The sequence below is a fragment of the Tenrec ecaudatus genome, chromosome 12, assembly GCF_050624435.1.
Source record: "Tenrec ecaudatus isolate mTenEca1 chromosome 12, mTenEca1.hap1, whole genome shotgun sequence".
In the NCBI taxonomy this organism is placed as follows: Eukaryota; Metazoa; Chordata; class Mammalia; order Afrosoricida; family Tenrecidae; genus Tenrec; species Tenrec ecaudatus.
Window position 1 is genome coordinate 110,149,524 of NC_134541.1, and position 60,948 is coordinate 110,210,471.

Below are 60,948 nucleotides of genomic sequence, written 5' to 3' on the forward strand. Positions count from 1 at the left end.
CAGAGACTGGACACTTCTCAGCAAGTCTATTAGTCAAATTGCCTTCCTCTTTGGTGAATTAGCATTTTGTATCCTGCCTTCATTTCACCCTCCGGGTCTCCTGGGTGTTTGGGACCCATTTCTCCGGCCCCTCTCACAACTACGGTGCCAGGTGTGTGGTGGGGGGGGGGGAGGTAGCATTTGTCATCTTTATCTATTGTTTGCCTTTTTATTTTGTAACCAGTTTGGGGTGTGATTGTTTGGTGAACTTGAGGGCCACGGGTGGTTTTTTTGTTGTTGTTTCTGTCTTACACGACTCTGAACCTTCAACACTACCTCCCTTCTGGAGAGTTGATTGCAGTCTGAGTCTCCATCCTAGGAAGGTTGGACAATTGGAAATATAGTTAAGTTTCCGAATCCCTCTGGGTTCCAGGTGTGGCACAGAGGGTCGCCATGCGTCAGAACTACTCAATGACACCTATCACCACCACCACCACCACCACCACCACCACGCATCTGGTTTCAGATCTCTGCCACAGCTGCCTGGTGCAGGTTGTAAAGAAGGGACTTCACTTTCTGCTCACAGCTCCCTCCCACCCAGCTCCCCACTCCAGTGTCCTCTGACAGCCTGTCTCTCTGACTGTAACAGAAAGACCACGGGAGTGGGAGACGGGGGCGGCTTTCACAAACAGACATTTATTTTCTCACAGTTCAGGAGCCTGGAAGTCTGAATTCAGAGCCCCAGCTCCAGGGAAGGCTTTCTGTCTCTGATGCCTCTGGAGGAAGCGCTTCAGTTTCTGCTTCCTGGTTCCCCAGAGGGAGCCTTCCACCAGCCTCGCTCCCCCATCTCTGCTCACTCTCTTTGAACTCTTTGAAGAGACTGGCTCAAGGCACAACTTGACCCTAGTCCTGTCTCATGACTAGAACCATGGGATGATAACCACGGGCATCATGGTTGAAAAAGAGAACACATTTGGGGGGGCAGGCAGGGGACAAGAATTCCATCCGACACAGATCCACACTTGATTTCTGTTGCTGACTTGGCCTTAAACTTTAGTCATTCCCCATCCTGCCCCCCAGCCCCCCAAGCTAAAGGATCGGATTTGGAAGGAAAAGGCAGGGGAAACAGAGGACACCCACAGGAAGTAGCTCCTCTCAAAGGGTCTCGATGGCCCCATCCCCCCAGCAATGAGACTTGCTGAAGAATCATGGGGTCACACATGTTCCTGAAACGCTTCCCACAGGTTATAATCTCCCTGTATTGTCTCCAGCTCCTGGCTGTATTCGTTTGCGGCGTCCACCCTTAGTCTCCTCCCTGGGTATCTGCATACTTGCTGAATGAATGGTTGAATAAACAAAGGAAATCTATGAATGAAGGATTCCTGAGGGCCATCTCTTTCCATGGTATAAAAACCAAAAATCTAACTCCCTGCCATAGAGTCCATTCGGACTCACAGTGACCCCGTGGGACTTAGCAGGGCTGCCCCCATGGGTTTCTGAGATGATCACTCCTTACTGGAGTCGAAAGCCTCATCTTTGTGATGAGTAGCACCTGGTGGTTTCGAACTGCTGACCTTGTGATCAGCAGCCCAAGACACCCCCTCTGCCACCTGGGCTCCTTCCCACAGCAGATTCCCCAAAAAATATACCATGGACTTCCAGAAGGTCCAACAAATGTGTCTTGGTAGGGCAGTCAGAATCCTCCTTAGAAGCAAGGACCGTGAGACTGTCCACGTTGTGATCAGGAGGGACCGTCCCTGAAGAAGGGTGTCATGCTTGTAAAGGTATGGTGGGTCCCGGGGAAAACGGAAGACCGTCTAAGAGATGGGTGGGCCCAGTGGCTGAAACCATGGACTCAGTCCCAGCAAGGAGTGAGAGGATGGCCCAGGAGCCGGCTGTGTTTCTTCCATCGCGCAGGTGGGGTCGCTAGCCATGGAAACCAGCGTGACTTCTCCCTTCGCAATTACCCCTCCTTCCCTCTGGAGACTCAGGTGGCTCTTCCTCCACCTGGAACTCCAGGGCACCAGGGGTGGTGGGTGGAGGGGCATGAGAGAGGAGAGGGGAGGAGGGAGGGCCAGCCCCTGGGGAGCAGTCCTGAACTGGGGGCGCTGGGGGAGTGAAGACACTGAGTCTAGTGACCACTAGGGGCCCGCCCTCCCACTTCCGAGTGGGGACTAGGCAGTGGGGCGGAGCGAGAGGACTCCCCACTTCCCTCCTTACCCTCACCTCCACCTGCACCCATTCGCCCCTCACTGCTCCCCCAGGCTGTCACGCGTTAGCTCGGAGCGGCCTGGACTCTGGTGGAGGGGAGGCCACCAGTGCAAGCCAGGAAACTGAGGCAGGCCCACCCCGCCCCCAGTCCCTGACCCCCGGCCGGCCTCTGAGCCTCAACTCCGGCCTGACACCCCGTGCCCCAAATAACTTCCTCCCCAGCCTCTTCCGCGCGCGCCTAGCCGCGGGGCCGCGCCCGGGCAGTGACGCCTGTACCTGTCACCCCGATCTGGCCTTCCCAGAATCCGCTTCCGCCCCGCCCGCAGGCCCGGGTTCTGGGCAGCCCCCTACCCTACCCGCGACTCCCCGGCCGTCCAGGGCAGGATGGGCACCTTGGGGCCCAGCTTCCAGTGCTGGCGAGCCCTCGGGAAGACTGGCATCAGTTCCCATCCTTAGCCTTCCTGTCCCAGCCCTGGCGCTTCTCCAGCACCCCACCCCGGGGTTTTGTGGACTGTGAGGGTGAGACCCCACAAAGCAGAGCTCAGATCGCGCCCACCGCTCCTCCTCCACATGCAAGATAAAGCTCGCCCTCCTTTCCCACGGTGCCCTTCGCTCATTAGCATGAACTCACTGCCCCCAAGGTTGCTGTCTGAGCTGATCCCATTTAGAAAGTTTTTACAATTTTGAGCCCAAAGCTCGGAAAGACTTTTTTATTAATTATTTTTCAAATGAATGAACCTCCACTCTTGCTGGTTTCTCGGAGGACTTCGGAGCTTATTTTTGCCTCAGTTTAAAGAGCCGTTCAAGGCCATGGTTCATGGGTTCATCCCACCTCCGTGGCTCTGGAAAGACTAAGTTCTGGAACAATTTTCAACTCTGTTCTGCATTCCTCCCCCCTTTTGATGGGGGATTCCGTGTTTTTTTAGCATCTTCGAACAGAACATTCAGTAATGGTAGTAGCCTTGCCAGCTACAGACACTGATGCTTGTCCTGCCTGAGACCCTCGGGAACAAAAGGAGCACGGATGGATGCGCGGAAGGGAGGGACAGAGGGACAGAGGGATGATGGAAGGAAGGACAGAAGGAAAGAAAGAGGAAAGGTGATTAGATCGGTTCATGTCCAGCCTGTGGGCACTTATGGGCCATCTGGGACCATGTGGGAGTGTCTGTGGTCAGCTCCTGGTCAGGGAAGTCCAGGTGGACAGCCCCCAGGGGGTGTTGGGGTGCAGTGGGATTCTGGTATAGCTGGGCTCAGGGGGTTCAGAGTCAGGTCATGGGGCTCCTGGGGTGCCTCCTTCCTGTGGAGAGGAGGCGGGCCGGCTGGGCGGACAGGTCAGACTGCATAGCCGAACCCACACTCACCACCGCCCGGCATAAAACCCCACTTCATGGAGGCTTGCAGCTCGCCTGTGCTCCCCAAGGGCCATCACCACTGCCCCCAGCCAGGCCCAGACCATGAGGCCCCCTGCTGTGGTGCTGCTGCTGCTGCTGCTCAGACTGGGTGAGTGCAGTTCCCTGAGGGACCTCCCTGCCCAGAGGCCACCATCGAGCCAGCCCCAAGCATCCAGCTGCAACCTGGCCTCCTTGCCCCTCCCAGCGATGGTGCCTGAGGCTGGAAGGTTCCAGATGACTGGGGGAGTTGGGGAAGGGGGGGAACTGAATGGGGAAGGCAGACTTGGAGGGGGCTGGGGTGCAAGCCTGGGAGCCCCACTTCAGCAGTGATGTCATTGCTGTCTGCCTCCTTCCTGGAACTCACGTGCTCCCTCATCCTAGCCCCTCAGCACACACGCACCCCCCAAAAAACTTTCAGACCATGGCTTTCCCCAGCATATCTTCCAGCCACTTGGACCTGTCAGTCGGGCAGGGGGAGGGTAGCCAGGCTGGGGCTGCCTGCTGTCCCTGGAAGCTCCAGAAGGCTGATAGAGGGACCTTGGCAGAGAGCTGGGCAGAGGTGTGGGCTGCAGGTATCCACCCCACCCCCCGAGAGAAATGGATGGGGGACTGGGAAAGGCCTCCGTGATCTCGCCCAGTCCTAGGCTGGGGTCAGCAGGTGCCAGGCCACTCCCTGCAGGGCGTGCCCCTTCAGCTAGGGAAACCTTCCTGCATTCCTGGGCCAGCCCAGGGCAGCCTCCACATTTCCCTGTCCTCGTTTCACCTCCGGGTTGTGGCCAGGCCCCAGGCTTCCTCGTTCTCGCTGGTGGGAGGGTGGCAGGGTGGCACCTCCACAGAAGGGCCCCTGGCATGCCTGGGCCTGGAGTGGGCCTGGCCTGGCCTCTCTGCCCCTGGTCCAGGGATAATAGGGTTCTTTGAGGCAGCCAGACTCCAGCGGGGTGTGTATCGGGGAATGACTCCTGCGGGGCTGAGTAATCGAGGTCCCTGCCAAACAGGCCATGGGCCAAGCCCAGACTGGGACGCCACCCTCATCCCCAGCCCACTGCTGGCCCAGACCCTGCCTGGCACCTCCCGGTCCAGCCAGCCAGCTCTATCTCAGCCAGCTGGAGGAGCATCAGCACTCTGGGCTCAAGAGTGACAGGCCTGGCGCACTGGCTGTCCCATCTGGCCCCCCAAAGGACATTCCCCGTTCTCAGTACCCAGCTCCTCCCAGCCCTCCGCCCTCCCCCGCCCCCAGTGAATCCTGGCCTGGCCCATGATTGTTCCTTCTCCCCCGTGCTCAGGCTGGTGACACCACCGCTCTGTCCTCGGGGGTGAGATGAGGCCTGCAGCTCTGGGAGGAGGTGGGCAGAGCCCAGGGGAGGGACCAGAGGAAGCCAAGCTTCCCAGGTGGGCAGTGCAAGCAAGGAAACCTTCCCAGAGGAAGTGAAGGCCAGCCGTGTGCGGCAACTAGGACTTGGGGGAAAACCTAAGAGAGGGGAGATCAGATGGGGAGAAGTCGCCTCAGTGCTGGAAGCCATGGGCTCAAAGCGTAGGGACAATGTGATAGGATCTATCCCCTCAGGTAGAACAGCCAAGAGGACCTGGCAAGCCCCCAGAAAAGCAAAAGGCCCTAAGTGTGCTACAGTCCACCACGACAGAATGTGGGTGAATTCGGGCAGCTTTTGTAAGCATGCTTCTCTGGGCAGAGGTGTGGGATGTGAGCAAAGGGGTCTGTCTCCATTTCCAGTTCCCCCAGAATAACCCTCACTCTCACTCCTCTGCCGGCCCCCTGGACTGCCCCACCATAGGTACCAGGGGCCTCTGAGGGCCCCAAGACAGAGCATGTGGAGGCCTGAGGGAGAGGCGGCTGTGGGGCACCTCACAGGCTGTGGTCACCCATGATGACTTCCGGACCTGAAAGGGCTGGTGTGGTCCCGGGTCAGGATGGGAGGCAGCCTGGAAGGAGAGCTTGGAGCCATTTCTGAGCAGCAGAACCATGACACTCCCACACCCCGCTTCAGACAAAACCCACCGCTACCATTGAGGCCACGTGGAGCCCCTCCGACTCTCAGGAACTTCAGAGTCCAGTATAGAACTGTCTCAGAGCCTTTCTGTGGCTGTCGGCCTTTACAGGGACTTCCTGCTCTGCCTTTCTCCCAGGGAGCAGCTGGTGGTCGAATGGCTGAACTGGTTCTACCAGTCAAGTGCTTCAACCTCTGTACCACCAGGGCTTCTCGAGAAAGCCCCCAGATCTTCAAAATACAGAAGCAGCCCCTCCTCTCCACCAGGGACACCTCTTTAACCCCAGCTCTGAGCCGTCTTGACACTCATTCCCTGGCCCAGGCAGATGGGACTGGCTGTAGTGTAGGAAAGACCCTCTGGGGAGGAGGGGGTCATCACCCACCCCAGCAGGGTCCCTCAGAACCCGGGTGGTGAGAAATTCACCCAACTTTATTGATAAGCTCTGACCACCGGCTTGGCCTGGGGGCTAAACTGGCCTCTCCAGCGTCCCTCTGAGACTGGGAGAGAGGGGTCCAGCAGTTGGAGAGGCTGGTCAGGGGAGGGCAGACTCTGGCTTTTTCAACAATGCTGATCACCTTTTTATCATTTCCAGGGATTCGAGGGACCAAGGCATCAAGAGGTACAAACAAGCAACTCCCGGGGTCAGGGGGTTGGAGCTGGCAGGCCTGGGGACTCCAAGACGCTGGGGGACAAGGCACAAAGGGACCTGACTTTTGAAGCCAAAGGGGAAGTACTTATCCCCCCATACCATCATGTATGTGCAGTCCCACACACACACACCTGTGTAATGGGCACTCACACAAGTGTGCTCACATGCACGCATGCATTCATATACAAGTCCACCTGTGCACATGCACATGTACACATGCAAGTGTTTGCTCACATGTTCAAAAACATGAGCTCACATACACATGCATTCACATATATGCATATTCATGCAAGTGTGCACTCAGCATATGCACGCACATACATACGCATTCGCATAAACACCCACATGTACATTCATATTCATGCACATACATCCACGTGCGAACTGTACATACACGCACTAGTATGTGCATCTGCACACGTGTACCCATGTCCACACGGACTCATTCAGATGTCCACATGCACACACGTGCACTAGCACCCACACGCTTGCACACATGCATTCACATGCACACATACACTGACATATTCACACACCTGCACACATGGGGCTGGACAACCATGACCTCAAAATCATTTCAATTGTGACTGAGATGAACTGAGCCCCCAAAACGGGTGGGGGAAAGTCCTAGCACCTAGGGCACTCCCGGGGGTTGGGAGCGGGCGGGGGCACCAGGACGAGTCCCAGGGTCATAGGGTCTGAAGCCACAGGAAGGCGCTCAGTCATCGCGGGAACAGGAGGGGGCTCAGTCGCAACAGGGATGTCCCCTCCGTACGCATACCATGCCTCGTCTGGGGTCCCCACACCAGACTGAGGCCCCGTATCGTGCCAAGTAGGACAGGACCTGTGCCACCATTTCAGGCCCAGGTCAGCCTGTACCCCGGGTTCCCGCAGAGCGGCTGCCGGAAGGGCCCCAGAGCAGCCGCTAAGCCCTGGCCCGCTCGTTTCTCCCCAGCCTGCGGCCGGCCCCGAATGCTGAACCGGATGGTGGGCGGGGAGGACGCGAAGGAACGCGAGTGGCCGTGGCAAGTCAGCATTCAGCGCAACGGGAGCCACTTCTGCGGGGGCAGCCTCATCACGGCGCGCTGGGTGCTGACCGCAGCACACTGCTTCTCCAAGTGAGTCCGCGCGCGCCCGTCCCGGGCTCAGCACCGCGGACAGCGCCCGCTCGCCGGTCCGCTCGCGTCCTGCAGGGCCAGACCTTGCTCCGGCCAGGTGCGGGCGTCCACTCCCCCCCACTGCAGGTCCCCTCTGGCACTGTCACCTAGCCAGTTGTCTGAGGATGCCAGCCACCCCCCTACCCCTACCCCACCCCTACCCCTCACAGAGAGGCTCCTTTCACGCTCCACCCTCTTCATCAGCTCCCCTCCCATCTTTGCAATTCAGGACCCCGCCCTTCCTGGCCGCGACTTTGGTTACCTGGGAGGTGGGTGACTGGACACAATGTTCCCCCGCCCTTCTCCTCCCTCTCCATCCAAACTCCGCTGTGAGGTCGCCCAGCTCGGACCCCGGGCTCCCCAGGCATCTCACTCTCCTCCCAGCACAGCTGAGCGGCGATTTGAGCACCCCTCCCCGCAAGCCCACCCCCGCATCGGAAGTTGGGAAATTCAAATGCAGCGACTGCAGGTCGCCCGCTGACAGAGCACATAGACAGAACTGCACCTGCCTCCCTCCGCAGTCCCCGCTTCCCGTTACACTCCCTCCCGTGGGCTCGGCTGGAGAGGGTACCTGAAGCATTTAGCTCAAGTCAAATTCCCTTCAGCCCTCCCCGCACATCTGTCAGGTGGGAACAGCCCTCATTTGACGGACAAGTAAACTGAGTCACAGTCAACTGGCTAGGTGACTTGCCTGAAGTTCGCCCACCTGGCCAGGGCTGGGGATGAAGGCTAGGCGCGCCACCACTGTAGGAAGTAGACACTTCTAGCCAGTGGGGGGGCGGGGGGTGAGCCCTCCCCCTCCCCTTCCTCACTGGACCTCCACAAAACCCCGCCCCGCCTTACCAATGCTCCCTCCTCTCTTTCCCAGCACCTCGGACATGTCCCTGTACCGGGTCCTGCTGGGGGCGCGTCAGTTGGTGACCCCGGGGCCACACGCCGTGTATGCCCGGGTGAAGCGAGTGGAGAGCAATCCCCTGTATCAGGGCATGGCCTCCAGCGCCGACGTGGCCTTGGTGGAACTGGAGACGCCCGTGGTGTTCACCGACTACATCCTCCCGGTCTGCGTGCCGGACCCTTCGGTCGTTTTCAAGGCGGGCATGAACTGCTCGGTCACTGGCTGGGGCAGCCCCAGCGAGCAAGGTAATTAGTGGGAAGGGGTGCCTAGAGAAGACGCTGGGCGGCTTGGGGGCCGCTCTGAGCACCGATCCTTTTCTGCCGATAAGGGTGCACACGACTCTATTCTGGGATGGGAGAAGGGGTCCTGAGGAGGAGGAGGGAAGGAAGGACTCAGAAGGCGCTCGCTCATTTCATTCCGCAAAGCCCGGGTCATTTGGAGAAGCATTGGAATCCAGCAGGAAGTGGGGAGGGCAGGGCTGGGCTGCCTCCTGAACATCGGTCTCCCACTCCCACCCCCAGACCGCCTGCCCAACCCTCGGATCCTGCAGAAGCTGGCTGTGCCCATCATTGACACCCCCAGATGTAACCTGCTCTACAGCAAAGACACCGACTGGGACCTCCAGCCCCAGACCATCAAAGCAGACATGCTGTGCGCCGGTTTCGCCGAGGGCAAGAAGGATGCGTGCAAGGTAGGCGGGGCCAGCGGAGGGAGGTGCCGATTCCGGCTTCTGGGACTGTCTGGAAATGGGGTTTTAAAAGCCATCCCCTGGGTCACTCCCAAAAGCAGGGGTCAGGGGTGGGGCCGCTAGGAGAGTCACGGCAGGTCATTAGAGGACAGTAGAGAGACAAGCACCTCAGATCAGAAAAGAAAGGGCTGGGGGGCTGGGGTGGGGCAGGAAGGGGGCAAGGATGGGAGAACTGAGAGGGGGAAGGGCGGAGCAAAGAGAAGAAAGACAGGGTCCAGAATGAAGCACAGGTGGGTGTGTGTGCTTGCTGCGTGCATGTATATGTGCATGTGTTGATGCACACGTGTATGCTGTGTGCAAGTGTCTGTGCGTGTGTACTGTTTCATGTGTTTATGTGCATGGATGCTGTATGTGCACATGTGTGCGCACATGTATGTGTGCATGCGTTCTGGATATACATGCACCTGTGCAGGGGTGCAGATACATGCACCTGCAGAAGCTAGCTCTCAGTCCACGCCCTGACGGCGGCCTCTGCTTTTCCTCACCCAGGGGGACTCAGGGGGCCCTTTGGTGTGCCTCGTGAACCAGTCCTGGCTGCAGGCTGGCGTGATCAGTTGGGGCGAGGGCTGTGCCCGCCGGAACCGCCCAGGCGTATACATCCGGGTCACTGCCCACTATGACTGGATCCACCGGATCATCCCCGAGCTGCAATTCCAGCCTGCGGACACTAGAGGGGACCAGAGGCGAGGTCCACGGGTCCAGGTGCCACCCGGGCGGAACCTGGCGCCCCTGCTGGGCGCCCACGCCTTGCACCTGGTGCTGGCGGCCCTGCTCTCAGTGTTGTGAGCCCGCCCGAGCCCAGGTGCCGCCGTGTACAGATGTAAATAAGTCCCCCACTCCCCACGCCCAGTGTTTTTATTTATGGCCCCTCCAATAAACGCCCAGCGTCAGGCTGCTGCCGTGCGGCTCCTGGCGGGAAAGACAAGCTGACTTTGAGTTTCTGGTAGCTGGGGTAGGGCAAAGCACCCTCGCTACCCCCCTCCCCCCGCCCACACACACACCCACACGGCAGAGGGAGGAGCTTCCAAGTGGGAAGGGGAACAGGAGTCACCTGGGACAGGAGTAGCAGCCCGCTCCCAGGAGGCCCCTCCCCCGACGCGAAATTCCAGCCGAGCAGTCCCTGCCCCCACTGCTGCCTGGAGTTTCCGGAGGACTGCTGGGATGGGTGCCAAGGGAGGGCACCAGGCGGGAGTGTAGCCCCCTCTTCCCAGGAGCTGTCTCTCAGCAGCCTGGTAGGTTCCGTCTGGATCAAACCCTTGCCCTCTGCACACCTCTGACACGGTACACTGGGCCCTCCCAAGGCAGGGTATATTTATTACATGTGGTCACACGCACACCCGTACACAAGTGCTCATGATGCCACACACATGCACACATGTGTGCATACATATGCATGCAGTCATCACAGCCATGCAGGTACTCACATGTGTACACCAACATGCACGTACCCATGTACAAGCAACTATGATGACACATGCCTGTAACCACAGGCACTCATGAACACATACATGCACACGCATGCACGTGCACAGAGGCACAAGTGTCACCCCCCCTAGTGCCAGGGGAGCCAACGCTATTTGAGAGGGTATTAATTGGTCACCATTCAGCAGGCACCTGCAGTGGCCCTGGCCCAGGGGAGCTCTCCTCCCATGTGTCTGCCTCCAGGTAGGAGGGACAGGGGTCTGGCTTGAAGCATACACATTGGGTGGTCACCTCCCAAGTGGCCAAGCAGTGGCCACTCTGGCAGTTTGCGAAGCTTCTTGAGACGGGTAGGCAGACCTCCAGGGACAAGCTGGGGGCAGGGTTGCTCTTGCCCAGGGCCTGTGCTCGAGAGGATGCTGAACTCAGGGTATTTGTATAGATGGGGGTGCCAGCTGCCTGCTGGTGATGGGAGGACCAGGGCCGGCTCACGTGTGCGCAGCACCATCCATCTCAGGTTTTGGGGTGTGGTGGTCCGCCACCCTCCTCCCCCTCCAGGGGAGGCATAGGCTGATGAGCCTGACACATCCCCATAGCATGGGACTGCACATGTCCAACTTCTGTAGCCTGGGGTGACTTGGTCTGTGTGAGGCAGTGACCAACATGGGCATATGCCATTCACAAATGCTGACCTGTCACTAGGGCTGAGCGGCCCCTTAGCCCACACCAAGCATGGGGGCGGGATGGGGACGGGAGCAGGTGTGTCCTGGAGGATAGTCTCAGGGTTGGGAGCACTCTGAGGTGGCACCAGGCCTCCTCTATACAGCATAACACCCCAGGCAGGGGTTGTGGTGCCAACTCAGGGTGGGAGGAAACAGAGGGAGGTCTGCAGAAACCGACTGTGGATCAGCCCTTTGAAGGTGGCTCCCTCTTGGGGTTCCTGGAACCACCTGCAGTTCAAGTGGTAGCTGGTAGGCAGGTGGGGGCAGGGATTCAAAGTTCAGTCATCCAGACAGTGCCTTCTGTCACAGACAAGACACCGGCAGCTGGGAGGGACACAAGGGCGTGGTGGGTTCTGGACCTTTCCAGCATGAGCTCGGCAGGGTCCCATGAGGCCCTCACCCAGACCTCCCTCCACTTCCCTCCGGCCTCTCCCTGCCCAAGGGGCCCAGCAGATGTGTGTTGGGTGGGTGGGTGAATAGGCTGGCCAGCCTGTGTGGCTCAGGGTCTCCATGCAGACCCCCTCCTGGGAAACCCCTGGGTCTGCGAATGGCCTCAGAGCTGTTCCGATGCCAACCTCCCATGTGGAATCCGGGTTTCCCACCCCTATGCCAATCCAACCCATGCCCCCAGCCAGGCTAGGCCCCCTGGCAGTGCTTAGCAGCCAGCAAGGGGAACCCACTTAGCTGCTCAGACACAGGGACAGGCCAAAAGAGAAGCCTGCCAAAGAAGCTGTGTGTCCCGGGGTGTGTGATGCTGACCAGCAGGTGGACAAGGCAGCTGGGACAAACTGGACACCAACAGAGGCCCAAGGACAGACGGAAGGATGGACGGCGAGCACCGTCAACTTGCCAAGCATACTCCTAGGGGCGGGGCCGGGGATGGGAGCAGGGGTGTGCAGTGCAGTGCAGGGCAGCTGCCGGGCCCGGTCCCTAGACAATGGGCTCTGGAGGTGGTATGAGCACCGCCACCTGCCAGCTGATATGCTCGTTCATAAATACACACTTTTATTTGCTGATTTCAGGGGAAACTGAGACGTTACACTGTAAGCTGATAAAATATGGATACCTACAAAAGTATAAAAGTATAAATATCCCCTTGGAGTCAATTTTAGTGGGTTAAGTCTTAATGTCTTTAAATTAAAAAAACAAACCACAAGCCTATCTACGAGGTCAGGGTTCCGAGCCGGGCGCCCTGGCTCCGTGCGGAGCCTCCATGCGGACGACGGCCCGGAGGCGACGAGCGAGCAGGTCCTTGGCAAAGGAGAAGGGGCTCCGGAAGCGTTTCTCACTAGAGGGGGAGGTGGCTGAGGACGGGATGCCCATGACAGCTGGGACTCTGGCGAGAGAACTGCATAGTTAGACAAGGAAACGGGCACAAGGCGGAGAGAGGCTGACGCGTGCGACGTGTGTAAACACCCAGAAAGTTCCGCGAAGCCGGTCCACCCTCTCCCGCCCGGTTCCATCGCAGGCACACGCCGCCCGCCCCACTGGGGGACAGGCACCGGGTTCTCCGGCCTGGGGACCAGAGCCAGGCGCCACTCAAGGCAAGGGCAGGCTGCTGTCAGGTGCCCCCGCAAGGCAGACAGAGGGGCAGGTGGCTGGCGACCCCAGAACCAGGCAGGCGGTGTCCCGTGGTGGACGGGCCACCGGCGACGTCCCGTGGGGACCCCCTGTGCGTGGGGGCCGCTGTGTAGCACCAAGAACATTGTCCTTTAATGGTCTTCGGGGTTGAGGAGTCACTCCCAGTGGTCGGCGGCATCCGGCAGGTCCCGGGCAGCACTGACATCTGCTCTGCAGTCTGGTCTCGCCTCTCGCACCCTCAGCCCCGATCTTTAGGGGAAACCGTCACAGCCAGGCCCCTGGCACGGTGCTCAGAGGCCCAGGGTCCGGGGGGGCAGAGGGCAGCCTACTCTGGGCTCAGTGCCTCACATCCGAGAGCCCCGCTCCTGCAGAATCTGAAAGAGATGGGGCAGACGGCGATGGTGACGTGGGTGGAGAGCCTGGGTGTCTGCCGGAGGACAGTGGGCTCACCCCCCAGCTCCAGCCTCTCCTAAGGCACCTGGCCAGCCAGGACCCAATGGGTGTGAGTGAGGGCAGTGAGGCTGCAGCTTGCTCCCCTGGCCTCCAGCTTGGGGAGCCTGGCGCCCCATGTCTCCTGGCATTTCCGATGTGAAGCAGGGCACACCCAACAGCCGGGGGGGGGTTAGCAGGACCCCAAGGGAGACTCTGTGGCTGGCTCAAGAGCCTAAGATACTGCCCTTGCACACTTACACACACACACACACACACATACACACACACACACACACCCGCCAACACCAGCCTCCAGCTGAGACATGGATCCCACAGTCTGTCGCCATGACAGCCACCACATGATGGCTCCTCAGGCGACTGGCCCCCAAAGGCTTCCCCCACAAGAGAGCCGCGACTGGAGTGCTCCGTGGCAGCCCCCACCTGCCTGGGACCCACCTTGGCCTTCTCGCTGGGCTCGCTGGCCGTGCCGTAGGGAGCGTTGTGCAGCTCCTTGGAGACGACGCACAGGAACTCGGCCTGGTCCTCGTTCCCATAGTTGTAAGAGGAGCCGATGCTGACCAGCTGGGGGCAACGACAGCACCAGTGACTCCTGGGGCCGCTGACTAGCACACAGCGGTCACATAGGCCGGATGTCCGCAGGGGTCTCAGGGGGGACCCAGGAACCCGGCTCTGGTCCTTCCCTCACACTCGCCCACATGCCACCCATCTCCTCCACACACGCAATCAGTCCCGTGTCTGAGCACATAACCGCCCGTGACCACAATCCCATGTCATCTCACACACTCGACCAGTCAGTCCCATGTTCCCCATGTCACCCGCACATGACCAGTCTGTCATCACATGTGACCAGTCTCATGTCACCTCCCCACATGCAACAATCCTATGTTGCCCCTCACACGACCACAATGCCATGTCATCTTTCACACAACCACAAGCCTACATCACGCATATACCCAAACACACAATATGCATACACATGATACCAACATACACACACACAACCCAATCCTTTGCTGTCTCTCTCGCAATAATCTAGTGTCTTTTCTCACACACGTGACCACATTCCCATGTGTCTCTCACACAAATAGTATCATCTCTCGTGTACAGGTGACCAAAACCCTAGGACACATACACATATCATACACATACGTACCCACAATCCTTTGCCATCTCCTGCCCACATGCACACACGACCACAACCCCCAGCCTGCTCTCCCTGGTTTCCTCAGTGGGCCCAGGGTCTGGGTCAGCTGGAGAGCACTGACTGTGCACACTCACTCAGATCAGCCGAGCAGCTCAAGAGCCACTCACTCGCACACAAATCCAAATTTACCCCCCGACACACACACCCAACTCCAACACACACTGCCACACACTGCAGGGACTAGGGGCGGGGGGCATGGGCTCCGTGCCAGCTATGCAGGGTCAGGGTCGAGACATCCTGCCCACCAGACACCCCAATGTGCCACCCTGAGCGCCAGGCTACCAAGGAAACCCCTGAGAGGAAGGACCGACCACTGGCAGCAGCTGCCGGGCCCTCGGGGCTCGCTGACCTCCCTCAGGGATGTGGCCACCGGAGGGGGCCTACAGAGCAGGGGGCCTGACCGACGGGATCAGGAGCTGTCCCCCCAGGCTGGGCCACCCGCTCACCTGCTCAAACTTCCAGCCATCGGACATGGTGGACACCATCTGCGTCAGCTCCTCCTCCTGGCACTGGAGCACCCGGTACACGTGCTTCACGGGGGCCTGCACAGCGGGCAGTCAGTGGGCGGCCCGGCTGGTCCCCACCCAGGCCCTGACACCCTTCTCTGGGGCCCCATCCTGCCCAGCACTCTGCCAGCCCCTGGCCAGGCCCCATCCCGTCTGTCAGGCTCTACTCATGTCCCTAACGCTCACTGCCCTGCCTGCTCCCCTCCCGGCCCCTCCTGTGGCTGCGGGTGAGGGCGAGGGCCACAGAGCCTGCAGGAAGGAATGTGGGTCTGCTCTCACAGCAGACTGGAGGCCGAAGGGCTCCCAACTGCAGGTCATGTCCTTCCAGGCGAGTGATGTGCCTGCGTCTGTGCCCACTGGCATGGCCAGGGGCTGTGGACAGCAGTCCCCAACCCTCCCCACCTGGCCCCAGCCATCACTGCAAGAGCCAGGCCGTTAGCCTCTCTCTGTAAAGGGGTCTAGGTATCCATCAGCTGAGATAGTTTGTGCCTTGAGGGGCAGGGGTAGCCAGGGATCGAGGGTAGCTGCGGGCTGTGGGGCCTGGCAGGGGTCACAGACTCACCTGCGTGGTCTTGCTGTCTCGCTCTCGGATCTTCTCCTTGACCAGCTTGATGAGTGAGGTGATGTTGTAAAACTCGGCCTCCTCCAGCACCCCTGAAGGCCAGGAAGGAGGTCATCAGCAAACCCAGGCCACCTCGGTGCCTCTGCTTCCAGAGCCCCCCACCTTCCTGGAGGGAGGGAGAAGGATCCAGGAGGCCCGGGCGCACTGCCTCTCATACCCGCAGCGGCACCCACCTTCCTCAGCAAGGTCCTTGTTGGTCACCAGCTTGCCATGCCGCAGGTAGTTGAGGACAGGCCCGAAGTAGGTGGGGTCTCTGTCTATCAGGTAGGCCCCGGTCTCGTCCTGCAGAGGACAGGGTCCCCGAGTGAGACAGGGAGCCAGGCCTGGGCCCCTAGGGTAAGGCCCCCACGGTGTCTGCTTGGAGCGATGACCCTGCTGGGTGTCAACCTGGGGCATCGGGGTCCCATGAGAATCCAGGGCGGACACCTCCCTTGTTTTGAACCCTTTCAGGGCAGGTGCATCTTGAAGTCAGCTCAGAGGCAAGGGGTCATCCGGACAGTGTAGTATTAAGCACTCTCCTTGGCTGGCTGGTCAGCTCAGCTCCCAGGACCCAGCCTCAGGGCTGATGTGGGAGCAGGTAGCCCTTGGCTACAAGGCTAGCCCCATGCCACCCATAGTGCCTGGGCCAAGCCCAAGTGGCCAGCTGGTAGGGGGATGTGTGTGTAGTCACAAGTCGCCCCAGAGACTCCAGACAGAAACCAGCACTCCCCACTGAGGGGCCAGGTGACAACGTGGGAAGGAGACAGGTGACCTAGGGAGGCAGGTGACCCAAACTAAGGGACATCAGGTCTCCTAGGGGAAAGCACAGCAGCTGCCCAAATACAGTGCTCTGCCCTTTCCATCACCCTGTTGGTGTTGAGAGCAGCAGGGGAGTCAGGAGCAGGGCGGGCGGGGGGGGGGGCTCTCTTCCCCCAACCCAACACACAGGCCAGCAGCACTCCAGTGTGCCTGAGAGGCTGATGGTGACTGAGGAATGTGTTTAAATACAGATATGAACAACAGGGGGACTTCGGGGAGGGAAGAAGCTACCCTCTCCCTAAACACGCACACACAAACAGCAACACCCCTCTGTCCAAGTGCATGCCAACTGCCGACGATCCTGCAGGACTGCGACCTGGCCCTGGGGGATGACCTCGTCTCCCTCCCAAGGTACAAGGCTGGGGTGCTTCCACCCAACAAACACAGCTATGGCCTCCAATCCACAGAAGCTCAGTTTTCTGAAACCTCAAACTGCTGCCCTGGTGGCACCATAGGCTAAGCATCTGGTGGCTGGCAGCCCATGGTCAAGGTGTGGCAGTCGCCCCCTGTCCCACAAGGCCATGACAACAGCTGTCGACTCAGTCTGCTTGCTTACTCCTCGGAGCCCTAGTGGCACAGTGGCTGGAGTGCTCAGCCGCTACCCCAAAGGCCGGTAGTTCAAACCCACCAGCTGCTCCAGGGTAGAAAAACAAGACCGTCAGCTCCCATAAAGACTGTCTGTAGGGCAGTCCTACTGTCTTCTGGGGTCGCACTGAGCCAACATCAACTCCGAGGCAGTGGGTTGGGTTTGGCGTTAGAAGTTGCTCCCATGTCAAGTGGTCCTGGCAGAGGGCTGCGTGGGGTCTGCGCTGGGCGCATGCCTGGAGCCCGTACGATGCCCACATGCAGCCAGTGGTTTGCTCCAGCCTCGCTGGATCTGAGGACGGGAACTCTTACCTGGCCTCCCTCCAACTCAGTGCATCTCCCCTCCTCCCCCCATGAGGGCTGTCCCATCACTCTCACTTCAGCAGGAGGGGTCAGAGGGGTGAGAAGGACACAAGGCTGCAGACAGTGGTGAGGGATATGGGCGGCTCGCTGGGCGGGTGGCGGAAGTCCCAGGAGGAAGTGGAAGTCTTCACGTGGCTGTCTAGAAAGATTCCTTCAGGGACGTGGTGGCCTTGTGCGTAGACTCGAGTGTTGGGGTGGCATGAGGGAGCCACTAAGTCAGTGTGACTCTGAGCCAATGTGACAGACACAGGACTGGCAACCTCAAGGTGAGGGGCAAGAGGTCCTGATTCTTGACCTGGGCCACGCTCACCACACTGCCAACCACCTGTCAACTTCTGGGAAAAACATGTGCTGCGCGCCTGCACACACACACACACACACACACACACACACACACACACACACACACACGGGCTATCTGTGGCCACCAGCCAACTAAGCCTGAACTTGAGAGCACATTCCAGAAGCTTCTGTAGCACCCTGAGCAACCGACTCCACCAGATTCCTCCTTCCTCTTCAGACACCCCCACCCCCACCCTGCCCCAATCCCAAGCCGAAATGCTGCTGGCCCAGGTGAGCACCAAGCACTGACACCCCGAACAGGTCCCAGGATGAGGTTCCCTGCCTGGCACCCTCTCATTACCCCTGCCAGTGAGGTCTGGGTTCGGAGACTTCACAGGTGAATCAGCATCCTGTTTGTCATCTGCCGTGTAATTAATGGTGTCCCGGCCCTCTGACACCCCCCTTCACCTCCACCCTCCTCCGCAGATCTCCGGCGACAGTCCTTCAGATCTCCGGCGACAGTCCTTCATCGGAAGCACAGAAAAGTAACTGGGGCTCCCCGAGTCCTGATGGGCACTAGCAGACCCTTGCACAGCCCCAATCGGGGCTCAAGGCACCCCACACACTCACCACCTGCTGCGGGAGGCAGGGGCGACCTGCTCTCCTCCCCACTTGGAAGCCCGTGGCACCAGGCAGAGGATGGTGAAAAAAGGCCAATGCTGGCACAGGTGGATCCTGATAGATTAATTACCTTCCCCAAAGGATTCCAATTCCAGGAAAGGTTTTTTTTGTTTTGTTTTGTTTTTTCCCAGAGTAGTCTTGAGAGAGAGCAAGATAAAAGGCTGAGCTGTGCAGACGCAGCTAATCTGCTTCTGGATCGATTGTTCCAGGCTGAACACAAGCCGCTGCCTCTCCACAGCCCCGTGGCCAGGAGCCATCTGAAAGCTCACTTGGTGCCCAAACCGGGAAGGCAGCCAGGGAGCGACCACTTCAGGCCATGGTTTAAAACAAAAAGCCAGCCCTTAACGCCAGGTACACCCACACTGGGAACAGGGAGGGAGGCACTTCGAACAAAAGTCTGTTTCTCTCTGGGGATGGCTGTCACTTTCTGAGAGACTAAGCCCTAAGAGTGAGGAGCAGTGGAAACAGCTGGGGTGTGGAGGGGGAGCTGGGAGCTCCCCCTTCTCCCCAGTCACAGGGAGTTCTCATTGCCCCGCCCGCCCGAGACTTGTGGAAAGGGTCGGTGCCTGGCTCCAGACCCCAGTGAGGGGAGCTGGCCAGGCACTGGGCCAAGTGCTGGGGAGTGGGCTCCGGCGGGCACCGTGAAGTCGGTGGAGCAGAAGGCTGGGGGAGCTAAGGCGATTCTCCCACCGGGCCCTCACGATGCCAGACCAGGCTCTCACGGAGCCACTGGTTCTTAAAACAAGGTAACGATCGGGACGGTTCCCACGACAAGTCTGGCGGCAGCAGACGCTTTTAGTTTGCTGCAAAGCTCGGAAGTGCCAGCCTCTTGCGAGGGCCGCAGGGAAACCCCAGCTCCTCCGAGAGCCGATGTCCCCTCCTCAGCCCCCGACGCGGCGAGCTCCATTGACCGGGCTGGCACCCCTGCACCGACACTCCACATGCGAGTCACCAGGGAAGAAGAGCCACCTTGTGCGACCCTCCACCCACATCAAGGCGGGAAGAATGCAAGTACTCCCGGCCGTCTCCACCGTCGAAAGGCCCGGGGAGGGGGAGGTGGCAGGCTGCCGCACACCCGGGGCAAAGGACGGAAGAGCAAGTGGACCCAGAGCGGGGTGCAGGGCGAGCGAGGGGGCGCGCCGGCCACAGCAGCTCGGGGCGCCGTCTGCGCCGTCCGGGCCCAGGCGGCGGGGGTCGAGGCGCGCTGGAGCCGGGGGCCGCGGGTTTGGCCCGCGCGGGCCTCACCTTGTCCGAGTCCAGGTCGGGGTCCGCCTGGCACAGGCGGTACAGGAAGGACTTGGGGTCCCGGCACAGCGTCTGCCGAGTAGTAAGGAAGTAGGTGCCGCCGACGTTGAGCCGAACCCACTTGGACACGGCACCGGGGCGCTGGGCCGGAACGCCGAGCCCCGCGCTGCAGCGGCGGCACAGGCCACCCCCCAGCGCCGCCCCGAGGCCAGCCGGGCCCGGCGGCAGCAGCGCGCAGTGATTCTCCGCCATGATCCCGACAGGCCCCGCCACAGCGCCCGCGGCCGGAAGCGTCCGTCCTTTAATAGGGTCCTCGGGCCCGGCCCGGCCCGCCCACGGGTCCGCCCTCGAAACGCGCCCGCCCCGGAGTCACGCGGCGACGGAAGTTCCGGTCGGCTCCCTCCGGCCGGGCCTTAGCGGCGGACTTACGGAGGCGCCGCTCCACCCGCGCCCCGCGAAAATGAACATGGGCCACGCCAGCCAAGGGGTACACCTCTACATGCCTTTTTTTATTACAAGACTACCGAGCATACGTGGAAAATTCATCATCCGGGCACTACATCTAAAGCACAAATACTGGGCAGGGGTGGGCATAAACAGATTCATTAAATTATGATATGATTAAATCATTGACCAAATAGAAAATTTATATAATAAAGCCAGAAAAAAATTTGTAAAATATAGTTTACAATAATTATTCACATTCAAGGCTGTACATCAATACATACAACAGCTTGGCCCCGAACATGAATTCAATCCAAATAATTCATATATTAGAATTTAAATAACACAGACTGAACTAGAGGCCAGTAGCCAGCAAATAACCTTATATAAGAATAAAATACAAAAGTGTATATCCTAATATCATTGCATTATTTGTTTTCATCAGTTCTGTTTTAAGTTTTTGCTGTCTGTACATCACAGTTGGAGCTACAGACCAGGGAGAGTATGACGCATGTCCGCACTGCCACCAGCCGGAAAGACTGCTAACCTACTACTGCTTGTCCCACTTGAGGTTGTAACAGGGCAACCACACAGCAGTTTAAAATACTGCCACGATTTCATTTTGCTGGCGGCCAAACTTGTGGTCAGAGGCTTCCCTCATCCCCCACCACCCCACACCCCTGGCAAAGCAAGCCCCATCATGTCATTTATGCAGAAGGGTTAGACTAGGGGACGGGAGTTTACACGGCTATAAAAGGTTGGCCTTTTTTTTGTAAAAAGCATCTCTGTACATCAAGTTTGTGGTGCTTCTTCATACTGAAGAAGTGAGTTTTGAGGAAATTCAGGTAGACCTGTAAGCTGGTCGGACAACATGGTGCCCCCTGGCCTGATGAGAAGCCACCTGCCAGAGAAACACAACCACACCCACTCGAGTCCCCTGGGGATGACCAGAAACAAGATGGGAAAACGTCCGAGAATGCCCTCACACTCTCCCTACACTGCTAGCTCTGTGCACCAACCAGAAAACAGGACTCATGGCTTCAGGGGGCAGAGACCTACCTGCACCACTCAGCCAGGGGTACTGGGGGGCCAAGAACCACTGGGCCTGGGGTCCTCAAGCCCGGCAGTCATGCTCCCTCAGCCTCCCCACACACATGGAGACATGAAGAATGGCACCAGTGTGGATGGCCTGAGCTTGCAGGCGACCTTGGGCCAGCAGGGAAAGGGAAACCATGGAGTCTGACCAGCCCGACTACCACATTCTCTACGGGACACTGCACGGCTGCTGGATGCCACCACCACCACCCCCACGTTGCCCCAAGCGTGTTCTGCCCTAGCTCCCCCATGTGCAGAGGGGCAGGGAGAGCACAGGGCGTCCAATCCCAGCAGTCTAAAGGGCAGGCTCTGATGACCGCCTGCCAGACACTGGAAAGTCAGGCCGGTGGACACTTCTCCATGCTGACTGTGCAAGCGTCAGCTCAGTACCATTGATTCTGCAGAGGGGGGGGGGGGACGAGCAGGGGCACCGCCAGACCCGCAATGACAGAAGGCCCGGCTGGGAGGGGGCGAGGGCAGCCCTCCAGCAGCAGTAACAACACTGGCTGGTCCCGCCCCTCCCTTCACTGCAATGCCTGACCCATCAGGCTCTGAGAGGAGGGAGGGGCCGGTGCTGGGACAAGGAGCAGAAAAGCAGTGGGTCCAGGCAGGAGGAAGAGCGGACACTACCTTTGAAGTGAACCAATGCCATGACCCTGGAAGTAGTTACTTTGAGAAAGCAAAGGGGCAGGGACCAGTTGAAATCAAAGGTTTCTAAGGCTTTCATCACGGCGTTATCTAAACTGTTGGGGGAGAGGGACTAGAGATGATCTAAAGTGTCTCCCAACGGGACATGGCCAGGTAGATTGTGGTCCGATTCCTAAGCAATCAATTCTATGACCTGTATAACCTGGTCTCTGCTGAGAGCTTAGGAAAGCTGGGAACAAAAACACTCTGCACTGTTTGACTTCAGACGGGTCAGCAATGCGTGCGTGGGCGCAGTGTGTGTTGGGAGCCACACATTAGATCCCTACCCCACAACTTCCATAGTGGTCTTTCTCAGGCCCTTGATGAGACTCCAGCTGACTCCCAAAATACAGTGGGCTCTAAGAGCACAGCCAGGCCGGAATCGCGGAGCCTGGAGGTACGGGTCACAGCCATCTGCTCTGAGATTGTCAGGCCAAGGTCACAAATGCCACACGGAGGCCCAAGAAGAACTCTGGGGCAGGCAGGTGGGGAAGCTCCAGGTGCAGCTCACAGGACCAATCCCCACTGGGTGGGACGAGACAACCTGGAGTCAGTCTCTCCACAGGCCTGGAGTAGCCCCCAGGCTGCCCCAATTCCCTGTCCTGCTTCCAACACCCGCCTTCCGAACCTCCGGAGCCCAGTACGCCATGTTTATTTTCAAGCCCACATCTGACCACAGAGGGCATGAGGCCCCAAGTGCCAGGGCTTCGGCGCCAGGGCAGGGCTGGGGCAAAGGGCGGCTGTGTGAGCAGCTGGGCAGGAAGCAGGTGTGGTCTTCAGAGAAGGACACGGACTTGGACCAGTGCCCATAGCTCAGGCTAGGGCAAGCAGCAACCCCCGTCAAGGCCTCAGGCTGGAGGTAGTGGGGCTGCCCACAGAGCAGAGGACAGTGTGAAGGCTTCCTGGGCAGCCCAGTGAGAATTCAGAGAACCCTTTCCTAAACATGGGCCCAGCTGGCCTGATAGGCAGATCACAGAAGGCTCGGTCTGGGTCCACAGCGGGGCTCCCAGGAGCCCTCCTCCTGCTCACCTGGGGAAATCAGAAGGGAAGGGCAGGGCCCATCATGAGCCACATCCAGGAGATGACACAAAGTGGGGGTGTTGGGGCTGCCTCTGCGGACAACCTCACCAGGGAACATGCTGGCCAGTTAGCCAGGCCAGAGGAGCCCTCCTAGCTGTGAAGTTCTGAACCAAGTACACGAAGGCAGTGACCTAGGGACTGCCAGGAGGGGGTGTGGTCAGACCAGGCTAGACTCAAGTCCAAGTGAGTGTGAGTGTGTGTGCGTGCGTGCGTGTTTGCGTGGTGTCAGACAAGGTTATGCTCAAACACAGATAAGAGTGCACATGTTGTGTGTGTGCTCCAGCATGCATGTTGAAGACTAGGGGTACTCAGGTACAGGAGTGCGTGAGTGACTGACTGAGCGAGGTCGGACCAGCTAAGAACATGAGTGTGTGCCAGTGTGTGTGTGCAGGACCGTCAGACCAGGTCATGTTTGGGTCCAAGTCAGCGTGAGTGTAAGGGAGGCTATCAGACCAGCTCTCAGATGAGCATGTGTATGGAGAAGGGGTTGGGAGACCAGCCCTGTTCAGGTAGGTTTTGTGTGTGTATGTGTGTTGGGGGTGATCCTTGCCGTTGTGTGTGTGTGCGTGTGTGTGTTGGGGGTGATCCTTGCCTCTCAAGCACTGGGAGGGAGACCCAGCTTCTGGGCAGTCCACTCTTTAGGGACCAGGGGCCGGCCCGGGGAGTGGCGGTGAGGGGCTGCAGCTGGGGTTGGGCTGAGCCACCTGCCCCTAAGGTTGGGCCCCTCAGGGATCCCTTCCTGGTGTCCTCCCACAACCCTGAGTGACCTGGACAGCCTGTGTCATTCACTGCCTCACCAGCGGCGGCTGTGCTGACAGGGAGCCTACAGCTTGGGCTTCATGGGGTCAGGCAGGGCCAGAAGCGAGGGCTCGGGTGAGGGAGGCGTGCGGGGCTCGGGCGCTGCCTATGGCGGACGAGGAGGAGCTAGGCGGCAGCAGGTCTGCAGCAGGTTGGCAGCCACGGCCTCACAGAAGCGTCGCAGCCGAGCTCTGGGTGGCTGTTACTGGTCTTGTTCTAGTGAGAGTCTGTCTGTCTTTTCTCTTAAATAAGAAAGCGGTGAGGCATCCGCATGTGCTCCCCCAGCAGGGCCACGGCGGTCACTGGATGGCGGCCGGCTGGCTCTGGTACCTGTGCCTCCACACCTCCTGGATCTTCTTGCACCACTTGTGTGCGTTGCCGCTGGGGTCCATCAGGTAGTAGGTCCTGTTGGGCTGCGAGGCAGAGGGTGCTGTGCTTCTGGGGGTGGGGGGGTACTAGGGACCCTGCCCCTGTGGATACTGCCACAGCCCCTCCCCCACACCGGGTCCCCAGGGCGCACTCACTGTGTGAACAAAGAAAGTCTTGAAGTTCTTGGCCTCCGGTCGGAGCTCCTGGGACCACGGGATCTCTCCTTTCAGGACCTTGTTGACAGGGTCCACGTAGTACAGGTGTGGCCCCTCGGTAAGCAGCAGCTGCCGCCGGCGCGCAAACAAGCCCTGAGGGAGGGAGGGAGGGAGGGAGGGACGGAAAGCCATCAGGGCTCCCCACCCACTGCCCCCTCAAGTGGAACCCCCTCCATCAAGTGCCTGAGCCATGTCCAGAGAGGGTCAGCAGCTGACACAGGCACGCTAGAGGAGGGCTGGGGCGCCGAGTCACTGGGCTGGGGTTTCTGAAACTTCACAGAGCCCAAAACCAGACTGAAAAATCACACAGGCCTCGCAGTTGATGAGAAACTGAGTTATAAATCGTGGGATTTTCCCTCAAGTTCTCTCTGAAGCCCCTTCATGTTCAACTGTCTGCTTAGCACCAGGACAGAGCCCTGGATGGCTCTGACCTGGGGGTTTCCATAGGCTTGCCGGGATGGGGAAATGGGACACCCAGCCCTGGGCCTCCTCACCCTGGGGATTTTCAGACATGTGTGTGCTTGCTGCCCTGGCTGGAGAGTCCCCACAGGCCTGTGTGCCTGTGCATCGCCCAGCTGGAGCTGTGGTAACTCACCTTCCGTTTGTCCACTGGACCCATTTTCAGAATTAAGTTATTTTCTACAAACTGGTGCCTGCAGGGGAGAAAATGAGAGTGGGAGACACCCCCCAAGGGGCGGGACAGAAATTCTCCCAGTGCCCCCCACCCACAGTGGGTGTGCCTCCCTATGCAGCCCACGCCCTACAAGTCTCCCATTGGGGTCTGGCCTAGCACCACAGGCTCAGAACATCACCTCCTTCTGTCCATGAACCACAACCTGCACCGGGACTGGAACCACTTGTCCCTATAGACAGGACAGGGCAGCTCCCATGACAAGCAGGGACCCTAGACTACTGTTCTACACTCCCCACCCGCCCAAGCTGGAGTCCCCCTCGGCACTCAGAGTCTGAGGAAGTCTAGGGCAGGGGTCCTCAAACTTTTTAAACAGGGGGCCAGTTCACTGTCCCTCAGACCCATTGGAGGGCTGGACTCTAGTTTAAAAAAAAAACTATGAACTAATTCCTATGCACACTGCACATATCTTATTTTGAAGTAAAAAATACCCGGCGGGTCGGATAAATGTCCTCGGTGGGCAGCATGTGGCCCGCAGGCCGTAGTTTGAGGACGCCTGGCCCAGAACCACCGTCGTCAGAACTGGCTCAAGTACATCCCCACTCAGCCTCGTCCCCTCAGCCTGTCTGCAGGCCAGCCGTGCTCGGTGCTCACGGGTTGAGTCCTGCATGGGCGCAGCCACTCAGAGGAAGGCTGCCACAGGGACCCACAGCACCAGGTCTCATTGGGGCAGCTGCCAGCAAAACGAAAGCGAGACTCCCTCAGCTACCACCACATCTCCTGGCTCCATGACTGAGCCGGCCAGCGTGGTGCTGGGGGCACTCAACAGGAGAAGCACTGAGCCCTCCCAAGGGAGGCTGCTGGCCTGGACAAGCAGCAGCAGCCAGAGACGCCACGAGACCGACCGGGGACACACGTCACCAAAACAACTGGCCTTTCTGCATCCATCTACATAGGTGCACGCCAGAGCACCAGAGGAGCCAACAAGCAGAAAGGGGTACAGCGGGCGCGGGCACCCACAGAGAGCAAGTGAAAAAGGCGAACTCTAGGAGTCCTACAGGACAGAACAGAACTGCCCTGGGGGTGGCTGTGAGGGTGTCCATCACAAGAGGAGGGGAGGGGAGACCGACTTCCCCCAGCACCAGCCCCGAAACTCAAATGCCCAGCCTGTGCTGACAGGGATCTGCTGGTCAGAACTGGTCACCCCTGAGCAGTCCCTGTTACAACAGAAGAGAGCTAAGGCGGACGCTCATCCTCAAGGGGGGGGGAGGGCACCAGATATTCCCCGCAGTGCTGTGGATGCCCCCACGACCCTCATGGGCTGGGTTCTTGACCAGACCCAGCTCCTGGGTGACAAGGGGCCATGACTATGGCCTGGAGGTCAGCGGCTCGGCTAGCCGCATACAGTCCACCAGGGAAGTTCACTAACTGGCCAGCACCCATAATCTTCCTGGGGGCTTTTCTACTCACGGGGCCCAGACCTGAAGGGGTCACTGCACCTTCAACTCCGAGAAGCCCCTGCGCAGGCCCAAACAGGACACACGGCTAAGAGCCCACAAGCCACAGCCGAGACGCCCTCCTGGCTTTCCAGTCTGTCAACTCCCGGGGACACACATGCACCTGCACACAGGGGCTCCTGCATGGCCCCCACCCCACACCCAGACACCTGGACACACACTATCCCCTCCCCAACAGGGGTGCTCTGGCTCAGAATCTCTCAAACCAAGACAGCAGGTTACCCAAGGAGCCTCTGGGTCAGGACTGGAGATGCTGTGCTCTACTCATCTAGGACAGTGTGCACACTCGCATGTGTGTACATGCGTGCGCTGGCATAGATGCACACGTATTCCCAGCATGCCCACTGCTTTGCCCAACCCCACAATGGCTGGTCCTCCTTCCTCCTCCCACACGTGCCTGCTCTCCTGTTCAAGCAAGGCCCCGGGTCTTCCCTGCCTTCCGACCCCTCCAAGGACTTCCTACCCCAGCACACATGCCCTGCACAGAGGGTACACAGTGGACCAACTGCAGGTTCAGTGCATGACGGGGCACACACCACCATACCCAAGCCTGGCAATCCTGCAACTTCTACCCACCCTCCCCGATAGCACCTCGCTACAACAGTTGGCAGAGACATGCCTGTCCTTTGTGCGGCTCCCAAGCAAGCCCTGTTCAAACTGCAAACTGCGAGGGATGAGAGAAGGGACAAGACAGCAAAGCCTCTGGAAACAAAGCCCAGTAGCCAGGGTGCCCCAAGGACACCAGGGCACGTGCCCGCCAGGCTGCAGCCAGGTGCACACGGACAGCTGGAGAGCTGCCAGGCAGGCCACCCTGGAGGCAGTGGAGGGCCAGCAGGCAGACAGTCAGAGGCCTGTTCACCAAGACTCAGAAGGACAGTCCACCTGGCATCTGACCACAGAGTAGTGGCCACTGAGATCAGAGAAGCCATGGCCAGAGGCCAGGCTGAGGGCGCCCCACAACTTGCGCTCATCCATACCAGGGGTTCCCCCCCGCTTGCTTCTCCAACAACAGCCTCTTCTCTTCCTGGGAGAACTGCAAGTCCAGCTCAAAGGAGTTCGAGTCCAGGTCATGGATGTACTGCTCGACACTGCTGCCCGCACGCGGGGTCCGGCCCGACTCAGTAGAGGCCAGTGAGTGTGACGAGGATGAGGTCACCTGCATGCAGCCAAACTGACTCAGGAGGTTGTCATACTGTGGGAGCAAGAGACGGTGCCTCAGTCCCAGCACAGCGGCGGAGGGGCGCAGGGGGCCGGCCCGGCCTACCCGCCCGCCTTACATTGCCATAGCAGTCCTCATCATCCTCAGACATGGCTGGCAGGTAGGCCGTGAGCTTCGGGGGTGTCTGCTGGTGCAGGTCCTCCCACGTGATGGACTCGAAGAAGGCGTGGGCCTTCAGTGGCGCGTACCCGGCCATCTCCTCACAGCCCAGCCGCTTCGTGGCGTCCAGGACCTGTGATGGAGGGCCAGCCGGGTCAGAGTCATCCACACGGCGCTCCCAGGGGCGCTGCTTGCTGGCCCTTCTCTCAGAAGGGGTCAGGCATCCTGGTAGCCTACTCCCCATGGCCAGGTGCCACCAAACACAAGGGGTTCTGGGGGCTGCCGGGGCAGGGGTGGGCTCAGAAGACAGCCACTTATTTACCAAGAGCTTCTCTACAAGGTCCCTGGCCTTGGGGAAGAACTTCTCTGGGAAATCATACTCCAGCTTAATGATCTTCTGGAAGATGAGATACTCGTTCCTGTGAAGCAAGAGCCCAAGTCATGGGGGGTGGGGGGGTACCTGACCGAGCTGCTGTCCCTGCTACCCCACCTCCACCCTGTGTGCACGGTTGGGGAAGGTCACAATCACAACCGTGTGGTGTAGGCTCCCAATGACATCTGACCTGGCCAGCTGGGACAGCCAAGGCCAGCGGCTGACGGAGGGGAGGGCACACAGCCTTACCCTGCTCGGAAGGGCGGGAGTCCGGCCACAAGCTGGTAGACGATGCAGCCAAGAGCCCACAGGTCTGAGCTTTAGGGAGGAGGGAACAAGGACGGCTGCTGGTGAAACGGCCCGCGCCCAGAGCAGCACCCCTCAGCATCGCCCCGGAAACCAGTGACCTGCCCAGAGTCCCAACAGCCACCCCGAAAGCCTGGCCATGTGACTGCATTGTGTCCCATAGAACAGCTGGCCGTGCCCTGGCCAGAATCCAGAGAGCCAGCCCACAGGCCCCAGCACGGCTTTCTTAGCATTCAGAGACAAAGGGGGAAGCCAGCAGAACTCTTTGAAAAGTGTCAAAGATTTAAAGGCAGGTAAGCTTTCACATAGCCCCAGCCACCACGTGAGGTGACTTCCTGGAATCCAAACAAAATGGGTGGACATCACTGGACACTGGGGCCCACGGCAGCTGCCTCAGAGAGGGCTGCCCATGTCACCGCTAGACCCAGGACCAGGGTGGACAGGCCAACAAAACTCGCCACACCAGAGGCTCTAACCAATGTCTGCCCGTGGTCTAGGGGCAGAGCTGTGGACACTGAACACACAGAAACGGGGTCTGGGCACTAGGAGCACCTGCTGTGCTGTAGATCCTAGAATAATGCTTGACGGGTGACAGTTTTAATACCAGGATCAAGCACTCTGCAACGGGGCGGACTAGCCGCGTTCCGCCGGCTCACAGTGCAGCTCCACACAGCCCTGCTCTCACACCCACACGGGAAGCCCCCGCTGTCTGGTTCTGGTACCTTCTAGGAATCTCTAAATGCACACATCTGAGGGTGGCACACGGGCAGTGCACTCTGCACTTGAATCTGTCGCAGCCCAGTGCCAGGGTGCACAGGAGCCAGCTCTCAAGTTACAGGCCTGACATTTTGAAAGTGCCGCCCCAGGAAGAGGGTCTCCTGCCTGGGCCCTGTAAGGGGAAGAGGGGCAGGGCCATTACCTCTTACAGGCAGACTTCTCGGTGAGCAGCTCTGGAGAGACATACTGGGCCGTCCCCACAAACGAGTTGGCCCTGGCTGAAGAGAAGGGGCAAAAGGGCGGTCACACATGACCTCACCAGGTATGCACTTCCAGACTGTCCTCCCTTCCCCTCTGCCCCAGGCCTGGCACTGCAGGTCAAGCACTGCACGAGGCAGACAGGCAGTGGACAGGTGACATCACCTGTGAAGCGAGGGCAGGGCACCTAGAGTGAGAGAGATGGTCTTCTCCCAGAGGTGCCTTAATGCAGAGACCCACGCTACCTGTCCCCACACAGTGTGCTGAGGCCTCTCCAGGCTCAGAACCCAGCCGACAAGAGTGCCTGTCCTGCCACCAGCTCATGTCCTCCCAGGGCAGCTGTGTCCTCATCCACAAGCCCTGAGGCGAGTGTCGCTTCCCTGGGGAGTTGGTGATGTGCCCATCCCTCTGGTTACCCTGTGATTCTCAGGATCCCAGAACCAGACGCACCTTCCCCGCCAGGGGTACTGCTGCTCCCCGACCAGAGAAAGGCAGGAAACCATTGTCCCCTGGGCACGAGCCATGCCCTGGCTGCCTTGACCAGGAGGCTCCACCCCCCCACCCCCACCCCCGCCCTCAGCCTCTGCTGCAGGGACTGCGCCTTAGGAACCCCATTCCCCAAGTCGGCAGGCAGGCAGCAAGGAGGGCGGTGCCGCGAGCAGTGGGGCAGGTGCACGGTGTCAGGGCCCGGGGTGTAGGGCTGGTGGTCTTCGCATCACTGCTGTTGGGCTCCCGAGTCCTCACATGGCATCCTGTCCGGGGAAGGGCAGATGACGCTCCCTCAAGTCACACCATTCCTAAAGGTAGCTGTGCTAAGAGGGGAGCAGAGGTCCACAGGGCGCACGCTCACCGGAGGGGGGGGAGTGGGGGACGCGGGTCTCCTGCAGCCACCTCCCAAGCTGGGCCTAGACAACCACCTACCTGCTCGTGCCTGTGCCCCTCTCCAGCCCACGTCCCACACTCTCCTCTGGGCCCAGTGACAAGCCCTGGCCCCCACTGGCTGCACAGGCCTGCCCTTCCTTCCTCCTCCCCCGGGCCACGCCCTCGGGGGCAGTCTGCATCCTCTCAGCGACGCCTATGCTCCAGAGGTCCTGCACAGCAGCCTGCCCAGTGCAACCCACTGCTTGACTTCCTGCTGCGTCCGCCCGTGTCAGTGACCGGCTCCACGTGGGGCGAACCCTTGCCAGCAGCGGGCTCTCCTCCGTTCACGGGTCCTGTCTGTGGGGAGCTATGAGCCGTGCTGAGAGCTATCCTCTCATCTTCAGACAGCTTCGCGCCTGCGCCCATCACCGAGCCCCTTGTGTCACCTGCACATGACAGCTGGTGAACGAGCCTTCTTCCAAATGTCTTTGTCCTCACAGAGGCCGGCTGCTCGGCACCCAGACTCAGCCTGGCAGAGGGGCCAAGACCCCAGCACCTCTCTGAGTTCCCCACACACACACAGGCGCTACAATGGCTTCCATCCGTCTTGAGGAAAAGCTACTTGCAGTCACTGGGCCTCCAGCACCCTTTTTAAGCCCCAGGCCCATCTTCCCCAGCAGGACCTCCTCCTGGGGCTCCAGCAGCCACAGCCCCATCACCAGTGAGTGTCCATGTGTTCACTGAGGACGATCCCAACTGTCACACTACTCGACTAGAGACACAGTGATGCGGGAAGATGGCCGAGCTCCTCGCCCACTGCTCAGTCACACACCAAGCAGCTGGAGGGAGGGGTCAGGAGCACAAGGGCTGTCCCCGGGAGGCACTCTGTGCCTGCACCCACGCCGAGGACAGAGTGACAGCGAGAACAAGAATGAGAACTCACACCTCATCCCCCATTGAGGACAGGGGATGGGATAACCAGGCTCAGAACCCAGGCTACTTGGGTGTGAGGTGATGCACTTAGAGGACAGGGCAAATGGTGCAGCCACTTTGGAAAGCACTCTGGCAGCACCCGAAACGGGTCAGCATAAAGTTACCGTCCCCCCAACCCCGATTCCCAGTGACCCTCGGGGGCAGAGGCCAGATGCCCACTGGGTTCCCAGGGCTTGGCTTTGCACAAAGGCTCATGCGGCCAGCCTCGTGGTTAGCAGCTCCATACACGGCCCACGAAGCCGACAGGGCTCCTTAAGGTTCCCCTAGGACGCAGCAGTGGCACTCAGGACAGCCCACAGACACACGGTCACAGTCCCACAGAAACTGAGCTGGTAACAGTGACGGACAGAGCTGGAGTCTCCTGAACGTGCTGCCCAGGGAGGACGCCTTGCGGTGCAAAGGGTGTCAACAAGTCCAACTCCCACGGGCACACAGCAGCTGCCCTCGGTTCCCGGCTATGATTCCTGAGAGGCCGCGGAGGCAAGGGAAGCAGTCACTGCCCACGACACTACTGTTTACTGTCAGTCTGGGGCAGATGAACACGGCCTACAAGGCGGGGAACAGGCCACAGCTGACCCCAGCATGGCTGGCCTGGCCTCTCCTGCTCGCTGCTCCCACTGGACAGCAGTGAGCCAGGGACCTCACTAGCAGTCCATAGAAGAGACTTGGGACCAAATCTCTTGCCCCACGAGCTTCATCTGCCCCTCTCTGGTGACTCACCAGATGTCAGGCCCCGTCCACATCGGGGTTCCAACAGACTCCTTGGCCGGAGGCATCGGGAAGTCTCATAAAAGCCAAAGGGACTTTGATCAAGCCCATACTTCCAGAGCTGGGCCAGCAGCCTCCTTCCGCATGACAGCCACCACGAGTCATCACACACAGGCACGACAGGCCTCAGGAGAGGCCTCTGGGCATGTGGCTGTGACCTCAGAGACCACTCACATACAGGAGGGCCAGCCCACCCCCGACATGCCCATCGAGACCCTCCAGTGGGTGAGGTGGGACAGAGTGGCTTCCCTCGATGCATGTGGCTCTTCTTCACCCTGCTCTGGCAGCTTCTCCGGCTAAAACAAGCTGGAGCTGCTCCATCCTGCTCCCCGAGACTTACCTGTCAGATCAGTCTCCAACGTAGTCACGTACTTACTCCTAGACCAGGGGAACTGGGAGCCAGACCGCCGAGTGCCTGGTTCCTCCGACACTGGCTTGCCCTCAAGTCACACGGCCATTCCCTGGTTTCCCCCCCAAACCTCACCAGCAAGTCCCATCTGCTAGCCGACCCTGGAAACCCACTTCCCTACGGTCGTCTGGGCCCTGCAGACCTAGGCTAGCCATCTGACACGATTCTGAAGGACAAGCCACCTGGTTGTCAGGCCTTGTGGGCTTTCAGTGACACCACTGCTGTAAGGGAGCCGTCACCACACCCCGCGGGCAAGCAGCCATAGCGTGGGTGTGTGGTGACTGCGCAGCCAGGGGGCCACTCCCACTGGTGACCAGGACCGCCGAGGAACAGCCTATGCCGGCCCCGGAGAGAGAAGCTGCACACACCTTGCTTGCTCTCGGGGGAGAGCACCTTGGCAGTGCCGAAGTCCGTGATCTGAATGTGCATGTCTTCATTCAGCAGAATGTTCTCCGGTTTAAGGTCCCTGAGGAGGTGAGTTTCCAGGTTAAAGATGGTGATGGCCTCACACCATCCCCGACAAGGCACAGCACCTTCATTGGAGCGGAGTGCTCCACGCAGTCAGCAGGTCTGACAGCACTGGGGACCAGGGCGACGCCCCAACACACTTAACCACCACCAGCAATGAGCGCACGCTCTACTGTTGTACCCCGAATCCTCCCTCCCACCCATCTACCATCCTACCGTCCACTCCCCACCCCTCCCAGGTGCACAGAGGGCTGCCGGGGTGGCTTGCAGCCTGGCCCCCACCTGTGGATAATGCCCTTGCCGTGCAGGTACTCCAAAGCAGACACGATCTCAGCAGCGTAAAACCGGGTGCAGGTCTCATCGAAAGAGCCGATTTTGCGAATGTATTTAAGTAGTTCTCCGTTCTTGGCATAACTCAGGCCAAAATCTGGACAGCACGCAGTTAAGGAAAGGGGTGCAGCGTCAGCTTCTGAACCAACCCAAACAGCTGAAGCGGCACTGGCTGCTTTCTTCCACTGGGAGACAACAGAAGGTAATCCAGAGCCCCTGAGGAATGGGCAGCCATGGTCAAAGCCAAGACTGGGGAAGCAGGGCGTGAACCCCACAGCACTCCTGGTTGGACCTCCCCTGGAGGGTCAGGGCACATGAAAGCCCTGTGCAGGACTTGGACACAGAGACCCGGGGATGGTCTCCATAAGGACACAGCCACCGGGCACAAACGACACCTCGCATGTGCCCAGAGGAGTACCCTTCAACACCAGAACCATCTCTTGACTCACCCGTCTGCACACACTACTTCTGGTGCCCAAAAAGGTTGGTGCCATGTGGGTTGCAGAAGGGACAAGAAGTGGGTCTCCCCTTGAAGACGAGAACTGTCTCCAAGCCCCTAACCCCTCTCCTCACTGGCTGGGCAGAGGCTCTGGGCCTCAGCTCTGGACTGATGGCTCAGCTGTCTCTCTCCTTCAGCTGCAATGCGGTGTGGGCTAGCCCACGAGGTGCAGCCAGGGTGGTGGGAAACTTGCCCAGGGCCACCCAGCCCCTGGTCACCGAGCACCCACCCCTTCCCTCTCCAGTGCCAGGAGACACTGAATCCCGTGTGGCTTCAGCACCCTGACCTGCTGGAGCTCAGGCTAGCCAGAGGTCCCACCAGTCCTCACTCGCCTGGCTCCTGCCCCCCACACCCCCGTCACCACCCAATCTGAGCCTCACACTGTTTCCTCGATGAAGCACGTCTAGTTCTCTGCCTGGCATGGAGCGTCACTGAAGGCTCGATCACCATGCAGACCGCTGCACACATGTGCATACTCGCAGCTCACTTACGGGTTCACGCAGACCCCCACCTGTTCATAGCTATGCCCCCAGGCAGTAAAGCAACGGTCCTGGAACAGAAGAGCCCACCACCGAACCTCCCTTGAGTCACAGAGCCAAAGAGGGACTGAGCCCAGACAGGAGATACAGGAGGGACAGGAGAAAAAGCACCCAGACATGAGGGGGGGGGGTGTGTGTGCAAGAAAAGCCTCAGTAACTGAAACTGAGACACCCACCTCCGACTCATCACAGGAGGGTGGCGGGGTGGTCCAGGGTCCAGAGAGGACTGAGCATCCTCCAGGCAGCCCACCCCCCATGAAATGCCAGCGGTCTACCCTGGCCTCAATTGTGGGCCCCACCAACAGTCCGAGATGAGTGAGTAGTAATAAGTGCCAGGCAACCACCAGGCTAGGCCACAGAAACAGGCCTCCAGAAAAAGCTTCATGCCCATCCTGGCCTCCCTGCTCCCAGAGGCTTCCGGGTTCCTTCCAGGGAGAGACAGACCCTGGGGTCCTGGGCCCAAGGCTAGGGATACACAACTTCTCGTCGTCCTGGAAGGCGAAGTAGAGCTTGACAAAGAAGGGGTGGTCAAGGCAGGAGATGACGTCGCGCTCCCGGGTCACGTAGGGGACCTTGTTCTCCTTGATGACGTGACGCTTCTCCAGGATCTTAACTTGGGGAGGGGGAGGAAGGGGCCGGTCACGCTGCTGCAGGCAGCAAAAAACGCTAAAGCTGGCTTGTCCATCTAATGGGTCCCCTGGGGGCTCTCTCAGCTGGTCTGAGGCCAGCAGGACCCCATGGGCACAAGGTTGGCAGGGTTCCCACTTACTTGCGTATTCCCTTGAGGTTGCCAATTCTCGGGCCAAGACAACCTGGTGGGGAGAGAAGAGAGGACAGCTCACCCGCGTGATCCCGCGCTGGAGTGGTGAGCATGAAACACTGACCCATCCGCTGTCACCGGCGGCAAGTTCAGACTGACTGGACCTCGGGGCCTGCCCAGCCCCTCTGGGCAGATAGACAGAAGCTGCCTGACATGGTGTCCCCTCATCCACAGGGGCCCTGAGGCTGTGAGAAGTACTGGAGGCCACAGAGCTGACGCTTCAAGGCCAGCTGTGGCTCTGCTCCGCAGCACCGTCAGTCACCTGGACTCTAACTATAGGAAGGTGCGGGTGAGCGGTGGAAGGGCAGTGAAGCCTTATTTGTGTGAGCTCAGGTGGACAGGTCCAGAGATCTTTCCAGAAGATAGTGGGGATCGGGGTAGCCTTCTCCAGGTCACTACTTCTGCCAAGGTTGCCGCACTAGTTTGGATGGAGCAACAGGGCAGACACAGCCATGAAGGAAGGCAGTGTCTCTCGGGTCCCTGCAGAGGGCGGAGGGAGCAGGGGCGCAGCGGCTTACAACAAGCCTGGTCTCAGGCCTTCAGCAAGGATCCCACTCGCAGTAATGGCCAAGTCTCGCCTTGAAGTCAAATCCCCGGTGGCCTCCGGGACTAGGGGACACCCAGGTCCAGGAGCGAGGAATCTGAGAGAAAGGTGCTGCCATCCCCACCGTAGAGACCCAGGGAGCAGCAGGTGGCAAAGTGAGGTGAGGAGAGGGAAGCCCACCTGTGGCCCAGCTGCTCAGAGCAACTCTGCCCACGGCCCAGGGGCTTCTCTTGGTGGGGGCACCCAAGCCTCATCAGCTGGGAGCCACTCAGACCTAAGTGGCAGGCACCTTAAACATCTCACAGGAGCAAACCAAAGGTTAATTTAACGAGGATGCTGACGACGTGGGTGCGCTCTAATGTTCACGCTCTTCCTTCTACTGTGAAAGGCTCATGGATGTCAAAAAGAGCAGGCCACACCAATTTCAAACAGCAAGCATAAGCGTGCTGGCCATGGCAGCAATCCTACTCTACACAGACCCTGCGCAGGGCGGAGCGGGCATCAGGGGGGCTTCACCGCCATTTCTTCCCTTTACGGAAGGAGCGTGAAGCCACAGACACGGGCGTGAGCAGCCCCATCATGGTCAAGTCCCGCCCCCGGCCCACTACCTAGTCTTGGTAAGAGCAGAGAAATGGCACAGACCATGGAGGGCACCCAGACGGCTGAGAAGGAAAAGGCGCATTATGCTCACTCTCAACCTGAGGGGCAGGGGATCCCTTCCCCCTCCCAACACAGAGACCTGCAATGCCTGGCAGGACATCATGTAGCAGACAGGAGTTGTGACCAACAGCCCCCGGGGCTGAAGCTCCAGTTGCCTACAGGACAGGACCCCCGAAAGCTGTGTCCCGTCTCCCCCCACCCCCACCCCTCACCTACCTGGGTGCCCAGCCTGCTAGTACTCACTGTGGAAAAGGAACCTTCACCAAGGATCTTCCCAAATTTGAAGTCCTCGGGCCGCTTCTTGCGAGGCTGGGCTGGTGGTGGGGCGGTGTGCGGGAGGGTGCCAGTGCTAGGTCGGGCCTCAGATGCCGTACTGTCCATGCTGGGCCCCTGCCTGCTACTGCCACCACCGCTGGAGAAGCCAGGGGCACTGCCAGCGTCGCTCGGGCTCCTCACCATGGATGGGGGCGGGCAGGAGCATAGCACCACGCTGGACTGGATGGGGACGGCGTCATACTGTGGGCACAGGGACAGTTGGCCGGATGAGAGCCCCTCGAGGAACCTGGCTACAGGCAAGCCCCCACTGGGAAAGTCCCTGGGAATCCCCATGGTCCCATCCTGCAGCCCACCAAAACCAAAGCTCTCCCATCCAAGGGCTGACCCCTGTGTCCATGTCACTGCAGGAGGCTCTGGCCCCTCCCACCTGACCATCTGTCCACTGCTGGATATCAGGGCTTCAGATCCCTCAGGACTTGGTGTGATGGCGGGATCACCATACAGCCAACCACAGCTAAGAAGGTGATGTCTTAAAAGAACCAACCAAGAACCAAGCTCCTCCACCCAGTAATCCCGCACAACAGAGCAGAATTGCCCTCCCTACAGGGTCTCCAAGCCAGTCAGCGATCCCGGAGGACAGAGCAGGACCACCTCCCAGTCTCCGTGGCTGTAGATCTTCATGGGAGCAGACTGCCTCACCTATCGTCCATAAAGTACAGTCAATAGGCTTGAACAGAGACCCAACACTTTACCCATTGGACCCCACCTTTTGCAACAAGACAGTGAGTGCCAGAATAACTGGCTAACAATTTGGGTAAGAACTGATTCAGCACCAAGCTACTGACCACATACCCAAGTCTTCCAGTGCCTGACTGCCAGCGGCACTTGACAAGCTGATCTTTGAGACCACTCTGGAAACTCCACGGATCCAGAGTAGCCCAAACAGAACTCAACATGTTAAAGATATAACCACACTAAAAGGAAGACAACATGGTACTAGCTTAAGGGCAGACGTCATAACTCAATCAGGACTTTTAATGAAGAGACAGGCAACAGAAAGTTATCCAAGAGCTCTCGTGGGCAAGAGACCAGACTGTGTTTGGTGTTTAAAGCCATGTTACAGCAGCCAGAGGCACGCTGCAAGTAGTCCAGGAGGGGCAAACAGGGCATCAGTATGCACCAGGCTGGGCAGGCCAGGGCCCCAGGGCAGTCCTCCAACTGCAGGCAACTGTCAGCAGAGACAGCTCGTGGACAGCTGGAGAAGTAGGTGGGCACCAGGAAAGGCTGGCCATATCCAGGCTGCAGCAGGAAAGCTGAAGTCAGCCCCAGAGCTGCACGAAGAATTATCCTGTGTGGCTGAAATGCCAGAGGGTGCTCACGAGGTTATCACTCACCTCGTACCCTGGCCAGCGGGACCCTGGGCACCCAGGGCACACAGGCCTTCTACTCAGGGCCAGCTTGCCAGCCTGAAGCTAAGAGGGGTGATCTGCCTCTAAAGGTCACAGTCCTGAAAACCCTAAGGCGCTCTTTCTACACGGCATGCCCAATGCCACACAGAAGTCACTGGAGCAGAAGGGGAGCTCCAGCTCGTGGCGCCGAGAAGGCTGCCTCACTGGGCCCAGCCCAACCAAGTGGCCAGCTCATTGGACTGCAGCCACACGCAACGGGCCACACCTACCGGTACAAACCCGAATGCACATCCTCTCCTTTTGGGGCACTTCACAGGAGCTAACATGAAAGAGGAGACCCCACATTGCCTGGGTCACTCCCTTCAGAGGGAGGGATTGAGGCTAAACAACATCGAAACAAGGCTGGGGCAAATCAATGGGCCCCTCACAGGAATGGAAAGAAACACTTGCCGGAAACTCAAGCCAAGACCAGGAGAGGGGACCATCTACATTGTGAAGGAGATGCTGATAGTTCTGCTGTCAGTGTGGTGTGTTATTGAAGTAGCCTCACATCGGGAAGGGACGCTAAACAATGAGTGTAGCCATGGGCCCCATTTTGTGCTCCTGGGTAGACATGACGAATACGTTTCTACTCAGCCTTCGGTGAACCACGCCATGGATGAAGCACCAGGATGAGCGTGGAAGCTGACCTGGCAGGCAGCAGGGCATAACACAGGGGCCACACCAGAACAGCTTAACATCCAGGCCTCGCTGAATGAACTAAGCCCTACCTCAAAGCTGCCTGCACTCTTGGACTGAGGTACTTGGATGGGAGGAAGCAGAGTGGCCGCCCCAGGCCTGTGAAAGTGGTAGTCATTGACCTTGGTGGGTATCCAATGAAAACACCCCAGGACCACCATATATTCAGTACCTCGATGCCCATCTTGCAGAGGCACAAGTTCTGATGAATTGAGCAGGGATCTACACTGAGAAGAATTAATTCAGGAAGCCCCCCCCCCCGCATCAATTCCCATATTTAGGATCAACAGAGCCCATCCAAGGGGAGAGCAAACTGTGTTGGGCAAAAACTCATGGGCTCACACTCAGGTGGAGCTGTGCTCACAAAGACTCCTCATACGGACAGTGTTTGGAAAGCTGGGCCACTGGGCGGGGGAGGGAACCATCTTACAGATAGAACATTCCGTAGTTCAATCGCACCCGTGTTGTGCAACTGCTACCACAATCAGTTCAAAACATGTTCTTTCTTCTTCAACTCCATATCCAATCCCCTTTATCCCCTCCTTCCTGCCCCAACCCATGCTTGTTTCCTTCTTCTTTGTGCCGTGTCTTACACAATCCAATACACATCCATTCATGTAATACTGTTGTTCCATCCCCTCGAGTGGGGCACCGGGAAAACTGAAGATGGTAATAGTGCAGTCAATGCACATCTTTGTTTATATGGGTTTTTACTTTTCTGCTTGTAGCTTTTCTTTTTTTCCGTGTGTGTGTGTGTGTGTGTGTGTGTTGTTTGGTTCTAGTGTTTTGTTAGAATGACAAAAATTTCTTCCCCTTAGGTAGCCGGATAGGTGAGCCCAGTCAGCCACAGGGCGTGGAGGGCATGCTGACAGTCAGGCTCTGAGCAGGGAAGGGGTGATGCACCTAGGTGGGTAGTACACCTGGACTGGCCCATCTAGGCCAGGTGAATTTAATTCAGCCAATGGGTTTAACCAGTATCGTCGATAAACAGTTCATGTTCTCTCTCTCTCTCTCTCTCTCTCTCTCTCTCCCCCCCCACCCCCACCCCAAACCCCCCCTCCCCCAGCTCAGTTTACTGTAACGCTTGAAATTGCAGGTTGCAGGCTTCGGTGTGAATTTTCTCACGCAAAGCCAAGGGCTGAGGTATTTTCCACCCAGAGAAATCTAACAGGTTTTATCTTTCTTACTCATTATTTATATTTGTATCTTTATATTATCACTTTCCCCTTGCCACCTCATTTCTATTTTGCTTCTGTTGGGGTTCCCAGTTTGTGGCGCGCAGGATGAGTGGACAGTGATAATGACAAAGGTGTACAGGGCGGGGCGGGGGGGCAGGGAAAGAAGGGGACTTGGGGAGTGAACAAAGAACTGATTGTGATTGCACAGCTCATTTGAATGAAAGGCCAGTTAAGGGGGGGGGTCCTAAATTTGATATGGTAATGACTATACAATTCTTGCTATCACTGAACGATTGAACGATTGAGCTGTATGATATTGTGAATCATGTGCCAATAAAACTGTTGGGGGAAAATTTATGAAGAAAATACTCTTCAAATTGTTTCCCCCCAATTGAGGTAATGAGTGTACAACAATGTTTGACATGATGGCTAAGGAAGGGTATAATGTCTGGATCCACTCCTCATAAAATGGCTTGAGAAAAAAAGAGACCCGAGCGCAGAAATCAGGCGGAACTGATCAGACACCCAACAGCGCTGAACTACTTTTATGAGCACGTGACTAGCTTTGTCATAAATAGGCAGCACAGAGAAGCCAGTAACAAGGCAAAAGTTCTGTCTGCCAGGTGTGCCCATGTGCCCAGATCTGGGTGGTCAGTAACTGGGGCCAAGTAAAGAGGGTCCCCTATTCTGTGCACCAAACCCCTTGGGGGCCGTCATCTTCTGACCACAGGGAATCACAGGAGACGCTCAGAGCACCTAAGACGAGGGAGGGCATGCTGCGGTGGGCGGCCAGCGGCACAGCAGGGGAACAAAAGCGTTGGAAACATACAGCCTTAAAGGCAGGGGCAGGCCTGGGCTAAGGGGCCACTGAGTGCTGCATGCACCTCTCCCCTCCGTGTGAAACTGCACTTAAGCAGCGAAACCTACATGTAAATGAAGGGACAGCCATGGCCGTGAGTAAAACCATGACAAACATGTCCAGGGAGGAAGAGGCTGCAAAATGAAAGGCGGGTTGCATCTTTCTTTCATGCTATGTTTCTAATGGGTCGATCTGGACTCACAGGGTAGAGGACACTGGGGACCTAGGAGCCAGGTGTGACCTGGATCCCAGAAGGCAGTGGTAGCATGAGGCTAATGGAGAATCTTCATCTCAGAGGAGGTGATTACAATTCCCATCAGGGAAACCTCCTATCAAGGGAAAAAAACCTGTCAAGAAGGGAGTCCTGGTATGGATGTCCAGAGCTGCCCCAACATCAAGGTCAGCCCAGCTTCCTCCCACCACTGACAGGACCATACCCCCACCAATGCCAATACTTAGCGATGGGAGGGGTGGGGTTCCATCTGTGCTGGAGCCTGACCCCAAGCGCTGCTCTGGCAAGGCACATACCCCGCCAAACCCAACAGGCCACACTGTGGCTGTTGCCCCAAAGGGCCTGTGGAGCCAAAGGGGCCATGCCCACTGGCCAGGACCAACAGCTTGGACCCTGAGGGCATCTCAGATCACCAGGGGGACAGCAGACATGTTTGCACACACCAGGCCTATCACCCCTCCCTCTCAAAGCTTAGGGGCCACTGTCTTCAGGTCACCTTGGTCAGCAGGCCAGGACTGCGTCTGGCCCCAGCCCCAAACAGCAGAGGGGGACCCAAGTGACTTCTGCTAGTGTGTCAACCCCCTAAGAACACCCTGCTTCTGGTGGACTCCTAAAGGGGAGGGAATCCACTCACCCTGTGGCTACTGCAGTTACCCAAGACCGAGCTGGGGGGTGGGGGCGGCTGCCAGGGCATATGGGGAGGGCAGGAAGAGCAGTCAGAGTGGGCTGTGCACTGGCTGGGGGCAGGGTGGGCATGGCACCCAGCCCACGTGCTCATTAGAGCTTCCATGAACCCACGGCGGAAAATGCCTCCTCCTCCCCCAGCAGGCACACCAACCCACAGGCACCCAGGGCAGAAGGGACCCCCTTCACCCAGCAGGCACACGCACCTACAACAGGACAGGCCCCCTTGCCCAATACTCATCATGCCCACTATCAGAAAGAAAAACCAGTCATTCTAAAATCAACCTCCTACCAGCCAGGTGTGGGAGGAAGCCTGGGATTCTGAAGCAGCAACCACAGGCGATATCTCTCACACAACCTTTCCTTGTCACACGAGTCCATCACAGATGGTGCCACGTGTGCACACGCCCATGCACACATGTCTTACATCACTATTGCCCAAAGTGGGCACTGGAACGCTCCAGAGCACAGCCCTGCACGTTCTCCTGGACAGGCTGTGTATGAATGGTGGTCCCTTCTTCTCTGAAAAAGGGTGACACGTTTGGGATCCTATTCCTCACAGGAGCTGACGGTTCTCTAGACACCCCTTCAAACTGCTCCAGGCACCACAGAATCACAAACCAAGCCTGTGGGGCAGACTTGCCCAGCACACCCCCTCAGGTGAAATTGACAGCAAGTGGAATGTGGTGGGCATCAGGCCAGCGTGCAGAGTGGTGGCATCACAGATCATGCAGTGGCAGTTCCAAGGAAGAGTCTCCTCTCCCCACCCAGGCCCTCAGTGCCCTGGTGGTCTTGTGCTGGACAGGCCTTGTGGGTGAATCCACACATAGGCTGGACAAGACTCCGCTGTGTGCTGAGGGGTGCCAACAGAATGCTAATGAGCCTGAGCACCTCCTCGTGAGAGCAAAGGTTCAGGTCCTACCTTCTTGACCTCAGGTCTGGACAGAGGGGTTGTATATGCAAGCAGGTCCCTGGTGCAGCCCACCCATGGAAGGTGCCAGGAACCAGGGAGGAGAGCTCCTGAAGAACCCTGAGAACCCAGTGGGGCCCACGGCTCCAGTCCTTCCCCTAGGCCCTGAGTGCCACCAGGACTGCAGCCTCAAATGTGTGGGGCACACGGGGCAACCCACTGCCTGGGGTAAGAACAAGGGGGTTTGCCCACAAGTGGCTTTTCTTCCTCTTCCTCAGGACCCTGCAAGTCCTGGCTTGGCCACAATCCCCGCTACCACCTAGGCGCAGAGCCCTCTGAGCCCAAAGCAGGTGTAAAGCAGTTGTCCATCCCCCACCTCCACCCCACCACACACCCCTAACACAGCACTGCTCCGTCTGGACGTAGGTCTGAGAGGAGCCAGAGAGACATCCGTCGCCCCCCATGAGAAGGCACTCCCTCCAGCCAGAGACCAAGCAGCCACCAGGTCCTTAGCATCTGGGGAACCGAGAACAGGGCCCAGACCCACCTTCCCTTCCCTGAAGCCTGTGGCCACTGCAGCGTACGGAGTGCAGTGAGCGCCCCAAGGCTGGGTTTCTGGTCGGTCCCTCTCATGAGGCTGTTGTGGGGACTGACAAACATGCAGAAGTTACGGGGAGCTGCAAAGCTGCTACTACTACACGCATCTAGCAGCTTCTACTACACGCATCTAGCAGCTTCCCCGGTCAACACATGTGCCGGCCCTGTCGTCCACCCATGTGTGCACAGGCGAGAGGTCCCCGTGGCTCTCAGGGTGGGACGGTCCTTGATTTCTGGCACAGAACTGACTTCCAAATCCCCTTTGCTTCCAGCCTGTGTGGAAGAGGTGCTTTCTGCAGACACCATGGAGCAGAGCAATTCCTGGAAAGGGACCTACTGCCCCAAGAAAAAAGAACCAGAAGCACAATGGCCGCTGGACCCAGGTCCCTGCACTGAGACCCTCTGAGAGCCTGGGGACGCCTGGTGCCGAGACCTCCGGAGATGCTCAGAGAAGACAAGGAGCCTGCTCCTGGACTGTGTGTGAGCCCAGACAGCACACTCCTACTCCTGAAGGAGACGCCACAAATGAGATTTGTATCTCTTTCCATGCCAGCCAGGTTTCCATGCACAATCGGTGACAGAGGCAGCATTCTCTACGCCACCGTCCAGAGGTCACCACCTCTCTCTTCCCCTCCCACCTGGCCCGATCCCCCCTGACCACTGTTGGTCCCTAGGCATCTGCACACCTGAGAGGGCCCACATCCATGAGAGCAAAGCACAGCTGCCTTACCACCTGATCACTCATCAGCAGACATCTGACGGTACCCCTGTGTCCTAGGGACAACTGGTCTTTAGGACTGAGGACCAGCCACATTTCGCTGGCCCCTACCATGCTGGACACTTGGGTGGCTACCACCTTCTGGCTGCTGGGATGAGTGTATCCTGGGCATAGAAGAAGCTGTACAATGCTGCCACCAGCAATGGACAAGGACTCCACTTCCACACAGCTTTAGCAACACTGTCATGGTCTTATTCCTCCCGAGAGCCTTCCTGGTACAAGTGGGGTGGCCCCTCTCCGGGCTCTGGTCTATGTTTCTGAGGCCACCGGCTGTGCGCACTCGAGTCTGTGTGGCTATTCCGCTGGGAGGTGCAGCAGGACTCCCTGGGTCTGCAGCGCTAGCTGCGATGGCCCCATCCTCTTGACGCAGGAACTCTGGAGGGAAAGCCACTTTGAGAGCTGGTTACATTTTTATGGACATCAAACGCCCATCAAAGCTCAGCTGAGCTCCTTACAACAGCCCAGAATCCAATATTGACATTGCTGAAGGGAAGGGACAGAGTACAGATGCAAATGAACTGGGGCCAACGGAAAACAAGCAGCCACAGAGGCCGCCTTCAGAATCGGATCCCACAAACCAGCCCCGCCTCCTCCAGTGACCGCAGCTTCCTCCTCACTTCCCCTCGGAAGCCGGTGCTACAAGAGCACACAGCAGGTTCCAGAAGCTCACCTCCAGCAGGAGACACCCTCACTCCTGGGGTCCAAGGTCATGGCCTGTGTCTGCAGGAGGGTACCCCCACTTTCCACCTCTCACCCCATTCTGTCGCTTCATGTCAGCATGCTTCTCCGAGATGTTTCAGAGGGCCTCTGTTGGATGGCCCTGCCCCTCAGTGTTCAAAGTGCTCTGGAAACCCATGGCTCACACGACTTGACGGTGAAGTGGGTTCCACCCCCTGCCCATTCCCCTCACCCTGCAATTGCTGCCTCCTGCCCACCTTTAGACTAAGTGTCAAGTGCAAGCTCAGTCAAGATCTGCATGAGGCAAAGATGCCCAAGGGGGAAGCTGGACTGTTTTAGAGCCAGGTGGGCACATCACAGCCACCTTGGTAACACCTGCCTTACTCAGGAGAACCCAGTTCCCTACCAATACAAGAAAGAATCTACCCAAACGGGCTTTTGCCAGCAACGGCTGCCCAGAGGTGTCTGCCTGCTGCCCACTGGCTGACTAGGCATAAGTCACCTAAACCCTCTTCCAGGCAGGGACAGGTCCAGTCAGTGTGACACAACACAGAACACACACACACAGCCAAGATCCTGAGGGAGTCCCAGACAAAGCCCACCCTTCCCAAAGGCTGTGTGCTGGCTGGTGAGTGCCATCCTTTTGGGCACAGGCTGCTGGAGGAGCCTGTGAACCCGGGGTAACAGGAAGAGCCAAAGTGACAGAGAGGGCCTGGCTGACCAATCAGAGCAGAGAAAGTCTCAGTGCATAACCAAATCCTAGCTGGCCCTGGGCACCAACTCAGCTCCCCTGGAGTGACGCCACCCCCCCCCCACTCACAAAGGCCCCACACGGCGAGGGCCAGCACACATCTACCCCCAACAGCCTCAGCTCACACCCACCTGCCCCACCTCACACAGGAGCAGCAGGTCACCCTGACTCCAGTGTGGGCTGGGCCCAGCACTTGACAGCATAGCAGTGCCCAGCTTCCCATGCCACAGTGTGTCTGCTGGCGGTGTGCCACAGGTCCGGGCGCGTTCAATGCAGAGCCCTCATCCATCCCGACTGCCCCCGCCCACACCATCTAGGCAGAGCAAAGCACAGGGCAGGCTGCCAGCCTGCTGAGTCAACATCGTAGTCAGTGTCATGACCAGGGTTTCCAATGACCTTTCCTAACTGTCCTGGTCACCCCAGAGCTACCCTGGGCACTGACCTGCTTCCCAAAGGTCACAGTGGATGCAGTGTGGCAGCCAACTTCCGCTGCCTCCCAGCAGCTTGGCTCTGCACACATGGGGTGTTCCTGCAACGAGGGACAGAGCCACAGAGCCAAAGAGGATGTCTATAGTGGCCATAGCTGAGTGAACTGACTAGTGCTTGCCCACAATTTGCCCACGGCCAGTGCTGAGCTCTGAGCAGAACCGCCACTGTGCCCTTGGCCACGCCCTCCCGCCCTGGCAAATCCCCTACTAGGCACTCGGCCAAGACAATGAAACTGCAGATCAGAAAAACACCCATTAAGAAATGACTTGGCAACACTCAGCCCACGTGTCCACCGACAGCAACAGGAAGACGGCCAGTACGGATGCTCGCCTGGCACAAAGGAGGACCGGAGGCAGTCTGCCTGCAGTGACCAGGAGGGGCCAACACTGAGGACATCTAATGAGTAAGTGACAACTGTTTCTCCTTCCCTGAAGCCCTGTAATTCCCTATGGTCCTTCACATTCCTTAAAGGCTCCCGGTGAGTCCCCTGAGAACTGAGGTGCACCTGACAATGAGCCAAGGCATTGTCCATTGCCTTATATACACGTGAAAGCCTGGACCCTGCGAAGGAAGCCAAAGGAAGGAGGGGTACATCTGAATGGTGACGTTGGTGAAGAAGATTACAAGTCCCACGGAGCGCCAGAAAAACAAACAAACCTGTCTTAGAAGAAGAACCACCAGAGTGCTCCTTAGAGGCGAGGGTATGAGACTTCATCTCAGGTACTTGGGCACGTTCTCAGGGGAAAGGCCCCTCCTGCCTGGTAAAAGAGGAAGGCCCTCAGACAAGATGGACTGGCACAGTGGCTGCACCGATGGGCTCAGACGGAACGGCAGTTGAGGATGGTGCGGGACTGGGCGGTGCTTCCTTCGCTGTACTGAATGTACCCTGACAATAACATGACTACTTAAAGATGGCGCCTCTGTGCACCCTTCCTGCTCCCTGAGCCCATGACTGCTGAATGCGAGCTACCCAAGACAAGGAGAGACCCACTGGGTGCCTGGGTCAGGCTTCAGGAGAGGTCACCCACCCAGAACCACTGAGACCTCATGGACACTGGTGACAGGCACCCGTGAACACCATCTGTCCACAAGTTCAGCACCCAAGTGAGAGAGCAGCCGGTAAGCTTCCCCCACCAGGGGCCCGGAGGGAGCCTGTTCTTTCTGCTTTCCATCACCCTGGGGCTAAGTCTGAAACACAGCAACCTCTCAAGGGTAATTACCCCCACATCTCTGTGAGGGGGGCACCTCACAGCCGGCCTGGCACACACTGAGAACTCTGTGGCATCTAAGGTGGGAGGAGCACACACACGGCACCTGCCTTCTGTGTGGCTGAAATCACTTCTCTACCAGGTTTCAAGTTGCTGAGGACAGGAAGAAGGCAGGACTCTGGCCCTGGCGCTATCATCACACTCTGACACACCCACTCTCTCCCAGAATGGCCTGCATCCTGTTGCTCACTGCCATCCAGCTAAGATCTAGGAACCCCTATCGGCCTAGTGGGAGCCCCACTCCTTACAGGGCACCTGGGACCTCTAGACTGGAAGGTCAAGGCCAGCCCAGACCAAAGGGTCTCCTCTAGGGCCATGCACCTCTCACCCTCACCCCCACCCACCACTACATCATCTTCCTTCCAGTCATGTCTGTGTGCTTGGAACCCTCAGAACCTCACCTACCCTTCCCCCAGACAGGCCAACCCTAGCTGTCTCTCCCTCATTTCCCCATCGGGCGGCCTGCCCCCACGGGTTCTGCCCCTCAGGTTTCTGACATTGGGGAAGAGGCAACGGGACCTCAGCCCTGGTTTGCTTCCTCACAGAAACAAGTGACCACAGTGCCTCTCTGAGGACAGCTATACCGGTGTCTGGCACCTAGCAAAGTTGGACTGTCTTCAGCATCTGGTGGGTCCCCACCCACCTGAAAACCACCTGGCAGCTGCCCTCTCCCAGTACTCCCTGACCCAAGGCTGTTTACTGAGACCCTGTCTGCCCCAATAGCCACCTCCAGGTCACCCATCCTGACTGACACCAAGACTGCAGTACCAGACAGGGTCCCTCAGAGTCAGAACCAACTCCCCAGCACCTGACAACAGCAGCAGACACACAAGAGAAACCCAAAGCATCAACTAAGAGCCCCCATAACAACAACAAGCACAAACAACATCGGGTATCCAACAATGGGGATCTAGTAACCACCACACACAACCAACAAGAGCAGAGCCAGCCTCACAGGGCAGCAGCCTACAGTTGTTGCAGGAAGGAAGGGGAGAAGAAGCAAGGCACCCCAACACCCTGTGTCACTGCATCCAGAGACCCAGCAGCCCTCTTAAGAGGGCAGGTTCCACAATGTCAAAGGCAGCAAGGCTGCCCGCCATCTGCATAGCCCTTTCCTGTTTCCCTCGTACCCAGCCCCTCCAAACCCCTACCCATCCTAAGATGACGTGCAGGCTGCTGCGGTGGAGAGGAACGGCAGTGCCCATCTTCAGCCTGGCCAGGCTCCTCAGTGACTTGGCCCAGAAAGGGCCTCTCGGCCTGAAGAGCACACAGGCAGACCCTGAACCTGAGCCAAGGCCAACCCAAAGCCACCACCGAGCAGGAGCTGCATTCCCTGCCACCTCATCCCCAAGCTCCCAAGGACAGCAGAGTCAGGGAGGAAGGACCCCGAAAGGCAGCAGGACAGGAAGGTCATCTGTAGGTCAGTAAGTGTAACCAGTGTGAGTCAGGGGTCTGCAGGTCCTGGCAGGGTGATCACACACCCACACTATCACCCAGAGTCTACAGCACGCACACAGCAAGTATGAGAGAGCAGAGTGGGGCCCTGGGGATGGTGGTAAGTCACTAAGGCCTGGCTGGGGGGGTGTGAAGTACCCGAGAGGACACGCTAGGACACCAAGGTGTTTTGAGTCACCTCACCTGCAGGCGAAAGCTGGACCCTGACGAGCAAAAGCTGCAAGAACAGATGCCTTTGAATGATTGAGCTAGTGAAATGTCCTATGGGCCACGGAGCTATCTTGGAAGGACAGCCAGAATGCTGCTTAGAGGAGAGAAAGGCGAGCCTTTGTCTCCCGTGCTGCAGACAACGGTGCAGTGGTGGCTACAGGGGCTCAACGGGCAGCACGGACCCAGTACCTAACAATTACAAGGACACCTCCGTGGGGAGTATCGCCAAGCCCATTCCTGCAGTGCCAGCGTGTGTCCAGTGTGTGTCCAGAGCAGGAGGTCAAGAGCCGAGGAGGAGCTGAGGAGTGGGAACAGCAAGGGCGGTAAAGCCAGGGAACAGAAGGCAGCAAAACTTTGCAGCGCCGACCCGGCGCTAAGCTGCGTGGCAGCCTAGTGTCCTGAGACGCTCTGTCAGGGGAGGCTGGCCAAGGAGACAGCAGATGCTCTGACCTTTCTTGGCACCTTTCTGCATCTTTAAAATCATTCCAAAAGCAGGACTGTTTTCAAAAGTGTTTGTCTGGGGGCTATAACCTAGCCCATTGTGTTTACACTGGAGCAGCCCCTTAAGGACTCTGGAGGACAGAGTCACTGCCCCTCAGAAGGGTTGGTGGGCTCGAACCATCAACTCAAATTAGCAGCCAAGGGCTTCAACCACTGCACCACCTGAAAACTCCCTGTGTCCCTAAGAACTGGACGCTGAGTCAGGGCACAAGCATTTGACCCGAACCCTGTGGAGCTGCCCAACACTTGAAGTTCCAGAGGCGTTCCTCAGGAGCAAGCACTGGCCCAATCCAGCCCAGCCCTGCTTTGGCTCTCACACAGCCTCAGAGCCAAGGAGTGTGTCCGGCTCCACTCACCTGTACCCGGCCGCAGCCCCCAAGTCAGCTCCTCCCCATGTTGGCCACCATCTCCCCTACCACCCTGTCCCAGCCCCAGGTATAGCTCAGTGGTAGACCCTCCCCTAGGGAAAGCACGGGGTCTCTTGTCCATCAGAAGGTTGGCAATGGGACCCATTCACAAACAGTCTATATTTAGAGGCACATTCTTAAAACTCCGTCTGATAAGCACCAGCTACTTCTACGTAACCCGCAAACAGATATTCTGATTTGTCATTTCAACCAACGGGAAGGAGCACACCCAGGGGAGAATAACTCCAAGTCACACGAAGCTGAGTGGAGCCAGCAGGAGAAAGGGCGTGCTGGTGTGGGCGCCCAAGGGCAGCAGGACAGCCCACCCTTCTGCCAGTCATGCACTCACGGGAGAGCCAGACCCAAACCCAAACTGCTGCCAGCCCTGCGTTCCTGCCCAAGACCACCACCCCAATGCGGGGCCGAGACTGTCACCCTCTGGGACAAAAAGCACCATGCCAAGGGGATTCACAACTGTCACTCGACAAGGGATTGCGTTACCTTTCAGAAATAAGCCCAGAGTTTGACCTACCATCCCACCTGGGCTCCTGGTGCCCAGACTCTGCCCTGGCAATCAGAGCTCCCCACATGGCCAGGTCACCTCCCCACTAAGCTACAGCCTCCTATCACTGCCTGCTGCTCCTGGGACCCCGGCCACACCAACATGCCAGGAGGGTCAGCAAGAACAGGGGAAGAGGTACCTACCACCTGGCCCCACACCTGTGAACCCAGCTCTCTTGTGGGCTCAGGGTGAGCCCCTTCCCAGAAGAAGCCTGCCCTCTACCTCAGCTTCAGGGCTTGGGATCAGCATCCACTGAGGCCAGAGACAACAGGTGTCCCCAACAGGCTGACAAGAGGGTGAGGAGTGACCTCCCGTCTGGTCCTCCTCTCCACAACCACATCCGTCTAATCACCAGCAACAGTAGCAAAAACCACAGTCAGTCCCAACAGAGGGCCAGCTTGCACAACGGCTGGCCACTTCTCAAAACGTCCAAGGTCACGGGAACACAGCAGGTTAAAGAAGCTGTCCTGGCTGTGCAGGCTCACAGGGGCTGCCTCAGATGGACCGCATTAGGCGAGGGCTAAGCCGGCCTGAATGAAGTGACACACATTGCACCCAAGTCCCACACTAAGGACATGTATTAGTCCCCCAAAATGCCACGTGGGGAACACACATCCCTTATTACATTTCCAATCCCAACTCTCAGCAACACGCCAGACCACGCCAATCGGCTCCAGGGCTTTACAGAAGCTAGCTGGAGCTCCCACCTCTCTCCCTCGGAACGGCAGGTAGTCAAGGCACAAAGTTCAAACCGTGGTGCTACCGGACCGGCTCCTCACCAACTTTCTCAGCCTATCTGTACATCTAAAATGGGTCAGTTTTTTAAAAACCAGGAGAGAAAGTACAAGTCACCCCTCACTGTGTCGGCTGTGTTCACAACCACTGGGGAGACAAAGCTGCACTGGCCAGCAAGCCCAGCCTGTCACCAGATAGCAGCCTAGACTATGTGAGGGTGGCCATGTCCCCAAGGCTGACCTGCATGGGGCCAGACGCATGGAGACCCAGGAGTCGCATGGGGTAGGCTGCAGAAGGATGGCTGCAGAAGGGATCAGGCAGGTGGGGCTGTGTCTGAGTGCACCTAGGAGGGAGCACTAACTAGGGTCTGGGCACACCCCGACATGATCAACAGGAGGCATCGCAGGCAGCACCCATGGGGCTGGGCGGTCACCACACTGCTTCAGTTCTGAGATGTCTCAAAACCAGGGGAGGTGAGAAGACACTTGGAGGCAAGTACGTGGCCCCTGTGGGTGATCCATACATGTGAACACTGCGGGATGTTGCTTCATGGACGATCCGCTTGTGTATGCTGTGTGGTGATCCACACGTGTGAGTACTTGCAGGACGTGGGCTGTGGGTGTTCCGGGCATGTGAATGCTTGGGGGACGTGGCCTGCCCTCGGTTCTTCTTTGTGCTGAATAATGACAACACGTGCGGCCCCTGCCCGAGACAGCAGCCCTGCGGTGCCAGGGAAGCTGCAGGAGCTCACAGGGGGTCTGTTAGCCAACTGACTGACTAAAAGTTGAAGGGGAAAGCCTGGGGCTCTGGGTAGCTCCAGGAGGACAAGGACCCCCACAGCCACTTGTCCAGATCCGCTCTGCCCACTGTTGACTGAAGAGGCTCGCCTGGCTGAGAGACAAGTGCAGACGCTGTGCGTTCCTCCCAGCCAGGAGCTTACCAGCAGGGCTAGGCAGATGTCCTTCCAGTCTCTCTTCTGAGCTGTACGAAAGTGAGCCTGGGCAACAGAACAGCCCTCTTAACTTACTGTTTCTGAGGAAGACAAACAGGAATCCTCCCTCACCCGTTCCTGACTGAGGGGCTTCAGGACGGGCCAATTCCCCCTGCTGCACAGTGATGACACGTCTTTAGGTAAGCGCACCCTTTACCAACTCACGAGCTTCAGATCCTCAAAGTTGAATTTTTTATTCAAACTGTTTAACAATTTCTTTAACACACATTGCCACCCCCAAGAGAACGGTGTTGTCCATGCTCAGGGTGCCACTCCTGCACCGTCCACCAGCAGGTCTGTCAGATTTGGGGTGTCAGGTGCCATCAAGTTGATTCCGACTCCTATCAACCTCATGTGCAATCGAAGGAAACACTGCCTGGTCCTATGCCAACCTCCCTCGTGGAGGGGCTTCCTGCTACTTTCCTGCCCTTTTCCTGCCAGGCTACCTGTGAACTGCCAAGTACGTCTAACTGTTTTAGGGGCTCTTCGCTGAGACACACTCTGAAATGAGGAAAACAGCGCCTCCCTCGGCAGCTTTACTCCCCTGGAAGCTGAGGCACTGCTGGCAGGCGGGAAGCTTCTTCCTGATTTGGAATGCTTGTGTCAGGCCCTCCATAGGCACTAACAAATGTTAGGTGAGCTCGGACCCAAACCTGGGGCGGTGAAGAACAGAACACTCTGCCTCTAATGGGGAGTCCACTGCGGCAGGGGAAAGAAGCCATCAGAAGAGTAGCTGATACATGAAATAACAATATATAATTAATTGATCAAGGATCATGAAAGTGGAAGGGTAAGGGAGGAGGGGAAAAGAGAAGCAGATACCACAAGGGCTCAAGTAAAAAGAAAATGTTTTGGGACTGTTGATGGAAACATATACTTACTAAAATTGAATGATGGATTGTCATAAAATTTACAAGAAACCCCCCCCAGAAAAATGATTAATAAAAAGTCATAATAAAAAGAGTAGCTGGCAGCCCTGTGATCCTGGAAACACGTGGGACGGGCAGACTAGACAGACTAGAGAGGCCCTCACCACCAGAAAACAAGGCCAGCACATCAGGGAAAGCCGCTTGCAGCTCTCTGGATCTGGCCCTGCACTGGAAGGAGGAACGCAGGGCTGAGAGGTAGGGGGCATGGACACACATTTTCTGTCGCTGAGCAGCAGATCCTGGAGTAAAAGAGCGCCAGACAAGAAAACGCACCCGCAGCCCTCTCCAAGCAGACTTCAGGTCCACACATACTTCCCAGCAGGGGAATGTGGGTTCCCTGTGTGCAGGATGGAGGACGGCCCGGGCACCCAACTCTGTGCCCAGGTGCACACCCAGGCAACCAGAAATGCCCAGGCAGGAGCCTGGGCTGGGTCAGTCCACCCTCCACCATGCTCAGGCCAGCCTCAGAAGCTGAGGGTTCATTGAGCGCATGTGCTGCAACAGAAGGGGATGCCAACACTCACCTGTGAAGTGGGTAACAACACAGGTAGGCAACAGTGAGGTGGTGACAAGAAGAACCAAAGCGGGACCTGAAGGCACCACGTGAAAATGTGATGCTGCTCCTGCCCCTCCCCCGAAAAGAATTTGTTCCAAAGGACGACATTGACTCTGCAGCTCCGGGAGATGAACATATCTGATCAGAGCACACGGGAGAATATGAAGGGGCAGGAGGAGAGAGTGGAGCACAGCCTGGCCCAACAGGCCGTGATGATGATGTTCCTGAGTAGAGCAGCCAGTCCACAGAGAGAACAACATGGCTGGCCCCACTATGAGACATGATGCCCCTCAGTGACTAAGGGCGATACAGGGGACAGCACCGGAGACACAGTGTGGGAATTGCACCTGACCTGATCCCACCACACCGAGGCAAATCACTGGGGGAGTGCAGCGGAACAGCAAGGGAATGGAGTGGCAAGGTCCCCAGGGAATGCTGAAAGTGGACTTTGGGGCCAGGGCGTGGTGCCCCAACAGACTGGACTGGAAAACGCTCCTAAGGGCCAGCAAACGATCCTTGAACTAACTACAAGCTTTTCTCTTGTGAACTGTTTTGTTCTGTTCTTTGTCAGTGGTTTGTTTTTGTTGTTTTGTTGTCTGGTTGTATACTGTTGCTTTGTTTTCCTCTGTCTAGTTTTCGTGCATGTTAGTGACTCCACAGGTCTGTCTGAATAGGACAGGCTGGATGAACTATCTGGAGGAAAAACAACGGGACCGATAGTTCTGGGGGGACTTGGGGTGGGGGGGTAGGGGAGGTAAGGAAGTGGTGTTAACAAACCCAGGGACAAGGGAAAAACATGGGACCCCAAATGGTAGAGAAGGGGGAGTGACAGGCCTGGTGGGAAATGATCAAGGGTAAGGTTGCTTAGAGAAGAGGTATACTCTAGCCCAGGTGGCGACGAAGCATGGTAGTAGGGCAGGAGGAAAGTCAAGGGAGATGGAGGAAAGAGCTAGGAGTCAAAGGGCATTCATGGAGGTCTAGACAAAGACATGTACATGCAAATATATATAGGAGGATGGGGAAATAGATCTTTGTGTCTATATTTATAGGTTAAGTATTAAGGTGGCGGAAGGACCTTGGGCCTCTACTCAAACACTCCCTCAATGCATGAATACCTTCTTTTATTAAATTGGAACTCTATGATGCTCACTCTCCCGACACAACAGCTGGAGCCAAAGTGGGTGAACAAGTAAATGTGGTGAAGAAAGCTGATGGTGTCCGGCTATCAAAAGAGATAGTGACTGGGGTCTTAAAGGCTTGAAGATAAACAAGCGGCCATCTAGCTCAGAAGCAACAAAGTCCACATGGAAGAACACACCAGCCTGTGTGATCGAGTGGTCCCAAAGGGATCAGTTACCAGGCATCAAAGAACAAAAAATCATATCATTGACTGCACACCTCCATGATAGGATCGCTGAAGACAAATGGGTGCATAAGCAAATGTGGTGAAGAAAGCTGATGGTGCCCGGCTATCAAAAGAGATAGTGTCTGGGGTCTTAAAGGCTTGAAGGTGAACAAGCGGCCATCTAGCTCAGAAGCAAATAAGCCCACATGGAAGAAGCACACCGGCCAGTGCGATCACGAGGTGCCCAAGGGACCAGGTATAAGGCATCATGCAAAAAAAAAAAAAAAAGATGTAAGTGTGTGTATGTATGTGTGTATATGTATATATGTATGTGTATATATGTATATATATATCATATTAAATGAAGGGGGAAGTGCAGAGTGGAGACCCAAGGCCCAAGTGTCGACCAATGGAGATCCCCTCATAGAGGGGTTTAGGAGAGGAGATGGGTTAATTAGGGTGTGAGGTAGTATCGATGAAGAACACAGCTTTCCCCCAGATCCTGGATGCTTCCTCCCCCCAACTACCATGATCCGAATTCTACCTTGCAGGGCTGGATAGGACAGAGGCTGTACACTGGTGCATATGAGGGTTGGAGGTACAGGGAATCCAGGGTGGATGATACCTTCAGGACCAAGGGTGTGAGGGACGATGCTGGGAGAGTGGAGGGTGAATGGGTTGGAAAGGGGGAACTGATTACAAGGATCCACATGTGACCTCTTCCCTGGGAGAGGGACAGCAGAGAAGGGGGGAAGGGAGAATCCGGATAGGGCAAGATATGACAAAATAACGATGTATAAATTACCAAGGGCATATGGGGGAGGGGGGAATAGGGAGGGAGGGGGGAAAAAAAGAGGACCTGATGCAAGGGGCTAAGTGGAGAGCAAATGCCTTGAGAATGATTGGGGCAGGGAATGTATGGATGTGCTTTATACAATTGATGTATGTATATGTATGGATGGTGGTAAGAGTTGTATGAGTTCCTAATAAAATGTAAAAAAAGAAAAGGGAAAAAATGATTAGGGCAAGGACTGTGCGGATGTGCTTTACACAATTGATGTACGTATATGTATGAACTGTGAAAAGAATTGTATGAGCCCCAATAAATTGTTAAAATAAAAAAAAAAAAAAGAAAATGTGATGCTGCAAAAATGACCATCCAGGCTACCTGACGCACAACTGCCACGATCCCCCACCCACCCCACCCCCAGGTCTGTGGGCCCTCAGCCACGGGAGCCAGAAACAAGGTCCCAGGGCAGGGTGTCAGTTCAAGCCTCCGCTTGAGCAGATGGTGGAGAAAGAGCACAAATGCAGTCAGCAATGGGGCCAGGAGCCACAGAACCCAGGCAGACCACTCACCACTACCACGGGAGCAGACACCAGGGCTCACTCTTTCATGGCTCCTCTCAGGGATCCAAACAGCAGTTGGTCTACTGGACACTCGGCAAGCCCTTGCACATATGTTTCCCAGTAGTCAAGTGACTGGATTTATTTCTAAAATGTGAAGTAAGATGCTAGGGCCTGGCTTTCCACTGAACAAGGGGCTGGAGAGACAAAGGGCCACAGACACCATGCCTCCCAGGGGCTGCTCTTTGAACCTGCCCTCCAAACAAATGTGCTGTCACCTGTGACCACAGGCCTCTGCCCCATGCACCCACAGCCCGGGCAGCCTCCCCTGTTCTGACACCCTCCCAAACTGAGCCGCTCACAAGACCTACACACCTACTCCTGCATCACTGCCCAACAAGATTCCTCAGTGGGCATGCTCTCCCCCACCACTGTATCAGGCATTTACAGGGAAGGGGGAGGGATCTATTCAAAGGGGGTGACACCCAGGAGAACCAGCCCAAATCTGATCTAGCATAGCCTGTGGGCCAAGGGCAGCCCTGCCCAATCACCGCAGCCCAGGACCCTTCCTAGGAGCACCTGCAGTCCCAAGGGCTCTTCCTTCCCTGCTCTCGATTTCTCACCAAGCAGCAGAGCCCAAACAACTCTCATAGGGAAGGGGGGTAGCCTCACCCATCACCACCCCAGCCCTCCTGTCAGGAAGACCCAAGCCCACCTTCGGCTCTCGATGACTGCAGACAGACCAGCACAGTGATGGTCTGCCCAGAGAGAGAAGCACCCTCCTGCCTCCAACGCAAATCAGGACTTCCGCCGCCTACGGAGGCGCCAATGGAGACGCAGACTTGGAGACTTCCGCTGCGTGGGTGCTTAAAAGACCCCCGCTGTGGGCAACCTCCTGTGAGGGGCAGGCAAGGAGGCCTCTGATCTCTGAGAGGCAAGCACTTAACTTCAGTGTGCCTCAGTTTAAAAAGTACAGCCGGAAGGATGGCTAACCTGGGACACGTGAGCAGCCGGGAGCAGCCCCTGGAGAAGGACATCACGCTTGATAAAGTAGAGGGACAAGGAGACAGAGGAAGACCCTCAACGAGATGGAGTGACACAGACACTCCAACAACAAGCTCAGACACGACTGCAGCCTGGTGCTGGACTCAACATACAGACACGATGGAGTCAGGGCAAAGTCAACGGCACCTGACAACCTCAACAACTAACAGGAAGGGCACCCCCTTACGACACCGTGGGCCTAAAGAAGGGTCTGCTCCAACGGAAGTGCTCTTTGCGGTGCACGGGGAGCCCAGGGGTGACCTGAGCCCAAGCCCACTGCCTCGTCTGTCAACCCCCACCCTCACGGAGACAACATGGGTGTGCTCTCACATCCAGCACCTCCCTACCACCTTCAGATCCAGGTCCAATCCGGGCACGGAGCACATCAGTACCTGTCCCAGGCAGATCGGCCCCACTTACAAAGTCTTTGAGTTAGAACGAACCACAGTCATAATCTCTTTCTCTTTGGAGCACCCTGTCACTAGTCACTCACACATGTGATGTTCAAATACACCCGTACATTCATAGTGCTCATTACAGTCCCCAAAGATAAAGGAGGATCAGACTGATAAAGACACAAGTGTGCCTGGGAGGTGTGGGTGCAGCTCCAGACTGCTGCAAGGAAGCTAGAGGAGTGACACAGTGACTATCGAGATAAAATGTGCCAAGTGGAATTTGGGGACCCCCAAGGCGTGAAAAGTGCACTCCTACTGGGCAAAGTCCAGTCAGTGCACAACAGGGCTCCAGAATTTGAAATGCTCTATGAATGACCCAAACAGAACAGAGTCATATCAACAGGGGCCAAGAACAGAGACTTGTGCAAGGAAGGGCTGCCAGCTACCTTCAACGCCAGAGGCACTCGAACAGCCCGTTACAAGCTGGGGGCTCCCTGTGGGGTCCTCTCTGAGGTAGCACAGCTCACGAAGGCATGTGGGTAACACACAGTGTGCCTCAGTGGGTGCCTCAACCATGGAAGTCTATCCTTCAGTCTGTGTGTATCCCCGAGTTCAACAGCTCAGCTGCAGCGTGTGAAGAGAGCAGCAGGGGCAAGTGCAGGGCTGCCCTGGTCCAGAGGAACATGCCATGCCCTCTCCCTGCTCAGAGATGCTGGCCCAGCAGCTCATCACTGCGGGGAAGTTCCCCTCACAAACTCCCCGGACCACTCTCTGGCCCAGGGTTCGTCACACTGCCCCCAGCACCCCTGGGACAACCACCCAGGCTGCAAGAGTCAAGCACAGTGCCTTTCGTCACTTTTCGCAATTGAACACCCTTTAGATGTGCGACTCATTTCCCAACATCCAACCCAGCAGAGGGCAACCGTCTTAACCTGGAGCCACCGAGAGGTTCCGGGAGTGCTTACATCAGGGACAAGGGCACTGCTCTCGGGAGAGACCCTTCAAGCAGAATGCCCACAGCACTCACAACACAGCGCCCCATGACAGAGCACAATGGCTTCATGGGGTTCTCTAGGCTGAGGGAGCCGTGCTGTCCCAGAGGCTAATCACTCTCAGCTGCTAACTAAAAAGAATGTCGGTTGGAACTCATCAGCCCCTCCACTTGAGAAAAACGTGGCAGCTCACATCCACAAAGTTACAGTTCCACTCAGTCCTATCAGATCTCTATGAATTTGGTGGAGGGGGGTGTGTGGGCTTGTTTCTGGGCTCTCCACAAGAGCAGACTGCCAGGTCCTCCTCCCTTGGAACCCCTGCACCAGTTAGTTCTAAGAGCCCATCTTCGTTTTCTCAGCCAAGTACTTAAGCCACTGGGGTTCCTTCCATAAAGTCATACCCAGGAAGCCAGGGACCTAGTACACTGCTTTCATCTTCCTTCAACTGGAAGGAGCCCGAGTGGCTGTGGGTTGCCTGTCAGGCTGCTAACTACAAGGTCAGCAGTTCAAAACCACTAGCTGCTCCCTGGGGGAAAAACGAGGCTGTCTGCTCCCCTCAAGACTGACAGCCTGCAAAACACACAGGGCAGTTCTACCCTGTCCGACTGGATCTCGGAATGAGAATCATTCAATGTCAGCAAGTTTAAGCAGAGGCCTCCAACGGAAGGGATCTGTCATTTGAGTGTATTTTCCAAGCCCCCATTCGCAGTCCTCCACCCCTTTACAAACGCACCACACACGACTGGAGACACGTCAGGAAACAGCTTCACAAACACCGGTGGCGTTTTAACAGCCAGATGACGGCTCCCCACACCAACAAGTGCTGCGGCCCTCGCCCCGCCCCCCAAAAGGTAAAGTCACCCCTCCCACCTGTCAAGCTCACTTTCCCGGGGGTGACGCTTCCCACAACACGAGCACGTGCCTAACACGGAGCCGCAGGCGGCAAAGGGCCCAGCACCCTCGGGCAGGCCATCACTGCTCCGCCCCCGGCCTTGGGGAGCGGGGACCCAGGGGCCCACGCCAACCCCCGCCGCCAGGCAGGTGGCGCCGGGGGAGGGCCCCGCGGCTCCTCGGCGCGCCGCCTCGGAGGGCAGCCTCAGCCGCTCGGCTCCAGGCGGCGACGAGCCGAAAACAAACTTTGCGGCCACTTCCAGCCGCCGCGCCGGCTGACACCCGGCATCGGCCGCCTCCGCGCCCCCGCCCCCGCCCGCGCCCGCACCCCAACGGCCGCGGCCCGGGCTCCCTGCGCGCCGCGCGGCGCCCCCGGCTCGGCCCGGCCCGGCCCGGCCCGGCCAGCCTCGCAGCGCGGCCGCCCCACCTCGCCGGGCCCAGGCGGCCCCCGCGAGCGGACGACGAGAGACGCGCGCGCCCCGCCACCGCGGCGCACTCACGAGCTGGCTGGTGGTCCTGGCCATGGGCCCCGCGTCGGCGCGGGCGCCTCCCCCGCAGCGCTGCGCGGCCCGGCACCTCCTCAGCGTCCTCCTCCCCGCGGCGGAGCCCCAGCAATGGCCGCCCGCATCCTGCGCCCGCCGCCCCCGGCGCGCCCCGCCCCCGCGCGACGCCGGGGGCGGGACTTCCGGCGCGCCGCTGCGCGTGCCAATGGACGGCCGCCGCCGTCGCTCCGCCGCGTCCCCGCAGCCGCATTTCCGGGTTGGCGCCCGGCGGGCGGGAGCGGCCAGGACCCTGCCGGGCAGGGGGCGAAACCCGGGGCGCGCGAGCCAATCCCGGGGCCCGCGGGGCGGAGCGGGGCGAGAGGCCGGGCGAGCTGTCATCCCCGACGCGGACCGGGAAACTGAGGCACGCCCGAGGGAGCCGGAGCAGAAAGCCGCATCCTTCTCCCTCAGAGCTTGTGGCTTGTGGCTCCGAACCCCGACTTCGTAGCCCAGTACGCTACCAGAGTTCTTTTCGCGAGTTAGCCTGCACTTTGGTTTGGCTTTTAAAAGGTTTCTGGATGAGGCATTTATTCTTCTTGTTGTTGAGAATATGCACATCAACTAACTCACTGCCATCGAGTCAAAGGGGAACTGCCCTTGTGGGTTTCCGAAACTGCCAATCTTCACAGGAGTAGAAAGTCTCATTTTTTCGGCTTTCGGGCTGCTGGTGGTTTTGAACTGGAGACTTTGCAGTTAGCAGCCCAAGGCATAGCCCACTACTAGCTACCAGCGCTCCCTATACACAGCAAAATATACCAACTCAACCGTTTCTACGTGTTCTATTTACTCAGCCCTGCAGACCCTCCTTTTCCCGAGTCCTTTCTCCCCTGGTTACCTCATCTTTTCTCCAGTTGCTTGATCCCATGTAGATAGTTCTGAGGAGGCTAAGGCTCAGAGCAAACATGCTTGCTCCTTCAGCAAACCTATTGTTTTCTCTGAACAAGACTTCAGTGTAGGGATGTATGTCTAGATGTGCTTCCTGTTGTTGCCGAGAATGATGATATG

The 60,948-nt window shown here is 57.9% G+C and overlaps 3 protein-coding genes across 3 annotated transcripts; 1 reads left to right on the forward strand and 2 right to left on the reverse strand.

Annotated features, from left to right (window-relative positions):
* Positions 1–3,644: 3,644 nt before the first annotated feature.
* On the forward strand, positions 3,645–9,820 carry LOC142422847 (serine protease 27-like). Its single transcript, XM_075528079.1, has 5 exons — positions 3,645–3,690; positions 7,190–7,352; positions 8,260–8,531; positions 8,808–8,977; positions 9,524–9,820. The coding sequence occupies exons 1-5, from the start codon at positions 3,645–3,647 to the stop codon at positions 9,818–9,820; spliced, it is 948 nt and encodes a 315-aa protein (XP_075384194.1).
* Positions 9,821–12,281: 2,461 nt separating this feature from the next.
* Positions 12,282–19,791, reverse strand: KCTD5 (potassium channel tetramerization domain containing 5). The gene is made up of 6 exons (XM_075564419.1): positions 19,496–19,791; positions 15,715–15,823; positions 15,482–15,573; positions 14,860–14,955; positions 13,645–13,770; positions 12,282–13,130 (listed from the first exon to the last, which is right to left on the reverse strand). Exons 1-6 carry the CDS (start codon positions 19,745–19,747, stop codon positions 13,101–13,103), a joined length of 705 nt encoding a protein of 234 aa, XP_075420534.1. The 5' UTR covers positions 19,748–19,791; the 3' UTR covers positions 12,282–13,100.
* A 192-nt stretch (positions 19,792–19,983) lies between these two features.
* PDPK1 (3-phosphoinositide dependent protein kinase 1) lies at positions 19,984–60,032 on the reverse strand. The gene is made up of 14 exons (XM_075564418.1): positions 59,902–60,032; positions 36,438–36,710; positions 34,940–34,982; positions 34,646–34,783; positions 33,085–33,229; positions 32,703–32,800; positions 29,248–29,323; positions 28,272–28,340; positions 27,972–28,068; positions 27,609–27,782; positions 27,309–27,523; positions 24,779–24,836; positions 24,124–24,276; positions 19,984–24,012 (listed from the first exon to the last, which is right to left on the reverse strand). The coding sequence occupies exons 1-14, from the start codon at positions 59,923–59,925 to the stop codon at positions 23,899–23,901; spliced, it is 1,677 nt and encodes a 558-aa protein (XP_075420533.1). The 5' UTR covers positions 59,926–60,032; the 3' UTR covers positions 19,984–23,898.
* Between the last annotated feature and the right edge of the window lie 916 nt (positions 60,033–60,948).

Coding starts and splice junctions, on each gene's coding strand:
- LOC142422847 (XM_075528079.1), top strand. CDS start 3,645: ATGAGGCCCCCTGCTGTGGTGCTGCTGCTGCTGCTGCTCAGACTGG. Junction 3,691..7,189: donor GCTGCTGCTGCTCAGACTGG/GTGAGTGCAGTT, acceptor GTTTCTCCCCAG/CCTGCGGCCGGCCCCGAATG. Junction 7,353..8,259: donor GCAGCACACTGCTTCTCCAA/GTGAGTCCGCGC, acceptor TCTCTTTCCCAG/CACCTCGGACATGTCCCTGT.
- PDPK1 (XM_075564418.1), bottom strand. CDS start 59,925: ATGGCCAGGACCACCAGCCAGCTC. Junction 28,341..29,247: donor GAGAAGTCTGCCTGTAAGAG/GTAATGGCCCTG, acceptor TCCTCCCTAAAG/CTCAGACCTGTGGGCTCTTG. Junction 27,783..27,971: donor ACCTTGTAGAGAAGCTCTTG/GTAAATAAGTGG, acceptor CCTCCATCACAG/GTCCTGGACGCCACGAAGCG.
- KCTD5 (XM_075564419.1), bottom strand. CDS start 19,747: ATGGCGGAGAATCACTGCGCGCTGCTGCCGCCGGGCCCGGCTGGCCTC. Junction 15,824..19,495: donor CCGACCTGGACTCGGACAAG/GTGAGGCCCGCG, acceptor TGTCCTCTGCAG/GACGAGACCGGGGCCTACCT. Junction 15,574..15,714: donor CAAGGACCTTGCTGAGGAAG/GTGGGTGCCGCT, acceptor CCTGGCCTTCAG/GGGTGCTGGAGGAGGCCGAG.